The sequence below is a fragment of the Mustela erminea genome, chromosome 4, assembly GCF_009829155.1.
Source record: "Mustela erminea isolate mMusErm1 chromosome 4, mMusErm1.Pri, whole genome shotgun sequence".
NCBI classification, from domain to species: Eukaryota; Metazoa; Chordata; class Mammalia; order Carnivora; family Mustelidae; genus Mustela; species Mustela erminea.
Genome location: NC_045617.1, coordinates 17,985,333 through 18,057,421, shown reverse-complemented (window position 1 = coordinate 18,057,421; position 72,089 = coordinate 17,985,333). Strand labels below are relative to the sequence as shown.

Here is a 72,089-nt window from a genome sequence, read left to right as displayed (position 1 = left end):
CTCAACATAATGTTTTCAAAATTTACCCTCATTTCTTAATTTGCATATTCTTCATAAGAATATATAAATGTTTCACTTCTCTTCCCCTGTTCATGGACAGTTTGGTAATTTCTAGTTTGGGGACCTTGTTAAAGTTGTTATTCTGATATATTTCAATGTATCATACTTTTATTAGCATATTTGATCTATTCTCTTGGGTGAATATTTAGGAGTGGGATTACTAATTCAGGTAGCGAGTGCACCTAAAAATAATTTTATCTGCTTTATTGAAATACAGTTTATTTATTTATTTTACTTTTTTATTTTTAAAAATTTTTAAAAAGGTTTTATTTATTTATTTGACAGAGATTACAAGTAGGCAGAGAGGCAGTCAGAGAGAGGAGGAAGCAGGCTCCCCGCTGAGCAGAGAGCCCGATGTGGGGCTTGATCCCAGGACCCTGAGCACGACCTGAGCTGAAGGCAGAGGCTTTAACCCACTGAGCCACCCAGGCACCTAAGAAATACAGTTTACATACCAACAATTCACTCACTGAAATTATCTAATTCAGTGGTTGATAGGAATTCACAGATATCTGCCACACCACCACAGGCGGTTTTAGAACATTTCCATCACTTCAAAAAGAAACCTCATACACCTTATGTGTCATGCTTCTGTGCCCTCACGCTCCTCTCCTTACCCCTGAGAAATCACTGTTGTACTTTCTCTCTGTGTAGATTTCCCTATCCTGGATTTTCATGTGACTAGAATCAGGGCATGTAGTTTCATGTGATTGGCCTCTTCCAACATGTTCTCATCTGAAGTGGAATTGCTGAGCCATATGATAATTCTATTTTTAAACATTTGAGGAACCTGGTGCATTGTTTTCCAAAGTGATTGCACTATTTTCAGTTCCCATAAGTTGCATATGAGGATTCCAATTTCTCCACATCTTCCCCAATACTTGTTATCTGACTTTTTTATTCTAGCCGTCTTAACTTGTATGACCTGGTATCTCATTGTGGTTTTGATTTGTATGTGCCTGATGACTAATGAATGTTGGCCATTTTTCATGTGCTTATTGACCATTTGAATATCTATCTTCCATGGAAAATACCCATTCCATCCTTTTTCCAATTGATTGATTGGGTTATTTGTCTTCTTATTAAGTTGTGAGAATTCTTTATATATGCCACACGTAAATATGTCTTCAGATATATGATTTGTAAATGTTTTCTTCCATCCTGTGATTGTAACTGAACCCAAATTCACCTGCCTGATGTACAGCAAAGCAAATCACTAAAGCTTCAGGTATGCAGCAAGAAAAGCGTTTATTCAAGAGACAGCCAAATACGGCGAGAGGAGGATAAGCCTCAAGCCCCTCTCCCTAAAGGGGAAGAGAACAAGATTTTATAATCATAGAGGTTGAGATTACATACATATTGATGTAAAGGATGAGGAAACTTATATGCCATAAGGAGAGACGGAACATGCACATTTAGCAAACATAGAGGTAACATGAATCTCGTGTTCACTTTGGGGTTGAGACTTAACATCAGAACGAGGCAAAATTCAGCCTCTGACATGGGGAAGTTATCTTAGGACAGGGAGGAGGGGCTATGGACACGCTCTAAGAGCTGTTATAAACTGGGTAGAGTCTTGGACTCCTTATCTCAGGTAAGGAATGCAGGGCTTTGCTTGTGCATAGGCTAGAACAGGTCTGTTAACCTTGAATCCAGGCTTCTGCAAAGACAGCTAGTGGATTTGTTAGTGGGGTCTGAAAAGATAAAAATCTGATTGGGGAGATAAGGTTCTCTGAAAAACAAATTTTAAATTTTCTGCTAGTTTCAACCTCATTGATCCCATGGGACACCGTTTCATGACTGTCTTTTCACATTCTCGTTGGTGTCCTTTGAAGCACAAAGTTTTAAGTTTTGATTAAATTATTATTTTTTTCTTTTGTTGCTGTGCCTTTGGTATCATGTTTAAAATTTTCTGGCCAGTTAATTAAAAAAATTTTTTTTCTTGCCAAATAATAGATCATGCAAATTTTTCTCTGTTTTATTCCAGGACTTTGATAGCTTTAGCTCTTACATTTTTGGTCTTTGATCCATTGTGAGTTAATTTTTGTATGTGGTACAAGGTAAGTGTCTAACTTTACTCTTTTGCATTTGGAGATCCAGTTTTCCTATTTGTTGAAATGACTGTCCTTTCTCCATTGAATGGTTTGGGCACACTTACCAAAATTCAGCTGGCCACAGATACATGGGTTTATCTCTTAACTCTCAGTGCTATTCTATTGATCCATGTGACCTCATTTGTGCCAGTATACTCTTGTTTTGTTTTCAGCTTTATTGAGCAGTAATTGAAAATAATATTATAACATATTTAAAGTACAATTATTTAATAAATGTATACATTGTGAAAGAATTTCTCCTATCTAACGCATCTCTCTATATATGCTGACATTTCAATTCTAATTGCTTAGCAAATTTCAGCTATACAATACAGTGTTATCAACTATAATCACCATTTTACGCATTAGACTTTAGGCCTTGTTCATCTTGTAGTTGAACGTTTATACCCTTTACCAACCTCACTCTGTCCTCGCCTCCCCCCACATCACTCCCACCCAGTCCCTGGCAACTACTTTTAATTCAATGTTTCTGTTTGACTTTTTTTAAAAAAATCTGCATGTAAGTGATACCATTCAATGTTTGACTATTGGAAAGATCTCCTTCTTTCTCATGACTAAATAACATACGTGTGTGTGTGTGTGTGTGTGTGTGTATACAAAGATATCTGTCTGATATCCTGTTTTCATTTCTTTTGGGTATCTACCTAGAAGTGGGGTTGTTTCATAAGGTAGTTCTATTTCTTCTTAAGTTTTTATTTAAATTCCAATTAGTTAACATACAGTGCAACATTAATTTCAGTGCACAATATAGTGATTCCACTCTTCCATACAACACCTGGTGCTCATCACAGCAAATGTACTCATTAATCCCCATCATTTTTTTCACCCATCCTCCCACAACCCCCCCAAAACATCTGTTTGTTCTCTATAGTTAAGAGTCTTTTTCTTGGTTTGCCTCTCTCTCTCTCTCTCTCTCTCTGTCTCTGCTCATTTGTTTTGTTTCTTGAATTCCACATACCACACACAAGTGAACTCATATGGTACTTGTCTTCCTCTGACTGACTTATTTCACTTCACATAATACTCTCTACTTCCATTCATGTTGTTGCAAATGGAAAGATTTCATTCTTTTTCGTGGCTGAGAGTACTCCATTGTGTGTGTGTGTGGGGGGGGGTGTAGTTGTTCTATTTTTAATTTATTTGAGGAAACCCCATATTGTTTTCTGTAGTGGCTGCACCAATTTATATTTCCACTCTTGGTGGAAAATGTTTCCTTTTATCCACATCCTCACCTCTTGTCAGTGGTTAGGCAATATCTTATTTTGATTTTTATTTGCATTTTCTTGAGAATTAGTGACATTAAACACCTTTTCATATATCTGTTGGCCATCCATATGTTTTTGGTTGAGAGATATCGATTCAGTTCTCCTGTTTTTTTTTTTTAAACCAGTTTATTTCCTCTGTTTATTTTAAAATCAGATTATGATTATCATTGCCCTTGAGAGTGAGTTCTCTATATATTTGGGACAGTAACTCCTTACCAGATACATGATTTATAAAGAAGTCCTCCCATTCCATATGCCGTCTTTTCATTTTGTTGAGGTTTTCTTTTGCTGTGCAGAAACATTATAGTTTGATGTCGTCCCATTGATTGTTTTTGTTTTTGCTGCCGTCGCTTTTAGTGTCCATCCTAAAACGTTAGTTAGCTCTTGATTCTTTTTTTTTTTTTTTAAGATTTTATTTATTTATTGGTCAGGCATAGAGGGAGAGCGAGCGAGTGAGCACAGGCAGACAGAGAGGCAGGCAGAGGCAGAGGGAGAAGCAGGCTCCCTGCTGAGCAAGGAGCCCGATGTGGGACTCGATCCTAGGACGCTGGGATCATGACCTGAGCCAAAGGCAGCCGCTTAACCAACTGAGCCACCCAGGCGTCCCTAGTTCTTCATTCTATTATTGGGTTTAATTTTACTCCACAATTTCTTGCATTGTAAGGTAAAAATCGAGATAATTTATTCTAAACATGTATTTTCCTTTTCTTTTTCCCCCTCTTCTGTCTGCTCTCTTCCCTTCTCTCCTCTCTTGTCCTTCCTGCCCTTCTCCCTCTTCTCCGTGCCTCTCCTCCCCCGCCTTGCCTCACCCTGCCCCCTCCGTCCGTTTTCCTCCCCCTCTCCACCCCACTCCTCTCCTCTTCTTTCCTTCTTCTGTAATAGAAGCCTTTAAGGTTCTAGGCACTGCTTTAGATGCATACCCACAAATTCTGTTTTTTTTATGGTCGCTCATCTACAAACATTTCTTACTTTTGTGTATCATTTTTTTTAATCATGGATCTCTTGGGTTTTATTTGCTTTCCAAATACTTCAGGGTTTATAATTTTGTTATTGTTAATGATTTCTAATTCATTTCTGTTGGGATGAGAGAATATATTCTATAATATTTCAATTGTATATGGATTAAAATTATTTTATAGCCCAGCATTTAGTTCATCTTGGTGAATATAACTATGACTGTGGAGATTTTTATTATTTCTGTTGGCTTTAACTTATTCATCATGAAATTTGAAAGTTTATTATTAAGTGCATATGTATTCTAGGTTGATATGAGTTTCTTAGAGATTGTCCTTTTAAATCACTAAGAAATTACTCTTTACATTTTGTCCTGAAATATACTCTTTTTAATATTAATGTAGTCATGCAAGCTTTCTTTTGTTTTCATTTGTGTGGGTAAATATTTTTCATGTGAGAACAAACTGATGGTTACCAGAGGGGAGGCAGGAGGGGAATTGGTGAAATGAGTGATGGGGTTTAAGAGTGGACTATCATTATGAGCACTGAATAATGTACAGAATCGTTGAATCACTATATTGTATACCTTAAACTAATAGATCAATGTATGTAAATAATAGCTGAACTAAAATTAAAAACCTAATTAAAAAATCAATGTATAGGGACACCTGGGTGGCTCAGTGGGTTGGGGCCTCTGCCTTCTGCTCGGGTCATGATCCCGGGGTCCTGGGATCGAGCCCCACATCGGGCTCTCTGCTCAGCAGGAACCTGCTTCCCTCCCCCTTTCTCTGCCTGCCTCTCTGCCTACTTGTGGTCTCTGTCTGTCAAATAAATGAATAAAATCTTAAAAAAAAATCAATGTATATATGATGTTATTTATGAAGTGTTCCTCTGGTAGACAGCATAAAGTTTATTCCTAATGATTATCTTTGCCTTTTAATTTCTGCCTTTCTGCTATTTGTTTCTCTGAAAGAGTTTTCTCTGTACTCTCATTATGTGGAGTATTTTCATTGTATTAGAATTTTATAGACTTTTCTTCATTTTGAATATGCCATTCCTTTCTCATCTGGCTTCTATTATTTCTAATGAGAAATCACAATAATTTTTTTTATTATTGTTCACTATAAGCAATATTCCTCTTTTTCTCTGGTTATTTTGAATATTGTTTCAGTATTATTTCTTTATTTTTTCAGCTGTTTAACTATGATGTGATGGCCTTAGGTACTGTTTACTAAGAGTTTATCTAGTTTTCAGTTTGCTGAGCTTTGTGGATCTATAAATTCATATTTATCATTAAATTTTTAAATAATTTTAGCCTTTGTTCTTTCACATATTTTTTTGTTTTCACTCCACTTCTGGGATAACTACTAACATATGTATTAAACATGAGAAGACCTTCTCAATTGATAGAACAAAGAAATACATGTGTGTATGTCAACTTACGCATGTACTGATAGCTACAGGCGTCAATAAATGTAATAATCTGTATTTATTTAAAACTAAAGATGAGTTCTTACTGCTATCTCCAACCTTAATACATTAACATCTGGATCATTTAGCCTCTGCCTCTTGCTTACTGCCAAATTCCAATGTCATAAGTGAGAAATCTGGCTCTCACCATCTGCCATCCTTTTATTTAATCATTCATTTCTGGTATACATGTAGAGCAGCATCAACAATTTTAACCCATGCTCTTGTGGAGAACAACATTATCAACTATAGTATAGCACTTACACACAGATATTTTGCTTTGGTCTTAACAGACGTCACTCATTTTCTGTTACTTGGGCAATGTCTTTCTTTCCCACCCCTTTCAGTGAGGCTATTTCATACATTTGTAATGTAATTAGAATCTCTTGTCCAGTCTGCACTTCTTCCTGCAGTCATCTAACCTCCTTAATATTTTTTTAGTTTGCATACATTAAGGTTCATTCTTTGTCCTATAAAGTTCTGCGGGCTTTGAAAATGCACAAGTTCCTGTAACATTATTACAGCATCACAGGGAAGAGTTTCAGGGCTGTAAAAATTCCCTGTGTTTCACATATTCAATCCCGTACACCTCCCTCACCCATACTGAATCCCCGGCAACTTCTGATTTATTTACTCTCTTAATAGTTTTGCCTTTCCCAGAATGTGCGCAGGTGGATTCATATAGTATGTACACTTTTCAAATTGGCTTCTACTTCAGAGCTGAGATGTCCTTTGACAGATGAATGAATAAAAAAGATGTGGTATATGTATACAATGGACTATTAACTCAGTCATCAGAAAGGATGGATATTTCCATTTACAGGGATGTGGATGGAACTTGAGGGTATTATGCTAAGTGAGATAAGTCAATTGTAGAAAGACAATTATATGGTTTCTCTCATATGTGGAATATAAGAAACAGTGCAGAGGATCAAAGGGAAGGCAGGGAAAGCTGACTAGGAAGAAATCAGAGAGGGAGACAAACCATGAGAGACTCTTGATAGTGAGAAACAAACTGAGGGTTGCTAAAAGGGAGGTGGGTGGTGGGATGGGCATTTAGGAGGGCATGTGATGTGAAGAGCACTGAGTGTTAAAAGCAACTGATGAATTGTTGAACACTACATCTGAAACTAATGATGTACTGTTTATTGGTTAATTGAATTTAAATAAAAATACAAAATTATAATATGGAAAAAGAATATACATTTAAGATTCTCACATATCTTTTCATGCCTTGAAACTCATTTCTTTATTACTAGATAATTTTTTCATTTCATGAATGTATCACAGTTGTGTGTGTGTGTGTGTGTGTGTGTGTGTGTGTGTGTGTGTTTTCCTATGCACCTATTGAAGGGCATCGTTTTTTTGCATCCAGGTGGTTTTGGAAGTTATGAAGAAAGTTGCTGTAATCACTCATGTGTAGGTTTTTGTGTCAACATAATCTTCAAATCAACAGGGTAAGTACCTAGTAGTGTGATTATTGGGTCAAGTGGTAAGACCATGTTTAGCTTTTTAAGAAACTGCTGAAGTACCTTCCAATGATTGTACCATTTTGAAGTTCCACCAGGCAAGAATGAGCTTTCCTGTTGTTCTAGACCATTACTAGCATTTTAATATTGTCAATATGTTTTTTTGGATTTTAGTCATTTTATACTTAGGTGGTGACATCTTGCTTTTGTTTTACTATGTAATTCCTAAATCACTAATGATTTTAAGTATATTTTTATATGCCTTTTGCTACGTGTGTATCTTTTTTGGTGAGGTGTCTCTTCAAATATTTTTACCCATATTTTAATTGGGTTTTTGTTTTTATATTATTGAACTTTAAGAGTTATTTGTAAGTTTTAGATATATCAGTTATGCGTTTTGCAAATATTTCTCCCACTCTGTGGATTATCTTCATTCCATTACAAGTATTTTTCATAGAGGTAATGAACACCTTATAAATTTTTCTTTCATAGATTATGTTTTTGGTGGTATTTCTAAAATGCTAACGCCAAAAGTTCCCCTAGATTTTTCCCTCTTTTTATGGAAGGTTCGTAGTTTTTCATTTTAAATTTAAGTCTATGATACATGTTGCATTAATATTTCTGAAAGATGTAAGGTCTGTGTATAGATTCATCTTTTTAACATATACATTCAGCTGTTCTATGCATCATTTGTTGAAAATGCTTTTTTTTCCCTCAGTGTATTTCTTTTGCTACTTTGTCAAAGGTCAGTAGAATATAACTGTGTTGTTGTTTCTGGGGACTTGTATTGTGTTCCATTGGTTTATGTGTCTATTCTTTTGGTAATACCATGTTGTCTTGATTGCTAAAGCTTTAGAGTAAGTCTTGAATTCAGATAGTGTCAGTTTTTAAACGATGTTCTCCAGCATTGTGTTGGTTATATGGATATTTTGTCTTTTCATACACAATTTAGAATATATTTGTTGATGTAACAAATGACTTGCTAGATTTTGACTGATATTGCATTAACTCTATAGATCAAGTTGGGAGGTCTTTAAACAATTCTGTGTCTTCCAACTTACAAAAAATAGATTCTTTCTCCATATATTTAATCTTATTTGATTATTTGCATCAGAGTTTTGCTGTTTTCTACATACAGAGCAAGTATATATGTTGTTAGAAGTGTGGTTAAATACATTTCCACTTTTAAGTGTTATTTATTTATTTTTATTTATTGTTTTAAAGATTTTATTTATTTGACACAGAGAGAGATCACAAATAGGTGGAGAGGTAGCCTGAGAGAGCGGGGGAAGCAGGCTGCTGAGCAGAGAGCCCGATGTGGGGCTGGATCCCAGGAGCCTGAGATCATGACCTGCACCAAAGGCAGAGGCTTAATCCACTGAGCCATCCGGGCGTCCCTTTTTAGTGCTATTTAAGATGTTGTGTTTTTGTTTTTTGTTTTCTTTTTGTTTTCCAAATTTCGATAGCCTATTTCTGATATACAGGAAAGCAACTAACTTTTGTACTTCTGTATATTTTCTATATATTGTGTGACCTTGCTGCAATTGCTTCCTAGTTCCAGAAGGGTTTTTCTTTGTTTATTTAGTCAATTCTTTGAGATTTTCTACACTGGTAATCATGTCATCTGCAAATAAAGTCAGTCTTATTTTGTTCTCTATCTTAGACGGATGAAGGTATGATCTTTATTTCCTCTTTGTGTCTATATTGCTTTGGATATTGCCAACTGCTTTTTCTGCTTCTATTGGTATGAGGGTATGGTTTTTTTTCTTTAGTTTGTTGATATGATGAATTGAATTAATGGTTTTTAAATCAGACTTAATAAATTTATAGACATGGAGCTAATCCCACTTTTTATTCATTATTGGATAAATTTGCCATTTTTTTGGTAAATATTTGCACCTATATTTATGAGATCTATAGGCCTGTAGTTTTCTTTCCTTGTAATGTCTATGGAGTTTTTACATTAGTGTACATTAGTGTACATTACATTGGCCTTGTGGAATGAATTACAGTGTTCCTCTGGCTTTATTTACTTAGAATGTAGAGAATTGGTATATCCTTTTTAAATTCTAGGTAGAATTCATCATTGAAACCATCTGGGTCTGAAGTTTTACTTTGCTTTTGAAGATTATAAATTTTTGGTTTAATTTTTAAATAAACATAGACTTAACCAGATTAGGTAAATTTTGATAGTTTGTGTAAGTCAAAGAATTGGTGCATTCTATCCAGGTTATCAAATTTGTTGTCATAGATAGTTATAATATCCCTTTATTATCCTTTTAATCTCCATGAGATCATAGTAATGACTCTTCTTTCACTTCTGATATTAGTAATTTTTATATTCTTTCTTTCTCTCTTTCTCTTTTTCGACCTTGCTAGAGGCTTATGGAGAACACACTGGGAATATTTCAAAATGACTAATTTTCCCTCCCTGCCCCAAACATGAGGGTTTTTATTGGCCTTTCAGCATGGGCTCTGGTGGTATTCCTGAAATTAAGACCCATGAGAGTGCAGGGTACCTGCAAGGCTGGAGACCCCAGGCATTTATGTTATTGTTATGTTATTATTATGTTATTGTTATTATGTTATTATGTTATCATGTCTTATGTTAGTCAACACTCAGCCTCTAGCAATTCATCAAAGTTACCATTTAAAAAAAAAAAAAGATTTATTAGAGAAAGAGAGAGCGCGCACAAAAGTGGGGGGAGGAGCAGAGGGAGAGAATCTCAAGCAGACTCCCACAGTGCTCCATCTCAAGATCCAGGAGATCATGACCTGAGCCAAAACCAAGCATGGCACATTTAACCAACTGAACCACCCAGGTGTCCCTCATCAGTGTTACCATTTAAGAGTTGCTACTAGTTTATGAGTCCAGCACTTTCTCCAGGTAAGCTTATCTCAGCAGTGATTCTTTGTATTTGTCTCTTTCTCCAGGTTTCAAGTGGTTTGTCGTGTGGCTTCAAATCTCTGATATGTCCCATAAAATATACTAATTTTTGGAGTGCCTGGGTGGCTCAGTTGGTTAAGCATCTGCCTTGGCTCAGGTCATGATCCCAGCGTCCTGGGATCAAGTCCCATGTCAGGCTCCCTGCCCAGTAGGAAGCCTGCTTCTCCCTCTCCTCCCTGCTTGGGCTCTCTCGCTATGTTTGTCTCTCCCTCTCTCTCAAATAAATAAAATCTTAAAAAAAAAAAAAGTGCTGATTTTCTATTTGTTGAATTTTCATTCTTATGCGGTTTAAAGTGATGACTTCCAAGACTCCTGTATGTGAGATCTGGCCATGGGACAGTATTTTGGCTTATTTTTCAGTGTATTTATATATACTTTAAAATATTTGCTTACCTAATCAAACAGCTGGGGATCTGAGTCATCTTAGGACTGTGTCTTCTTTATGGCTTTTTAAATTTAAATTAATTAATTAACTTTTAATCATAGATAAAAATTACCTGAGTTGTTCCTTACTAGTAATGTTTGACTGTATACTTTACATTGTTGATAAGATATAGACATTTTCTATCTTTTGTTTTCCTCTGAGTGATGTTGACTTTTATTTAAGTAGGTAGCTCACTAAATGGCAAATCATTCTGATCTCCTGCAAGCTTGTTTATATGTTGTATTAGTGCATATATGTACCAGGATCAAGATGTTCTTATAGCCCTTCTTATTATCACTCAATACAGATATTTTCTGTCCCTTGTGGATATTATGAAAGCTTTCTTATGCTTTATTCACGCAGATCTACCTGCTGAGTACCTAGTTCTATGGCACATTTCTTTTTTTTTTTTAATTTTTTATTTTTTATAAACATATGTTTTTATCCCCAGGGGTACAGGTCTGTGAATCACCAGGTTTACACACTTCACAGCACTCACCAAAGCACATACCCTCCCCAGTGTCCATAATCCCACCCCCTTCTCCCAAACCCCCTCCCCCCAGCAACCCTATGGCACATTTCTTAAATTTAAAGCATGCTACTTCTGGTATTTCAGCTCAGTGCTCAGTGTGTTTGGGAAGTTTTAACAAGATCACTACATTCTGGCAGGGGCAGTTAACCAATGTTCTTTAGCACCGCCCAACCTGTACAATCTCCCTCTTTTTTTATTTTATTTTCCCAACACATAGCAACAACTCTACTCGATCTGCAAATGTACAAGAGAGCCCCTAGTAAAGGGTTTATGGGAAAATCTACCCTCTAATTTAACTCCCTCCTCTCTAGGGATCTTTTTTTATTTTTAAGATTTTATTTATTTATTTGACAGACAAAGATCACAAGTAGGCAGAGAGGCAGGCAGAGAGAGAGAGAGGAGGAAGCAGGCTCCCTGCTGAGCAGAGAGCCTGATGTGGGGCTTGATCTCAGGACCCTGAGATCATCACCTGAGCTGAAGGCAGAGGCTTAACCCACTGAGCCACTCAGGTGCCCCTCTAGTGTTCTGTCTTAACAGATTCCAAATGCTTCCACTATCCTGAATTTTGTTTTCAATCTTCTCAGATAAAGATAATTTCCATGTTCAGGTTTGATTCCTGGGCATAGAGAAAAGGATACTTATCACAGAAAACAGTGACCCGCCTGTCCCAAATGGAAATATGTATGTCTATCAAATGATCATGAGTAAAGAAATTGTGGTATACAGTTGACCCTTTAACAACATGGGCATTATGTTTACTGACCTCCCAAGAAGTAAAAAAAAATTGTGTATAATTTAACTCCCCTAAAACATAACAACTAATAGTCTACTGTTGTCTGGAAATCTTACTGACAACATAAATAGCTGAATAACACATATTTTTTATGTTACCTGTATTATATGTTGTATTCTTACAATATAGTAGGCTAAAGAACATAAAATTTTATTAGGAAAATCATAGGATGGGGGTGCCTGGGTGGCTCAGTCATTAAGCGCCTGCCTTTGGCTCAGGTCATGATGCCAGGGTCCTGGGATCAAGCCCTGCTTGCATCGGGGCTTTCTGCTCAGTGGGAAGCCTGCTTCTCCCTCTCCCACTCCCTCTGCTTGTGTTCCCTTTCTCACTGTGTCTCTCTTTGTCAAATTAATAAATAAAATCTTTTAAAAAAAGAGAACATATTAAAATAGAAAGAAAACCATAGGATGAAAAATACATTTATAGTATTGTACTATATCTATTGAAAAAAAAAATCCTATATAAGCGGCCCTGAATAGTTCAAATGCTTGTTCAAGAGTCAACTGTATATGAATTATTAAGATGAATGAATTTGGTCTTTTATGTATTTAAATGAGGAAGCATTATGATGTAATTGTAAGTGAAAATGCCAGATGGAATAAGCCAAGTTTGATACCATTAGAAATTTAAAAATATACATATACACAAACATTCCAACACAAGTAGAGAAATTTGTTGAGTGATATAATCCAAATGAATACATACTTCTGTACTAATGTATGTGAACTCTGAACCAGTAGGGCAATATTTTTTAATGAATTAGAGAACTCTTTTGTTTAGTAATGTATACAAAATTTACCTTGAATTGGTGCCATTTTAACAATGAAAGTGAGTGCTATTTATCAATAATTGAGCTTGAAAAATGGGCATAAACTAGAGTTGTCCTGGGAAAATCCCAAGACGTATGATCCCACTACATATTAGGTCTGTTTGTTATAGGAATGAAGTTTATTACAAGTATTCATCTGTATCCAGTTCTGTCCTACTATTGGTGCCATAGCGGCCTCTCACCAATTTCCAAAACAGAAATATTCTATTGGTATAATTTTAAGGCACTTTTTTGTCATTTTTTAATATTAACATATATATAGTTCTTTAGTCAATGTTGGCTTTGATTATTTTTACCATTACTTTTTTGCTCTTTGTTTTATGCTCATTGATAATGTCATCATTTTAAATCATACAGTGTGGTCACATGCTAAGATCAATAAGCATCAATTATCAATAAGGGTAAATGTAGATGGTTAAAAAAAAACTACACAGTCATTTTAGACACATGTGCTTAATATGTTCCTTTCCAAATGCATTTCTCTATACATAACAGAAATCAGCATACTTCCAGCAACATAAGAAAGGGATTCTGGTTCCATATGCTTCTTGACAAGTAAAATCACTATGTTTCCAACAACTGGAAAACAATATTCAAAATATTAGAACTTAAACTACTTGACCAATTTAATTTTTGGACACATTGTAGCTAGCAAGTGATTATCAGAAAAGGAGTACCTATGAATAAAAAATTATATATTCATATCATTTAAAAGAATATATGAAAACCAATATATGGATGTTGGTATGATAAATAAGTATTATGACCTATAATAAGTGTTGTAGGTGAGGATCAGAGTAGGTAGGTCTCAAGAAATAATTTTCATTGGTTGAATTTGGTTTTTAAAGAATGGAAGAGGGGTTGCATAGGCATTAGTGATGGGAAAGTTTGCTTTGTAGAAAAGGGAACAGTTGTCAGTGATGACATCTACCACTTGTTACTTTCTTTATATGACCCAGGGAATCTACTGAACACTTTAGAAACACATCTGATTTAATTCTTATAATAACCCTACAAATTATGAATTATTCCCATTCTAAAGAAGATTTCACTAAATGATTTGCTTGAGTTCACATAGCATTCTGGAAACATCACCAGGATTAAAACTCAGGGACACCTGGGTGGCTCAGTGGCTTAAGCCTCTGCCTTTGCCTCAGGTCATGGTCTCAGGGTCCTGGGGTTGAGGCCCGCATCAGGCTCTCTGCTCACCGGGGAGCCTGTTTCCCCCTCTCTCTCTGCCTGTCTCTCTGTCTACTTGTGATCTCTCTTTCTCTTTCTCTGTCAAATGAATAAATAAAATCCTTTAATTATTAAAAAAAAAAAGATTGAAACTCAGGTCAGTTAGACTCAATACTCCAATAGCACATGAGAAAATGAGAGTGTGCAATAGAGCAAAATAATTATAGAATTTAATTGCTTTGTTTTGTTTTCTGATACTCAGATGCTTTCTCATTCATTATATGCACTTTTCTTCAAAGTTCAATTGTGTTAAGTTTTTTTTTTTTTTTCCCCTCAAACATATTTCCTTCCTTTTCTATCATTTCAAAAAGAAATACAGGCCAATCAGATCTTTGGATCAGGATCTCACATATTTCTAGTATCCACTATGTCAGGTCACATAAATGACTCTTCATTAAATTTGTTCTGTGTGTTTCTGGAATAACAAACACATGGATTAACCCGAGAGTTACACTTCCATTGCCTAAGTAATTTCTATTTGTAGTACAACATTTAGAAATATTGGAAATATTTGAAGGGAGTATTTAAGAAGATCAATCAAACAAGCTCTACAATAATGAATGCCTGAGGAACATGGGCATTAATCATAAGTGCAGTGGTTTCTCCATAGAGGATGGAGAATAGAGATTTGAATTAAATTGCAAAAAAGAAATAACACTATTTTAAACACTTGCCTAATAACATAATCCAAGGACAAATTAGAGCAATCTAAAAGAAAACTCCATGATATTAAAGAATTATTTTCGTATTCAGTACTTTCCTTTATCCTTTCCAGGTGAGAAACCATCAACTGAGAAAATGATATAAGATAAATTATAATGTCTTCTTAGAAAATATGTGGCATTCATGGTAAGCTCACCACTGTCTTTAAAACTTGAGCCTGCCAAAGCAAAATAAATATTAGCTCCTCATTTTGATACATAAAGAAAAATAAAAATATGTGGATTTTACATTTCCAAACCAGAAGCATCTGAGAGAAAATGCGACTGTTGACACTTTGCAAATCTGGAATTTTTTTTTTTTTTAACTGCCAGTGTCATTTTCTAATCTTACTTCTCCTATTTGTAAATGATACAACTAAAGGCATCTAATTATCCTAGAAGTGGCATAGAAAAATATCTTAAAATTTTTAAACTATCTGTGCATATAAATGTAGTAATGTAATAACAATGACAGCCATATGATTAATAGAAACTTACATGGCAAGAGACAAGATATATAATGATGCATAGTTATGAAATGCTATGAAATGTTTTTTTTCTGAGTTCCATGGCTTGCTCAAAGGCATTGTGCGAGCATGGACAGAGTTTGTTAGAGAGAGAGAGAAACATAATGACAACAGTAAGACAATAAATCAGAAGTTTAACTTTTGAAAAGAAAAAGGAAGAATTAAATTCAATTGATTTTTAAAATTTTGATGTTGTTTTCATGAATTTTCAGAATATGTAATTTTTCCAAGATGTTAAGTAGATGAATTTGAAAGGAACTAGAATTAACTGGTTCTTATATTTCCTTTGTAAAAAAAGAATGATAAATGCTACATGAAAATAATGGGAGAAGTAAAAATAAAGTGCATATTAAAATAAATTCAGTGTTCATAAGCACATATGTATGTATATATGTATATAGGTGTGCATACATTTGTGATTGTGTGTGTATATAATTATGTATGTGTAAATTTCACTATTGTTAATTTTTGCTCTTATTCCTTTTAAAAATCACAATTTTGTAAAAAGCATTGTTGTTTTATTTCTGCCTTCTATTTTATAATTCCTCAACACAATGATATTCCGCCGGGTTCCACTTATACCTTTTTCATGTGTCCAATCCCATCCAACGTAATCCTTATGTTCTTCTTACAGCAATGAATCCTCTACATTGAAGGAGAGGCCCTACAATCTATGTCTATGTTCTCATGTTCATGGGTCTAAAGAAAAAAATGAATGGCTTAGTCATTTCCATGTAATTCTTACAATATATTAGCTATTTCCATAACCTATTCTTTTAAATGACACATAGGTTCTTTTCTCCTCTCTTAGCTTTTCACACATTTTTAATATTTTTACATTTCCAAGGCTGGAATAAGAATTGGAATTGCAAATATTTTCCCCAGGTATACTTATGCATTTGTTTTTATTCCTTCCTTGTTCTCCCATCGTTCCCCAAATATATTTCCTTGACTTTTCTGACTTGTGCTGACTTTTCTTCTTAGGAAGTAGAGACCATCTAGTACTCATTATAGATCCTAACATAATAGAATCCAGCTGAAAAGGAGCATAACGGAATTCAAGCATTCATAAGGGACAGAGAAGTATAATGAAAAGAGTACAAATTTTGTAGTTCAAGACAGAAAGCTAACCTTTGTCATTCACTGACTTTCAGCAAATAATTCAAACTTTGTGACTTTTGCTTTCTCAATTTGAGAAAGCAGAATAATACATACTTCAAAAGATCCTTCAGTGAATTTCATGAAAAACATAGCTGCTCAATAAATGAGAGTTAATATTATGATGTAAAAAATATGGACTTTATATTTATATTATTTATTAATGTTAATGAAATCTCATTTATGACATGTTAAAATTTTTTATGACACATACAAACACACATACAAAGTATGACACATTAAAATTTTTAAATTAATATGGTGAGGTGAAATTCACTTAGTCTCTTTGGCCTGTTATAACAAAATAACAGAGCCTAGGTAGCTTAAAAACAACAGAAATTTATTTTTCCCAATTCTAGAAGCTGAGTCCAAGATCAAGGTGCTGGCATGTTTGCCTTCTAATTCATAGATGGCAATCTTCTCACTGAATCCTCACATGGTGGAAGGAGTGAGCTAGTTCTCTGGTGTCTCTTTTATATATGAGGGTACTAATCCAAATCATGAGGGTTTTATGGATTTATATCTATGAGTTTATCTATTCTGCATATTTCATATAAATGTAGTCATGCAATACTTTGCCTGACTTTTACATAGCATAATGTTTCTAATTTTCACCTACATTATAGCACATATCAGTACTTTATTGCTTCTCTATGGGTGAAAAATAATTCATTATATACATTATATAACCTTATATATATATATATAATTTATGTAATTATATATATACTACAATATTTCATTTTATATAAATGTGTATAGATATATATAAATATATAATAAGCATAGGTATTTATCTATTTATACTCTACAGGTTATTTATTTGTTCATCTGGGGATGGGCATTTGGGCTTTTGCTACATTTTAAAATATGGAAATAACAGTGTTGATCCACTAACAGTTCAAGTCTAACTGAGGAGACTGATTCCTGGGTGTCTGTTTCTGTCTCTTTCTTTCCTGAATTCACTAGTAGAAACATGTGCCAGTAAATGAGCCAGACTTCTACCCCAGAGCCAAGCATAGTAAACTAATGATTTTCAATGGTGGTTTCAGGGCTCTTCCCTTTTGAGAACTTACTCTGATAAGTACTTAAGCATTTAAAAAAATTCCTATCTTGTCTTTACTGACCATCTATACCTTTCTATTCTTACACCAAATTCTATTTCCTTTCACTAGCCTATATTCCTTTTCAAGAACTACTGCCCTAGATAGCAATGATTACTGATTAAATTGTGAGTCTCAATTGTGCCAGACATTACAAAGAAGCTTGAGAATCACCATCAAAACTGTAACTCTATAATACATCTTTTAAAATGTAGGAATCTTTTACTTTTACAGAAATGAATGTATCGATTTATCTACTCAGAATTTGGTGGTGTTTCAAAAGCATTTCAGTTTGAATAAGATGAGAATGTGGTGTCATTTTGTGTGTGTGTTTGCCTTCTAATTCATAGATGGCAGTCTTCTCACTGAATCCTCACATGGTGGAAGGGGTGAGCTAGTTCTCTGGTGTCTCTTTTATATATGAGGGTATTAATCCAAATCATGAGGGTTTTATGGATTTATATCTATGAGTTTATCTATTCTGCATATTTCATATAATACATCTATAATACATCTCTAGTATATCCTCTTGAAGCCAGTATGAAACCACTGTTATCATCATTTGATATTTACTTGTTCTATAGAAGTTGAATGATAATAAAATTAAAGAGAGAGAGAGAAATATTGTGAACATGGTAACTCATATTTTTGGGAAAAAAGTGGGAATTTCTATTAAATTCTGAGTGTAAAAGTTAGACACACTATCTGATCCTCCTGTTAATTATACCTGGTGTACTTCACCTTTGTATGATAACACTAACATGAACAATGTCAATTAAACCTAACAGATTTTGAGTTTTATTTTTACATCCAATTTTCTTGAAGATTTGAATCAGTTGCAATAGAAAAGTATACTTTTGTCAAAGGTTTTTAAAAAACTTTTCTTCTTTTAGAATGTGAAAATCACTTCAAAATATTTTGAAGATATGTCATCCAAGTAAATGATTTAGAACACTGATGTAGTATATATAGTTTTACCACTTACAAACTACAGTATCTTTTTAAAAAACATGTTTTATAAAAAAAAAAGACAAAAAACATGTTTTTAGCAATTAACTCAAGAAGGTCTTGGAAAAGTATTTTATTGTACCAAACATATCAAAGATAGTTGAAATAATATGTTAGTCAAATGAAAAAAAAAATGTTTGACAAAAGACAAAGTTTTCATTTCAAATTTCAGATTTTATTAGGAACTTAAAAGAGTCCTTGACAACTTATTATTTTTTTCTATAGACTTTAGTATCATCTATATATAAATGAATATTGAAGAGAAATACTCATATATTTATTAATTTTTCTATTAATATAGTAACTCTAACAAAGTTAGAATTTAAAAAGGGAGATGTCTCCTAGGAAGAGATATATGAACAATTGCTTTCCCTTAATGTGCACTCTTTGTTTTTGCAAGAACTTTTTCAAATCTTCCACTCCCCTTAAATTTCTGACAGAGAAGCCCCTATTTTACAGATAAGCTGAAAGCCATCAAAACACCAAATGCTTAATATTACCTCTATTAAACATGCAGGTCTGCTTTATTAATTTTACCCACTATTTTCCTCTCTGCTGATAAGAGAGACATCTTTTTTCACTGGAGTTTTGCAGCCCAAGACCTCATACCTCTCTCCACTACTGTTTATCCCTTCTCTATTGCTCCTGTTTTTAACTTGTTTCTTTTTTTTTTTTTTAAGATTTTATTTATTTATTTGACAGGCAGAGATCATAAGTAGGCAGAGAGGCAGGCAGAAAGAGAGAGGGAAGCAGGGTCTCTGCTGACCAGAGAGCCCCATGCGGGGCTCGATCCCAGGACCCTGAGATTATGACCTGAGCTGAAGGCAGAGGCTTAACCCACTGAGCCACCCAGGCGCCCCTTACCTTGTTTCTTTTAATAATTTTTTAATATAATCAAGTATTCTCATTCAAGCATTGTAAAGATATCAAAGGATTAGTAAAAATAATTAATATGATAGTCCTTCCACTTGCTGCTTCATCTCACTCTACGTCTTCAAAGTCGACTCTTTGTAAGAGATCTATATTTACTATCTCCATTTTGTCACCTATTGCTGAACCCTCAACCCTTCTGGTTTGATTTACGTTTCTCATTTCAGCTTATAGTAACCTGTAACTACAATATTATTTGGTCTAATGAACATTTTTCATTATCAAAGTGTATGCTTACTTTCCAACCATTCGATATTGTTGGCCTTGGCCTTTATCTGTAAACACTCTATTACTTTAGTTTACATGATATCAACATTATCTTAACATTTCTTCTATTTCTTAAGTTTACCCTTGCATACCTTCTTCCTCTCTTCTATAGTCTCATCTTTTACCAAGTTGTTAAAGCGGAAGTTCTTCAAGTCTTTTTTTCCCCCTATTTCCTCTCTTTTTACCAATGGCTTAAATTTTCACCTTCATGAAGAAAGACTTAACAATTTTTTTTTATACAAACTCTTTTCTGAGTATCAGACCCATGCATGCAATTGTCTATATGACAGTTCTGCTACATATTTCCAGAATAATCTAAATCAAAACTTTTCAAATTGAATTTTATGACATTTCCCCTTTGGTTCTGGGAACCATCCCCCATCCAGGGTCTTTCTCATTACCTCTCTCTCCTTTTTCATCTATGTATATTTTACAAAATCCTATTTTTTTAACCTTCTAAGTAGTTCTTGAGTGAACCTACCTCTCTGTTTCTCCCTTTCCATAACTGTGGTCCAAACTACAATAATTTCTCTTATAAAGGACAACAATATCCCCTAATATCACTCACTGGATTGTCTCATGTCACCCTCACTGGCATCTCTAGAGTTGTGTTTCCAAAACACAAGGCTAGTCCTATCACTCATATGCCTAAAAGAAATCTAAGAAATAATAAGGAATCAAATCCTTGATACAGTTTAACTTCGTAAGCCACTTCCTCTATCTTTAGTCTTACTTTGCAACTTGCTTTTCATGAGACGGACTTATATCTAATTTTCAGGATGTGCCTATACTCCACTATGATGTAAACTGTGACATCTGGTACTTCTTTTAACCCCTGGTTTTTACCTGGTTATTTCCAATACTTCCCTGGATCAAAGTTCAGCCAGATCATCTTTGAGGAAGGCTTCCCTATCTTTATTGATTAGGTCAATTTTTCTTCATTGCAAGTTTTGTAAAATACTTAGTAACTTGTTTGTTACATCTAAAGTTTCAAAAATAACTATTTGATTTTTACATTCATGTCTGTCTATTCTACTAGACAATATACTCCATGAGAGCAGGTTCTGTGTCTCTTTGTACTCATCATAAAAGCCCCAGTATTTGGTATAGTACCTAGCACTTAGTAGGCACTCAAGAAATTTTCTTGGATGATGAAATAAATGAATGAATGTTGGATATTAAATGTCAGAGAATAGAAATTCTGATACTGAGAAAGAATCTATTATAACTCTTAACCTGACAGAAATTCAAGTTAAAATTAAGAACAATAACCAATTCTGGAAGTGTAATAAGTGTATCACAATTGGATTTTGTCCAATTGTGAATCTAAAACAATAGTATCATTTAGGTATAACATGTTAGAAAAGTTGTACGTGATGACAAAGTGGGGGGACTTCTAAGAAAGACAATGAAAAGGACTAATGAGTTAGAGGGATTGATTCATGTAGGTAGAGTCATAACAATCAGCTCAGCACTGAATTTGAAATCACATTCTACACAGACTACATATGACAGAGCTTGTTTTCTGTGTTGTAAGTCTTCACTCTTTCTATTTTAATCATGATACATTTCATCAAATCAGATGGTTCTTTTCCAAGTACAGTAATTATATTTTTAAAAGCAAGACTCAAAGATGGTTTAAAAGAAACATGATAACCATCTATCATTACTGGAAGCACATGAACACCAATTGAAAATAGAAGCTGTTAGATAGAACAATTAGTTCTAGAATTAATATAATGAAATTAGGCTTGAGGAATTTTCAATCAAGCATAAAATTCCTTCCTAAATATTGTTTTTTTCTATTATGAGTGAATGTTTATAATATCTATTTTGCAACAATTTAAAGAAATAGCAGACTGAGATGGTATTGAGGATGGGTGGGGCTAAAACTCAAACAATAAAAGTAAAGCAACTACGGGATGCAGAGTGGTGTTCACAATCTTTTACTTTCAAGTATGAGTGTCCCTATAATCTTTAAACTTTGGGTAATTATAAATATTTACTGTATTTTTAGATAAATTTGATTTCATCTTTTAAACATTTTTATATTTGAAAATAGAAGTTGTTAGAACAATTAGTTCAATTAGAAGTATCTAATGACAAAAACAAAATTTACCTCTTAGAGCAAAAAAGAAAAAAAAGAAACCACAGCAAATACAAAACCCTGTGTTCATTAGAAGAGACTTGTGATCTTAGATGTTGACAAAAAAATCTCAATATTGTTTTAATATTTTATATGGGAATTTTATATTTCAATATTTGATTATTCTTGATTTTTTTGTTCACATGTTCTTTGTATCTCTGTCAGGCTCAATTCAAAGACCTATCCTTTTCCTTTTATGATGACAAAAATAGAATAACTCTGAAAAACAGATGAACAAATATTCCACGGGGAAAAATTCATTTCCTTGCATTCTTCATGGATGCTAGACAGTATTTCCTGGAGTTCTAGCTAAGTGTGGTCATATAAATAAGCTCCCACCAAGAGAATGTGAGAGAGGAGGATATGTGCAACTTTTCATCTTACATATTAAGAGGCAATCAGACCTCTTTCCTTTTTATCACAAGTGAGAATGATTAATCACTCAAATGGCCTTGGAAGTCCTCTGTGACCATGGCAGAGCTGCTTTCCTGAGCCCTAAATGACCCTGTGGATCAGAGCTGGCCTGTGACATTAAACACTTCCTAACATTCTCTGATTGTGGAACGACCTGGTTTTTTTGTAGAATAGTTCAACCTTCTATTCGAATCAATACATAGATAAGCAAGAAAACCTTTTTAAAAAATTTATGTATTGTGTATAAATTGTTGTAATCGAAACAAAACAAAAATACTCCAAAAGCATAGTTGCATTGTGGGTTTGCATCAAGTACCAGCAGGTTATGCGAAGATCATGAGATTTCTGGGTAGTCTGTGGTTTTGCTGACATTTCCGAACTTCACACTAGTATGGTGTCCTCCTCTGTTGCCTTTTGGAATTAAGCAGCTGAAAATGAAATAAAGATGTCACTTGAAATGCAAAGTCTCCAAATGGAGCTGGGCTCTTGGGGCAAGTACTTGCAGATTGCCTATGAATGACATCAGATGGATTTTGTGGTAAGAACTCCCTAATCTTGTGTCCATATAAATTAATTCTTCTACAACTGCGCTGGTTTGAGGATCAGTAATAGAACCCTTTTTGTGAGAGAACATATTGAAACAGTGAGTTATTAGCCCATGTCCCACTCAGGGTTGTTAAATTTGATGACCTTAGTAACTTCATCAGAGGTTTACTGTTTCCATTTAACTCTCCTTTTACCTTGAAGGAGAGAGACGTTAAATGCTCTTTTGTCTGTGTTGAATGCTTCCTTGGTGCCATTTTGTGGTATTTGCAGGCCTCCCTGACATTATCAAATGGATTGACATTTTAAATATTTGCAGTGCTCAGTGGGTACTAATTCAGCAAAGGTGAACCACAAGCTTCTTTCACCGTGGCACAGCAAGTGATGTGTGTCTGTTTAATCACAGCAGCTGAAATGAGATCAAAAGCCACTGTGTTGTTAAAGTCCTAAATCTGCTGTCACAGCAGACACACCTGGAGGGGTCCTTGAAGGAAAAAGCTAAGTAGCGAAGAACCTACTTAGGCCACCGGCTTATCTGACTGAACCCATTAACCCAGCTCAGGAGGAAACTCTCCTAGCATATAACATTTCCATATTTTTAGTAAATTCTTGGTAGGTGCAGCTTGATCATTTGTGGGCCTCAGCAATTCTTGATTTTCTTCATATTCTAAATTAAATTTTTATTTCCTATGTTTTGTCAGAGTTGAGAGTCCAAATACTCCAGAAGATGAAAAATGTAAATTATTCTACATGGTCACTATCACAAATTTTGGTGACTTTATTCAAAAGGGAATATAGAAAGCAAAAAATTGTACTACAGTACTAACTTTTTGGCTATTGAGATCTCATACCACATGTATTATTTATAGATTTTTACAATGACCAATGTTAAAGCATCAATGAAAGGAATGACTCTTTAAAATTTTATCCTAAATCTTTTTTTTTTCTACAACATATAAACTTTATATATAATCCCTAGTATTTTTAAATAGTCCATTACATAACTATTTGTATTTAGGTTAACTTAAATATCTTTAGCCTTCAACTTTCTGCAAGCAAGCATTTGTGTGAAGATTTGCAGACAAAATCTCATGACTTACCTCAGTCACATGTATGCCTCTAGAAACTCAGCATTGCTATCTTCCAACCTAGTCTTCCTGAAGGTTTTTTATATCAAATCTTGAGGCAAGTGTGTTAAATGCATTAATACAGAAAATATAAAGGACTAGGTCCCTGTACTTTAAACTGCTGTGTGTCTATAATATTTAAGATGAGAGTAGACTATAAAGATAAAAAATTTGTTAAATGTTAGTTGAAAAAATCAATATACAGTATAGTTTGGGTGTATAAGACTTAGTATGACAGTAGAGAGTCACTGAAAAATTTGGCAGATAGTTCAATGATTTGTCCTACAATTTGTTCTACTTCTCATCCTGATACGTAAAATTCTTGGTTGTCAGGAAATTCCTTCTAATACCTTTTTTTTGTAGTTAAGGAAAAGAATTAACATAATAGCAGAAAATAAAGTAAAACAAAAACCATGGAGATTATGGGAAAGGAAAAATAAGTAATTGGTGTGGGGATGTTTGCCAACATCCATCCTCTTCCAGTGCCCTGAAATGAAACTGTTTTCACATCAGATCCTCATCATCATGTCCCACTTGGCTACTATCAGACAACACTAAGACTTTCATAAACAGATTTAAAGAGCGCATGTTAGAGGATAGGGTCTGTTGAGTGTGAGGAGAAGGAAAAATATTAAGGTAAGAGATTATCTCTATATTTAAGAAGTTGAAAGAAAATACTTAGCTGGACAAGCTATAATAAACTATGTATTTATTGAACATGACTAGAAGCATGGCACCATTCTGGGTGTATGGGTGAAGGATATAAGGATGCATATCTTCATGGAGCTTTCAGTCTAGCAGGAGAAACAAGAGGGAGGCTGATAATTAGACATAACATAAGCCAACTATGTAGTTTGCTAGAAACTGAAAGATTTCACAACAAAAGAGTAAAATGGATGGAGACTGTGTTCATGGTTGGTAAGAATTGGTCCTATTTAGGCTGGTGAGATTCGTATAGAGACCTGATTACAAATGTTAACTGGAGAATTTTTTTTAAGAGATAGGAGATAAAAAGTGTATTAGGGAACAGATAGAAAAACATCTATGGAAATACCACTTATTAACTATCCACTTTCAGGCTGGGGCACTTCCCCATCTCACTTTCCCAGTATCCTCAACTTCTCTAAAGTTTAGCGTCATCTTCTAGCTTTCCCATCCACCCCAGAATCCCGGAGGATACTGCTTCCCTGGCATCTCTGCCAAGTCAGGGCTTCTTTCCCATATCCTTGAAATCTTTTGTTCTGGTTATCCTGAGGTATGTTCCTGAATTTACATTTCCTCTTCCAGAACTTTCTGTGTCTTTCCTCACATTCCTAGTTTCAAGTGTCCTGTCTTCAGACTGTACAACTATAGAAATCTTATGTGTATTAAACCTAGATCAACTTTTGAATATTTTATTCTTAGGTTTATTTCTAGTCTCTTTGATACTCTATTTGTATCTTATGATTTTAATATCTATATAACTGGCCAAGATTGTTCAAATCCTTGACCTTTTCTACTCCTGAGACTTTAGGTATCACTGTAACTTAGCCATTCACTTATTAAATCTTGAGATTATCAATAACTCAATCTTTTATAATCTTAATTTTAAGAATTTCTGTCTCTGACTTTTATTTACTCTCTAGTTTTCCCCTTTACTATCCTGACACGAACAATCCTTTTCCCCTGGATAAACTTACAATTTATTTTTCCTGCTACTTTTTACAATCTCTTCCTCTTCACATGATATGTCTTGATTTTCCTTCATATTCAGCTTAAATTCCATGTGTTATCATTATAATCACTCTGCAAATCTCAACTTCTTTTAATTTCTCACTTTGTTTTATTTAGTTGGCAGAAAGAAAGAAAGAAAGAAAGAAAGAAAGAAATGAATTCCAGATAATTTGAACTTGTACCTATTGTAAACTTATATCGATGGAGTTGAGTATAGCAGGATAAATTGTATAATCTTGCTGACTAGTCTCACTTTAAATTAATTGCCAGTACTCTCACCTTGGATAGTTAGAGCTATTTAACAGCATCACATATTTCCTTAATATATTCAATTTTGTGTTAGATAGCTTCCAGTACCTCCTCCCCATTTTCTATTTTAGCTTATAAACATGCCTTTTATTTAACTGAGGAAAGAGAAACAATGAGAAAATTGCAATACAATAAGAACATCCCCAACCTGCCACCTAATTTATCTGCTTCCCATTTCAACAAAATTTTCTGAAAGTGTTGTCTATTCTCATAGTTTCCAAATCATCTCCTCACGCTATTTCTTAAATCTACTTCATATAGGTTTTTACTAATATTAATTCACTGAACCTCTTGGCAGAGTCAACAATGATCTCGGTTTTGCTAAATCAGGTGGTTAATTCTTAGTTCTCTTATCTGGGCAAACATGTTTGTACCCCTAAAAAATACTTCACATGTCTCCCATCATACTATACTCTCTTATTCTTACCACAAGTTCTTACTTATGAATTCTATCAAATTTTCACAGGATAGGTAGTCTAAACCTACATACATTGTTTTAAAGGTAAGAGGGAAGAGATAAATCTTCCTAATGTAGTTTAGGAAACGAACATTGCTTTGGTATTAGAACTGGATGAAAGCTATATCAGTAAAATTATAGGCCAATTTCATTTAAAACAAATAGATCTAAACATGCTAAAGAAAATAATAGCTCACTGAAGCCAAATGCATATATATAGTAACCAAGTAAAATCTATCACAGATATTTGAGAATGTTTTTCTTTAAAGATTTATTTATTTTAGAGAGAGACAGAGTGAGAGAGTGGGGGGTAGGTAGGGGTAGTGGGAGAGAGACAGACTCCTTACCAGATGCAGAGCCCCACACAGACTCAAACCGAAGACCCCCCAGAGGCCATGACCCAAGCTGAAATCAGGAGTCTGATACTCAATTGACTGAGCCACCCAGGCTCCCCTAAGCTTATTTTTTTTTAATATTTTATTTATTTGACAGAGAGATCACAAGTAGGCAGAGAGGCAGGCAGAGAGAGAGGAGGAAGCAGGCTCCCTGCTGAGCAGAGAGCCCAATGCCGGGCTTGACCCCAAGACCTTGAGATCATGACCTGAGCTGAAGGCAGAGGCTTTAACCCACTGAGCCACCCAGGCGCCCCGAGAATATTTTTATATAAGAAAATGTGTTCACAAAATACACTAATATATTTATGGAGAAAAAATATATCTTGATAAAAATATGTCTTGATAAAATTCAGTACTCACTATTTTTAATTCAACAAAGTACTTAACACAAAGAGATATTTATCAGAAAATTAGAGCAAAAATTTGACTTAGTGATAAAATGTCAAAACATTCTCTAATAATCAGAAAAAAAAGCAAGAATAACTACTATCACTATTTATTTTAGTTTTCTATTTTACTTGAGGCTCTACCAGATGCATTGAGAAAAGAAACAAAAAAAAGTGATGAAAAACAAAATAAAAAAAAATAACATAGCTATAAATCACAGACAATATGATTATCTACCAAAATCAAGGGGTCAATACAAACCAAAATTATAATTTGCTGGAAATCAGATCATGGTCAAAATCAGGATTTTCTTACATAAAAGTTTCACAATAAATTTATGAATATGTAATTAAGAAAAAGATTACCTTATGTATAATAGCTACCAAATATAAAGAGTATATACATAAGTTGACCAATAAATAGAAAGAATTTTGAATGGAAAATAATCAAAACATTTCAAATTGTATGAGATATATTAAAACTTTTACAGGAAAAAATAGTAAAAATTAAATAAATAAGTAAATAAGTAAATAAAAATACAAAAATAAATCTATATAACTGTAGAGATAAAACACACACAGGGTCAGTATGTTAAAGGTAACACTCTGTTCTCAACTAGTCATATAAATTCAATGCCATTCCATTCAAAATTTATATAGTTTTTTAATAGAAATTTATAGTACAATTATATATACACATATATAATTATTAAATGGTCAAGAATAACCAAGTGAATTAATAAAAGGAGGATTATAGGCTTAATCTGTCAGTTCTCAAGACTTTCTATAAAGCTTATACTAATTAAAATAATGTAACTGGCACAGAGACAGTCAATAAACCAATATAACAGAATATTAAGACTAGAAGGAAATTTTCATAAAACAAAAGTATTATATAACAGATGAACCACTATATTACAAAAGAAAGGAGGGTGCCCTGGTGACTCAGTCAGTTAAACAACTAACTCTTGATTTCAGCTCAGGTTAAGATCTTAGGGTTGTAGAACTGAGCCCCTGGTAAACCACTGTGCTTGGCAGGGAGTCTGTTAGGATTCTCTCTCCCTCTCCTACTGCTTCTCTCCCTGCTTGTGCTCTCTTTCCCTCTAAAATAAATAATTTTTTTAAAAAAAGAAAGTATGACATATCTGATAATTTAGGAAGCAAAAATGGTTAAATAAACAAATGGTTCCAGACAATTAGATAGACAAGAAAAAAAATGAAATTGTTTCTGTATTACACTATATACATTTATAAATTTTAAATGAATTAAAGGCTTAAACAAACAGATTTTAAAAAAATAAAATGTAGAAGAATATCTCTATGTAGTGAGGGTAGGAAATATTTTATAAACAAGAGAGAAAGTGCACAACCCAAGGAAGAAAAATTGATAAATTCAATTTCATTTAATTGTATAATCAACAAAGACACCACAATATATTTTGTTAAAATAAAAAATATACACTCAGAGAAGATATTTGAAAATTATATCATCAGTTGAAGACTAATTTCCAGAATATATGATTAATTCTACAAATCATTAATTAAAGGAAAAAAATGAAACAAGAAATGAGCAAAGAGAATGAACAGGTGGTGTATAGAAATCTGTATACACAATCAGCATAAGAAAAGTTCAACTTTAAAAGTACTAAGGGGATATGAATTAAAAGAAAAATTAAACATCATGTCACATTCATTAGTTTGAAATATTATGTCCAATGTCACTAATACTGTAAACAAAGAAGAAATAGAGAAACATTATTGATAACAATGTGAAGTCATTAGAGAATCATTTAAAAGTAGTAGAGCTCAAGAATCTATGTTGTGACCCATTTTCTAGGTTTCAGCACCAGAAAAATCTCTCGTAAATACTAGGACACTTCTAGAGGTCCTATTATTCTGTCCAGAGTTTGGTAACAATGAAAACGTGCACATAAACCAAGTTTTCTTGGAGCTTGGTGGTAAATAAATAAATCATACTATATTTATGTAAATTTGTACTAAAATCCCCCTTTTATCTGTCTGGAATAAATCAGAATAGAAGTTCTCAAAATGATAAATCTCAAAACCCAATGTTCTATTTCTTAGGATAGTTGATGAATACATGATTGTCCATTTCATTGTTTTTATAGTTTTATACATAATGTTAACTATCTTTTATGTAGTTGATATTGAGCTAGAACAATATAGAAAAACACTGTTGAGTAGAGAAGGAAAACTTGAAAAAAAACAGTATGTGGTAATAAAAGACAGTAAATAGTAGCCAGTGCTCGGGTTGGTGATGTTGTTACCCAGAAGAAATACATGAGAGCTTTCTGAGATGCTGAAAATGTTTTTAATCTTTATCTGAATACTGGCACACAGGTGTGTGTTTGTGTGTGTGTGTGTGTGTGTGTGTGAGAGAGAGAGAGAGAGAGAGCAAGAGAGAGAGAGAGAATACTAAACTGCTTTGAGTTTCTGGGTGAGAAGAAGGAGCATGGACTGTATTCAAAGAAGATGTAAGGAAAGAGAAGTTTAGCCCAGTCATTAGACATCATTTACTGTTGCTCATTTCTTCATTGTCTTTGTGTAGTCCTAGACCTCCAAAAGGCCTACATTTGTATGGCTTTCTCAGAAAAATCTCTCCATGTTGTCTACTTTAGTGATCCTATTTTTTTTTTCTTTCCTTGTATGACCTCCTAAATCCATGTCTTTGCCATGTTGCAGATTTTTGTTTCCAGTCACTATCCAGTCATTAGGCATGGTTCTCTGGCTCCTCTATGGGTTCTTCATAGCACTGAGAATCTAATTAACACAATATATTTGGAATGGATAGGTGGATTTTCTAACCTGCAAACCTGTACTTTGTAGAATTGTAAGAAGGATATAAAGGTTGACCAATGCCAAAAGGCATCAAATGCCTCTTCCATATTCCTGTCTAGTGGTTAGCCATGTTCCGTTAAGCTCCTCAGAGAGGGATAATTTGGCATCTCCTGAACCAAAACGACTATAGATCTAAGGGTTAGAATATTCTTCATGTTAATACAAAAAGCTGTAATTGCAGGTTCCACACCATACTATTTATATTTTTATAGTATCTGGCATATACTGAGTTCAACACATTCAGTTGAATAAGTATTTGCCAAATGACTGCTCTGTTAACAAGAAAAATTTCATTGAGTGTTAGATATGTGTTTTGTCTCTAGATAATAAAATTTATCTAAATAAAATTAATGGATAAAAAATAATCCAAAATAGTTTGAAAAAATCCAAATGCTAACAAAGTACAAAGGCAACATTGAGTTAAATAATAATTACACACGTTGAAATGAGTCATTCTCTGCTTGAGCAAAGGCAAGGCCATTTGCAGCATAATGCAAAGCAAGTCTGCTATCCCTCAGGGAGGACACAGCACTTGATCTACTTTTTCCATGATATATTACCTTTCAGAGCTTTTCTTTCACATAAGTAATCACTTGCAGGGCAGAAAGAATGTCTTATTGGAAGAAGAAAAAGAGGAAAGTAGGTAAAAAGTACATTCCAGAGAAAAATAGAAACCCCAAAATTCAACCACTTAAGTTTATCAGACTTGAGGAATTCATTAGCAATAAAAAAGAATCAACAAAATTAAAGACTTATACGAGGAACTGAAAAGAGATTATAAGAAACAAAATGTTTCCTTGCTTGTTCTGAAATATTTTCAGAACATTGCAGAGTATATTGATCATATTGCATTTTCCCTCTTGTTATACTATTTTTAAATTATAAGATAAAACAAATCTTTGGGGGAAAAAATAAAAGAGATTTATAAACAAACATTTCCATCATCATAAACATGCTCCAAATACTGAAAGTCCAGTCATTTATACTTTCAGAAATAAACAGTAGAAATGATGTTATGACTACATTCTATGTCAAATATAAAATAATAAACAATATTATTTTCCTTAGATTTCCATTTCCTCTGATTTATGTCAGGTTCAGAAAATGATGCAGTATCAAGTCTAAGACATCACCATAAATAGAAGTTCCCTGCAGACCATGGAAAAATTGAACTATACCTTTTCAACCCTTGTATTTCTTTAGAACTCAAAGATAACTTGAATCTGAATATTATGTCTGACATTTGATGATTGCTCCTATTTTGTAAAATGGTGAAGGAAGAATAAAATAGTGAGATTTGGCCACTTGTGTTCCATTTTCCTGTACCATTTTATCTAACCAAAGTCTTCACTGGTATTGTATATTCTCTCACATTTTCTAACTATTATACAGATGGTATGTCAGGATAGTGATAGAAAATTACAGGAATATTTTATGTTGGAAATAATTCACCTATATTAGAATTGTACTGTTGGGACCCTTAATAACCTAGGTACTTTTCTGAGCTGAGATTCATCAACTCAAGTTCATTCTGTTCTCTGTACCCTAGTCAGCAGTTACTGTCCTTACCAAAATACACATTAAACTAAATATGTCATCTTGGGGAATAGAGCATATCCCTTCCATTTCTACTGTAACTATACTCTATGGACCAGGACATGGACACAAGAAAGTTTGTTTGGTTTTTAATTTCCTAAGATGAGATTTGACTTTCCTTTGAGCTGCAACTGGTGAAAAGCTGCAATTTTATAATTAATTTTTGTTTTGGTTAGTAATACTGATTTTGGTTAGTAATACTTACCTTTTTCATCACGTCCTCAAAGTTTTTAAAATTAATGATGAATGATGTAATTTGGTTAAAGTTTGGTTATCTTTGGTTAAAGAAGTCATTTCCGTTTTTCTTGCTAATACAGACGTGTATTCCCCTGAGAAACTTCTCAGTAGCAGATTGATGGGGATGAAGAAATTTTCACAGGTCACTGTTTTTCTTTAATGTAGCAACTGAACATCATTTCCCAATATCTGAAACCACCTCTTTTCAGAAGACCCTACAGAACTTTTCTTTAATGGGTCTGGAAAAGAAAAGGCCATAGTCAATGGATTTTATTTTCATCTTCTACTCAACTGCATGTAATAGTTTTGGAGGAATCTGTTAATTAATGACTACCAAAATATTTGCATTGCAACAGATCATTCATACTCATTACATTAAGTTTGAAAGACTCCATAAAGTCCAACTTTTGTGAAGCTAGAATATATTCTTGACTTGTCAAGGGAACCAAGTAAGTCACTCTGTCTCCCTGGAGAGGTAGAAGATGTGGAACAAAAACCATGAAGGAAGTAGGAACACAATCCTTTTGGTAAAACCAGAGGGTGGGGGGAATACATTTTCAGGTTCAGCCTCCTGCCCTCAGGTTTCTAGGTAAGAAATAGAGGGTACTACTGATAAGTTAACAATTAACCTGATTTGAAAGAGTCTGTGAATGCTGCACTAAAAATAGTACAGCTTGCTTGAGTCTTGGTGGATAAACGGAAACTTTCCAAACGAGAAAGGAGGAGAAGGACATGGCAAAGACGAAAGCAATTTCCAATGCTCAGAAAAGGCTTGAAAGACCATTCAATGTCTTATTGTTCGATGAATAAGAAAATAAATAAATAAAAAGAAAGTCATAAGATAAAATAAATATTATGCCATGTTTCATATCTTATATAATTATACATGGTATACATTACTTAAAAACTCGTTGAAGAAAAGATACAGGTGAGATAAAAGATTTGAGCATTATCAAAATTTAACATCAATGGTATTAGCTAAGAGGAAATAAATGAAAATCAAGGGTTTCAGTTAATAATATATTACCATAAAACAAAAAAAAATATATTATCATAAAACAGATTAGTAAATTTCCATGAAATCTACCTATTCTCTAATGACTGAATCAATATAGCCATACAGGAAAGCTTTAAAATTTAGGTTCATTGTCTTCATCTTATGGAATTAGTTATTTATCTGAGAAATGTTAATCATTATTTAAATTATTTTAGTAAAGGAAAATATATATGTACATAGGAATCTTACACACTACTGTGACATAAAAATGTGTTTTGAACAGAATATATCTAAAATATTATGCTTTTTAGCATGGTTCCAGAATCTTTACTTAAGCCTATCAAAATGTCTAATTTCAGCAATGTTTCATAGAAATATTTTCAGTGAAAAGAAAGAACTTTCATTAAAAAGATGCAAGATACTTAACATAAACTAAATATTAGTACTATGAGAGACTGTATAAAATTCAGAATCATTCGAAATTCCTGCCCAGAATTTATATTATAAAAGCAATGAGCTAGAATTGCACAAGACAAAAAGATAGGCATCAAAAAATGAAAAATATCTCATTGAAGCTTAAACTATTCAAATTTCTCATGGAGATTTGAACAAGTTTTTAATTCTAGGTAAAATACAACTTATTTTTCACTGACTCTTGCATCCACTTTTATTGTGGCACATATAGCCCTCTATAATGTACTGGTAACGTTTGGATGTCCTAGGAATTTTATGTCCTATATTCACACCCAAAACCTGCCATGGTCTTCATCAAATTTATATATTTTCTTTCTCTTTCTTTCTCTTTTCTTACTTAAGTACACCTACTTAGTTTTACAATTTTCTTTATAAGTGCCAAATTAATGTTATGGTTTATTTTTTATAGCACAATTTTTATTAAAAGATGTTTCTTTTTGTTTATTCTTCTTCTATCCCAGACCTCATGTCCTTGCAAAGGATGGGAACCAAAATGAAAATTCAAAAATATTAGCTTGATTACTATAGGGTCCAATATAAATTTTGTGCTAGTTCCCTTGGCTTTTTCTTTTTTTTTTAAGATTTTACTTGTTTATTTGACAGACAGAGATCACAAGTAGGCAGAGAGGGAGGAAGAGAGAGAGAGGGGAAATCAGGCTCCACGCTGAGCACAGAGCCCAATGTGGGGCTCAATCCCAGAACCCTCGACCATCACCTGAGCCAAAGGCAAAGGCTTTATCCCACTGAGCCAACCAGTTGCCCCTGGTTTTTCAGTTAATTTCATCCTTCACCATGTAACAGCACTCCTTACCCTTCGATAAGCTAAGTCTTAGAATAGTCTTGTTCCAAGTCTCATGAAAATCAATTGTGGAAGAGTGACTAGAGCCCAGATTTGTTTCCACAGCCCTTGTTTCTTCAGTTATGACAAATTGCTTCCTGATGCTCCAATCTTGGAATTGTAGGTTCCTATTAAAAAGATTTATATTCAAATTAATTTATATATATATATATGTGGGCTTCTTTAAGGAAAAATGAAATACAATTACAATGCTTTTTGTTTGTTTGTATTGTTTTATTTTTAACAGAACTACGTAACTGGCTCTCTGAGGTAAAACTTAATTTAAAGATGCATTCAGTACTCTTCCGGGACCAGTGGTGGTATGTCAAGTACTATCTTCTTTCTGTTAAGATAAAATAAGTGTTAAATTGATTTAACTGACTGAAATAAATAGATAAGGACATGAATAGTCAAAAATTGAGAATTCTTTTTTTTTTTTTATCATGTACCACATTTAATTTGGGATTCTCTACAATTTGTTGCACCAAGTGAATAAAATGTGGGTGTATGTGTGGGAAAACAAATATAAATAGCTTTATTTTCTCTAAGATTGTCCTTAATCATGCTCTGGAAAATCTCCCTTTCCCAGCTCTTGCACACATCTCAGGAAGATCCTTAACTCCCTGATCCCTTTCATATTACAACATGAAATCATTCAGTTCTATCCATTTGTATGATCTCATCTCCTATATGTCTCTGAGACCTCGCCTTCTCTCCACACTATGCTTCACTCTGGCTCTGGGGCCCACACTAGAAAGGTATGTATGACTGATTATACCCATCCTTATATTGAGATGCAGAGAAGGAAGTGGGAGTGACCGCCATAGTTCTGTTCTTACTTGCTATCCGTTGGTGGTGGAAAGACGTTGCTGATCTCACTCCAGCCAGATCTGCGTTTGCTTTCTCCTAGTAGCTTGTTTCTGTTAGTGTGGTGATCACCACATAGATGGAGTTTCTTAGTGTTTACCATGGCATCCAACATCATAGAGGGCTCCCTAAGGCAGGTTCAGCTTAGTCATTCTCAGTCCCTGGTGGTAAGTAGACCATGCTCTCAGCCCTGACTATAAGTTTTCTCATTTTTTTTTTTCCCTTGGCAGCCACCTAGGCAACATTTTATGTTCCTTTACTTTTATGTTTCCTCAGATAGAGCCACAGAAACCATTACTATGCTCTCCAGATTTCCAAGAACCATTAAAAACTTGAGGAGCTATGGTGTTCTTGTTCAAGGCTTGGAACCCTGTAATCCCTACTTCTCATCATAATGTGGGCTTCTTTAACAAACATCCTACTGTCAGAATTATGCAGAAAGTAGCAAGCACTAGTGACCATGTCTATGTACAAGAATGAAATTACAGGGAATTAGTCTTACTTTGTTGAAGGTGACCACCCCACACTTTACTCTGATGTCAACTCCAGAGAAAGGTCACTTGATTCCTCAGCATCAAGCATACAGGCAGGGCAAGCAGCTTCTCTCTCCCTTCCTGAGGGTTCCTTTCTTCAAGGGAAAGCCCCTTCTGTAGCCCCTTCTTGCTACATAGTAGGGGCAGAGGTTCAAAGTACATGGAGTATCCCCAGTGTTTATGCAGAAAGAGAAAATGAATGTCTAGCAACTCTAAGGATAATTGAAATGGTCATTTCTTTCTTGAATTGTCTGCCTATAGACATAAAAAGTGTGCTTCTGGGTAAGGGGGTCTGGAGGTCAATAACTGCTGGGTTAACAAAGCCAATTATGTGGGCATTTTCAACAGACTTGGAAGGTTATCTAGCTCTAATCGTTTTCTCTTTCTTTAAAATGTCAAATCATTAAACTTTGTCTTCACTGTTGGATCTAGATATAAATATCTGTGCAGCAGAAAATGTGTATTCACACCTTTACCACATTTTATCACCTTATTTTAGCATTACTTGGAGATCTAAAAACCTATCTTGTGAAAAAAATGACATTATGTCTTTAAGACATATTGAATAAATATGCCTGATGAACAAATATAAGCCTTTGGTCTTCTTGACAAGTAGATTTCTTCAGGAAGATGAATTTACCAAGCTCTCAGACCTCCAGGACAGAAATCCCTGTAGTCATTTAACTCACTCCCTTTGCTCTATCTGCAAACTCTATGAGCAAGCATTTAAACTTTCTTTTTTCAAATATGACTTTCTGTAGCTCTTCTTGACCATCAGTATTAAATATTCAGTTTTATGGTGTTCTCTGTGTAATTTTCCCAATCTTTTCCATGTTTCTAATCATGATTCGGGTTGCCTTCTCTTTGCCAATTTATTCTGTTTGTGAAAGGAATGTCCTCTCCATAAGTAACTATTATGTGGTAGTGTTATTGTCCAATTATACAAAGACTTTGGCTTCTCAAAGATAGTATGCAGAAAAATCAATCCATAGATGTTACCACTGGCACAGAGAAAAAGCAGAATCAATGGCTCTTTCAAAGAAGTCTCGCTCATATTCTTAGCATTCTCTATGCATCAAGTGAAAGTTAAACACGTTTCTTTATATAATAAAATACTTATAAATAGGCCATCTTCCATTTTCTTTCTAATAGAATAATTTTATGTTAAAAAATGTAAAATTTTCAAAGAAACCTATGAATATAAGGGAAAGTTAAAGTGTTCTCCCTCTCCCCCTCCAACTGCCTTTTTGCAGGCCATTACCCTACCTATCAAATTCAAGAATAATTTCCACTAGCATTTTGTTTTTTCATAGCATAAAATTAACTTTTGTAATAATCTCTAACAACAGGAACAATGAAGTTCCAAATATATCTGTTAGAGACATACACTTTGTAAATTGTGGTAACATACAAAGGAAAAGTAGTTCTTTATCCAGTTTAAATGCAAGTGAACGTATGTATTTGGTCAGTTTCTTTATCTACAGAGAAAGACAATTTCATTACTGTGATCTTAGAGGTTCACCTTCTGTTCAAAATCTCAAAATATTTAGCAAGCTAGAGCAGGTCAACAAATATAACCCAGTAAATGTGATAGCACCCACTAGCTAGTTAGACAAGCAATAAGGAGACCTCAGTTATAAACTACTTAATCTAGACTTCAGTAAGGAAATAAGAGACTTGAAATCTGGTTAATTCCCCGCTCCCTTTATTGAACTCTCCTCCTCTGCTTTTCTCTACTTGTCCCTCAGATCCTAATGTAGTTATTAGAATTACAATACTAGACAACATTGACTCCATTCATCTAGCACTTAATCTCTAATATGCAGAGGTTAGAAGTCAAAAAACGATCATTCATATCAATGATTTTAGCAGAAGATAGCTGCCAAACCATGTAGGGCTGCTTAAGGGAGAAGAATGAGTTTCGAGCTATTTCACAAGTCATATCCTGTAATGGAATCACATTATAATCCTTCACTGCTAAAGGAAACACTGGATCACACAGGACTGATGTTTGCAAAGTATTGTATCTTAAGAAAACATAAGTTATCTCATCAATTATTTTCACTTAAATAGTAGATTTAACAATTGTCTGTGATCTGTGTTGTCTATTGATCAATAGGAAGTAATAAGGATTCTTATATTTGTCATCATTTAACAATATTTATAAAATTTGTCTCTATGCCTAGAAAAAGTTATTTTTGAATTTCTAAATTTGTAAATACATGAATCTTTTTAAATTTTTGGAAACCAAAATGTAGTTAAAATCTTAGATAAGAGAAACCTATTTTTAAAATATCCCTTGAAATTCTTCTGTGATGTGAGAAAATCTGTTTCATTATGTGAATAATCTTTCATTTATCTTCTTACACCTTTCAGCTTCCCTCTCTCTCTCTCCTTTTTAAAAGATTTTATGTATCTGAGAAAGAGAGAGCATGAGAGAGTGGAGAAGGAAAGGGAGAAATAGACTCCCAGGTAAGCAGGGAACCTGATGCAGGTCTTGATCCCAGGACCATGGGATTGTGACCCAAGCCAAAGGCAACTGTTTAACCCACTAAGCCAGACAGGTGCCTCCCCCACTCCCCTTTCAGCTTCTCTTAAAGTAACATGTTTATAATTTAGCAAATGATTTTTTAAAAGCACATTAACTCATACATTTCTTCAGTCAATCTTTAACTTTTTTCCATTAAAAAAAAAAAGGTCAGTACAAGAATAAAATAATGTCAACTGCTTCCCATCCCCCTTAGTGTATCACTGCTTTTCTTTCCTAAAGACTTGAGTGCTCTTTACAAGACTGGGGGCGTTCTATTTTGGTAGCCTTGTGAGCCTCTGATAATCATCCGCAGGGTATATGGCTTTAGCACAGCCATATTGTGATGGAACATTTCAATCCAACAAACAAAGGATAAGAAGTTTGAAGAAAATGGGAGAAAATCTCCCTGACAACAAAGACATTTATCCATGTGCAAAAATGATAGACAGAGTCACTTTGGCACCTTGACAATTCAGACACTGCAATCCACAGTTTTGTCTTCCTGGCTGCTTTTTCCCAAGTCCATATATAAGACAAGAATGAAAATCATTCAAGTGGTAAATTACTCTTTCTGGAAGGAAAACTTCAGTTTGACCAGTATACAAATGAGATTTGAGAACAGAGATGTAGAATATTTTTTGTAAGGATTCTTTTTTTTATGTTTAATCGACAGAGACTGATGCCTGTGGTTGTAGGCATACTTATTTTCAACATCTTACAGCTCAGGAATTCCCTCTATTCCTTCAATATTAACTTACTAGAAATTTTCAAGGAAAGTTTGAATTTTCTGTAGAAAAGTTTCCATATTGGCTTTAGAAAACTGAAAAAAAACTTAACTATCATTTTAATTTTTCTGCAGAGACCACTGAGCTCTCTCCATAGGTTTTTACAGGAAAGAGATCCATCAAGCATAACTAATGAATACACCCTAAGCCAGGTGCCAACGACAGACATACTCTTGGCTAGTTAAAGACTTAATTATTAACATTTAATAATTTTAAACATTGGCACCTCAGTTTATATTTTTTTTATTTTACCCTTTAAAAAATTTATTTATTTATTTAGAGAGAGCACCCAAGTGAGGGGAGGAGGTCAGCAGACTCTTCAAGGAGACTCCCCACTGAGCACAGAGCTCCAGGCAGGGCTTGATCTCACTACCCAGGAGATCATGATCTGAGTCAAAATGAAGAGTCAGATGCTCCAGGGACTGAGCCACCCAGGAGACCCAGTTGGCCCCTAGGTAGAAAAATTTTGAAAAAAAAATCGGGAAAACAAAGACAAATTTTTAATGATACAATAATCTCTCTTTCTAATGGTGGCTACTATATATTTTTCTGTATTTCTGTATGCATATAATACATATATTATTGACACTCTTTTCTCATAAAACTGGATCCATATAAAAATCAATAAAATTATGTTTTTTATTAATGGCTTTTCAGTCCTTAGATCTATAAAAACATTTTAATATATGCATAAAGTGCTTAATTTTATTTTTTTCCTATTTAGTTTTAGTGTCATATTTAACTATACTTTAGAAAAAAATCCCTGCCCTCATCTATAAAATATTTCAAAAGAAATCATACAAAATATTTCAAAGAAAACTGCACCAAATAAGTTATACAGGCAAGATACACTTTATTCAACACAACTGCTTCACTAGAAGGGTGAAGACTGTGATGGTAGAGGAGAGATCTTCAACAGAACTTCAGTGAAACAAAAGTCAAGGGAATTTTTTTTTCAATTTATTATTGAAATAATACTAGTTGGCATACACTGTTATAATAGTTTCAGGTGCACAGCACAGAGATTTGCCTATTCTATATATTACTCAATGTTCATCACAGTATGTGTAGTTATCATCTGTCACCATGCCACATGATTATATTACTGACTATATCCCTTATGCTGTACTTTTTAACTCTGTATCTTATTTATTTTGTCCCTGGAATTTTGTACCTCTTAATCTCCTTCACCTGTTTTACTGCCTCCCCTCTGGCAACCACATATTTGTTCTCTGTATTTAAGAGTCTGTATTGTTTTGTTGTTTGTTTTTTTGTTCATTTGTTTGTTTTATAGATTCCACATGTAAGTGAAGTCATAGGACATTTGTCTTTCTTGGGCTGACTTATTTCACTTAACATAATGCCCTCTGTGTCCAACCAAATTGTTGCAAATGACAAGATTTTATTCCTTTTATGGTTCAGTTTTATATATATGTATATATATATGTATATATACACACACATATCTATTATATAATACATTTATATATTATATATAATATCTTCTTTATTCATGTTTTAATGGGCACTCGTGTTGCTTCCATATCTTGACTATTATAAATAATTTTTAAATCTGGGTGAGCGAGTGGGAAAGTACTGAAGGATGTTAGAAGGGGCTTAACTAACATGATTAGTCCCTCTGTGTTTACTAACTGATACTTATCAAAATTATATACCTACCTTCACATAGAAGACTAGAATATAGGGGCCTTGTTTTTCTTGATTGCAATTTAAAATGTTAGCTTTCAGGTCTTTGAGAATGACAATCTTAAGCTGTAAAGATTTTTATCATAAAGAGGCTGACAAATAGTTATAATTCTGTTTTCTAGAATGAATTCTCTGAGGGAAGACACTTCTCTAAAGTTCAGTCAAACTGAGGAGAACATTAAGGCCATCTTTGTCAGTAACAATATATTTTGTAAATTTTAATTAATTCATGAATTTTTGTTATAATTCATCTATTAAATTGGGAGCACATGAGTGTTTGGGGTGAATGTGGAGCTGCATAACATCAGAAAAACAAAAGATAATGCAGCCAAAGCTAGTACAGCTCAAATCCAATCACTTATCAGAAAGTACTTAATTTCTATATAGAGTAAAGATGTACTACATGATATATAAAACAAATTAGACATGTTTTCAAACTCATAATTTCATAAAATAGCATACAAATAAAACTAGAAGGTGGGTGTTGGACTACTGAGCCTTTTCAAATACTATTTAAAGAGAAAGAATTCACAAACACATATCATTATAGAAAACAGTTCTTCCACTAAGTAACCAAAACTTAGTAGGAAAAAAGAAAAAAGATGTGTGTGAATGAGGTCATGAATCAGCCCTTACAAGTGTTTTTATAATTAATTTAAAAGATAACATTTCAAATAAACAGAATATCAATATTTCAATATTGTAAGTTAGTAAAAATGTGCAATTATTTTCAGTTCATTTTCTCTTCCTGTGAGAGACTTGGTAGTATAACATCCATCACCTATACATCCACTCCTTGTTAGTTCCAGAATGATTTAATCAAAACAAATCAAATTATAGATAAAATGAATCCCAAATAACATTTCCTCTGTGTCTACTCCTTTATCCAGATGCTCCTGATGTTGTAATTCAGGATCATTGATTCTTATTTCTCTAGACTATCTCCACAGATCCTAAATTGAAGAAAACTTGGATATCTTAAGTTTAGGAAGCTTTTACTTAATCGTTTTTTATAGATAGGTATTATAAAGATGTATATAGACATAAATGTATACATGGAAACTGATAAAGATACAGATACAAGTTGGTTATATATATACATACATATTTATACATATATATTTAAATATAATTTTTCATATATCTTTATCAGTCTCTCGATATATGTTTGCATTCCTTAAATACATTTGCTTTTTACAGCTTAATTTTTCCCATGATCATTTTCTTCCAAAGCGTAAGCTGCCAGTTATTTCCTTCATAGTTATTTTTCACTCTCTGTTTTCAGGGCTTAAAAACTTTTTTACTCCCACCAAAGCCATTTCATAAAAATAATCTATTTCTTTACTGCATGTTTTGTTCTCAAACTTTAGTGTTCACTTTCCTGCTTATGACAACAAGAATCACTTCCACATGCTAGAATTTCAAAAAAGGATTGTAACCTTCAGGTGAGATTTCTGTATTCATGAACAAGTGGAAAAGCAATAAAGGACAAAAAAACTCTAGGGATATAATTTTATGTTTTGTATTATTTTGGTCTTGTCTTGATTGCTGTTGTTCCTTTAAACTGTCTTAATGGTTTAAATCTGAGATTTGTGATGCAAGAAACATAATGATAGAGTCATAATCATCTCAAAATCATTTTCACATTCCCCTCAATAGGGGGCTGCAATTTCATGTAGTCATGGAAATTAGTGTTGGCCACAGGCCTAGAAGGGAAAAGAATGGCACAACTAGAAAAAGTTACACTGAGAACTATTAAATGAGATATTAAAAAAAAATCCAATCCAATCCCCTACAACACTTTTTTTTCCTGGAATTCTGTACTTGCTTACATTAGTATCTACATAAAACATTAAGTATGAGAAGTATGAGAAAGATATAAAGAAATTTATCCATTTTGTTCTCTGAAAGAGTTAAATAAATTGAAATGTATTTAGGGCCTATTGTAATTCATACATATGTTGCAACGACTAATTCTGGTAACTACACCCATCTACACATTGTTGGAGTTCATATAAGACACACTCTCAGGATACTGAGGGCAAAAATTAGAGCTACATCTCTGAGTGGACCATGGAAATAGTCTTGCAATCCAATCTCTGATTTTCCCTCATAAACTGTCAGTGAGTATTTGCTTAAAAAGCCAAAGTCCATCATTCAACTTCCATAATTAAAACTCTCCACAAGCCTCTATTTCTGTGGGATAAGTTCCCATGCTCCTCAACCAACTCTGTGACCATTTGCGTGACAGACCCTGATTTAGTCTTCAGCCTATTTCACACCACTGACCACTAACTCCCTCATATAGAAGGAGATTCTCCATTCCAGATTTGTGGAACTCCTTTCAGCAGCTCAAAGATGTCCTGTTATCTCTTCTCTTTTGGACTTTGCATCTAAATCAGAGTACTGGAAAACGGACATGATCCATACAGGCAGAAGGTGTGATGGTTAAGAAGATAGATGCCAGAGCCAAAAGGTTAGCATCTGAGTCCTGGATATGCCTTTAAGTGTTACCTAAGCAAGTCACTTTTCCCCATTCAGCTCTTCGTTTTATGAGCAAACGTGGAGATAATAATGGTATTCTACCTCATAGGTCTACTGTGTTTAAGAGTGCAAGCAAAGTGTAGAGAACAGTGGATGGCACATATTAATCATTCAATAAATGCCAGCTGTTATTACTGTAAAGAACATGTTATGTAAGGGGGAAGGATTTGGCATGTTCTTGTCTTTCTTTGGATGAGGCAGAAAGAGATGTGTTACTGCCTAATGCAGCTCTGATGAGAATAAGCACAAATTTAAAATATTATGTAAAAAGGGTCCTGTAACTGAAATGTTGGAGTTTCTCTTGTGGTTAATTTACTCGTACAAATTTAAAGAAGAAACTAAAGGGATTCTAACTCTCCAAACCTCATCAACATGATTATCTAGAATAAATTGTAATATTAGTGTTCTACAGTTGACAGGGGAAGAACATTCTCAGATGAGCCTCCGGGTAATCAGATCTTTTTGAAATAGAGAAAATTAAAAGGTCAATTGTACTTTGAAGCTCCCCAGTGCTCTTTTTTTTTTTTTTTTGTCAAACATGCAAATCCACAATGTTGCCTATAGAATCATCTTCACAAGTACTATCAGTTTAATAAAATACCTACCTTTATCTTTCTTATACACACATTATTCCAAGCTCACATCTAAGTCATTCTTCATGGTAAGAACTAATCTCATTTCCTCAAACCTGTCACTGAATCATGTTAAATATCTCACCAAGAATAATTACCTCGCAGCTAAACTTCCCTGGCCTTCCTGGGTACAAAAAAAAAAAAAAAAAGGAAATGGATTTATCCATTTAGAAACAGAGTCTTCCAGGATAGCCATTTTTATGTTCTGCAGAAGAGTGAATATATTATTTGGACATAACTCAACTATCTCATCAGTTCCAATATAACACTTAAGATATTTTGGTTACTTGTGTCCAAGTTACGATTCTGTGGACTTTGGATATATGGTATCATCTCAGGAACTATTTCAAAATTCATATTAATCTCTACTTTTCATATAAAGAAACACTTGAAATATTATTATTTTTGTATTTTAGTTTCCTGTCTCTTCCTGTCTCTCTCTCTTCTTATCTCTCTCAAAGAAAGGCAACAGAAAAAAGCTAACTTCAATATCCTGAGTTGCATGTGAGCAGCTTGATTAATGTGCTTGTGAATTCTTAATAAGAGATGTGTGCATATTCATAGAGGTGTTTATTAATTCATAAAGCAGCTGCTCAAAGGCAGCTAGTGGAGGGAGACTTCGTCTCCTCTCACAGAAGCCTCTTGGCAGTGATCAGGACTTTTCCCTGCCTGGTTGTAGATGGCAGCCCCAACATCCTAAACCAATGGCCCTTTATCTGCCCTGGGAAAGGAATCCCTTTTGCCAGCAGGAGGCCTAAGGGATCGGAGGTTCAGATCTAAATCCCCAATGTGCGGTGGAAGAAATATAAAGCTTAATGAGACTAGTAGAGTCCACAGCTCATTTCAATTATTCTTAATTGTTTTCAGATGCTGCCCGGCATGCTTCATTTATTTCTGCAATAAACAGAGCATGCAGTATGGTGGTGGATCTCATTTGAGACCCTGAGGAAACATCCCACAGGAAATGATGAAAAATAATAAGAGAGTTACATGTATTGGAGCATGTACCAGGCAGATGAGATGGGAAGCACAGGGGTGGGAAGAAGTAGTGACTGTGCCTCATCTACCTGGAGATTTATAGAAAATCTCATGTTTACATTCTTATAACCACTCCTGAAATTAAAAACAAATAAAAAACCATTGAGTCTGCAGTGAACTCCGGTTGACTGAAAGTTACCCATTTCTAGGCTCCTCTTTCCTGAATTATTTTCTTCTTACCTACTTGAGGTAAAGGCTGACCACACTTTAGAAGATTTTAAGAACTTGAGATACACAAAGTTATCAAATATAGTGAGTAATCTGAGATAGCTCGTTATATCAAAAGTATCTCCTAACTCCTTGATCTGAAGTATGAACGCATATTTGTAAGTTGCTTAATTCCAAAATTTTTCATTGGGCATCATTAAGGAACCAGCCATTTGATGAAATAAACATATTTTATTTTAATGACTTTGTAATATTCTACCATTGACTAGAAGATTATGTAGTGAATTTTAATATGTCAGTTTGGCTTGGAAGGGATATACAGACTTTGGTCAAAAACCAGTTTAGTTGTTGCTATCAATGTTTTGTTTTGTTTTTTTTTTTAAGATATAATTAACTCCTAAATCAGTCAGTTTGGGATAAATCAGATTACCCTTTATCACCTTGCTGACCTCATCCAATCTTTAGAAGGCCTTAAGAGAAAAAACAGGTCCCTGAGGAAGAATCAATTCTTTCTCAGATGCCCTCAGACTGAGGACAACAACGTCAACTTTTCTCTGGGTCTTCAACATAGGCTGCCCTGCAGATTTCGGATTTGCCAGTCCTCACAATAGGGTGATCCAATTCCTTAAAATAAATCTGTTTTTCCTTCTATATACAAATTTATTGGCTCTGTTTCTTTGGAGAATCTTGACTAATACAAGGACCAAGACAGAATCTTTAGAGCTCAATTGAAACACATATTTCTAATAAAAATCCAAATATACTACAGGGCTTATTAAACAAGATATGTGTCCAAGAAAAGTATGTGTCCAAGAAAATCCTTCTTTGAGTCTATGCTCAATGATTCCTAGCTTTAAGCATGAATAAACAGCAATAAAGACTTCTAACATGAAGATGTCCAATTCCCACTCAGCCTGATTAGAATAGTGTTGAATGAATTAGGGTATATATATATTTTTTAATATCCGTGGTAATTCTGATGTTTAGTGTCTGTAACAACCTCTGACTCATGGATTCAGTAATTTAAAATATGTACACATGATCCCAGCCCCCAACACACATCTACACATAGCAAAGCACTATTTATGCTTTATATACACAAACATGCACACACTCATACACACAGCGCATATATAAAGTATATGATAGAGTTAGAAATATTATGTTAAAGATGGAAAATATAACAAAATGATTATGAGCTCTGCTCTACAGAGCACTGTTGCTCTGAGGTCCATAGAAACATGATGGCACCCACAAACAATGGTCTGTGTAGGTGTTCTGGGGACAGCTGAGGCCCATCCTGGTACAAGTCTCCTGAAGTCTGTGTCTTTAGAAGGTGTTTCTCCTTTCTATCTGATATTATCTTTATTTCCTGATATTTATATTTTACGTTATTTTTTTCTGATAACAGAAGGATAACATGGTAATTAGTGGTAATTACGGAAAGTATAAAGATGGAAGCCTAAATTACTTACAATCTCACATTTCAAGAATGATTATCTCTATATTGAAAAAATCTCTTCCATTTTGCATTCCAGATACATATGTATATATGGTTTTGGGTGAAAACTCCCATTTTTTCCACTAAATATTACATAATTAACATTTTACTGTGTGATGGAATACTATTCTGACATAATTTTGATGATACTTTGTTCTCATTTATAGCTATGTTCTATAATTTATTTACTAAGGATCTATTGAGATTGTTCCTAATATTTACTTTTATAAATAATACTCTAAAAAATGTTGTTTACATTTAGGTCACATATATACATCTGTGCCCAATTTTTTTCATTAGGAAAAATTGCAGGAAAAAGCAGCCAGGTCAATTGAGGACATTATTAAAGCTCTTAAAATATGTTTCCCAACCATTCAAAGTTCTTACAGCAAACACTCCCACTATGAGGACCTAAGGGTGACTATTTCATCTTCTCTTTCAGCCATATTGACAATTATAAGTTTGTAACATTTTAACCAATTCATATTGAAGCAATGCCACTGCTGCTGTAATTTTAAACTCGTTCATTACTAATGAAGATGAACACTCTGGAAATTATCAGTTCTTAGCCTTTATATTGGTTTATTAGTGCTTTCCCATCTATTTTAGGATTCCTTTATAGATGGCACTAAACCAGTGTTTATCATATTTGTGGCCCATATGTTCCTAGTTTTTAAATTGCCTTATAACTTAGTTACGATAGTCTTCTACATTGAAATGATGCTATTTTTATAGTGCCAAGTTTAGTGATGTACTTATGTATAATTTCTATCATTCTTTGTAAACTTAGAAAAACTTTTTTGCATTGTAAGATAAGATCAATGAAAAAAAAACTTTTTTTTTCTAGTTTGTATGGGTCTTTTTTTGTTTTGTTTTGTGGTTTTATTTTTATTTTTATTTTTTTTTTGCTTTTAAAATGTTTAAATGATTCAGAATTATTTTGGGTGCTGTATGAGTTGCAAGCCAGCTAACTTGCCCGCACCCCCAAACTCAGTTTATTAAATAATCAGTTGCTCAATTTTTAGATTTATTTAATTTTATATACTTACATAGGTATGTTTATTTTTTAATTTTTTCAATTTATTTATTTTCAGAAAAACAGTATTCATTATTTTTTCACCACACCCAGTGCTCTATGCAATCCGTGCCCTCCACAATACCCATCACCTGGTACCCCAACCTCCCACCCTCCCACCACTTCAAACCCCTCAGATTGTTTTTCAGAGTCCAGAGTCTCTCGTGATTCACCTTCCATTCTTGTCAAGCAACGAATAAGACTTCTGTTGTTCCACATTCTTACCAGCATTTGATGTTGTCAATGTTCTGAATTTTTAATAGGATTTTTCTTTTTTTCTTTTTAATTTTTTATTTTTTATAAACATATATTTTTATCCCCAGGGGTACAGGTCTGTGAATCACCAGGTTTACACACTTCACAGCACTCACCAAAGCACATACCCTCCCCAATGTCCATAATCCCAACCCCCCTCCCCCCAGCAACCCTCAGTTTGTTTTGTGAGATTAAGAGTCACTTATGGTTTGTCTCCCTCCCAATTCCATCTTGTTTGATTGATTCTTCTTCTACCCACTTAAGCCCCCATGTTGTATCACCACTTCCTCATATCAGGGAGATCATATGATAGTTGTCTTTCTCTGCTTGACTTATTTCGCTAAGCATGATATGCTCTAGTTCCATCCATGTTGTCGCAAATGGCAAGATTTCATTTCTTTTGATGGCTGCATAGTATTCCATTGTGTATATATACCACATCTTCTTGATCCATTCATCTGTTGATGGACATCTAGGTTCTTTCCATAGTTTGGCTATTGTGGACATTGCTGCTATAAACATTCGGGTGCACATGCCCCTTTGGATCACTACGTTTGTATCTTTAGGGTAAATACCCAGTAGTGCAATTTCTGGGTCATAGGGCAGTTCTATTTTCAACACTTTGAGGAATCTCCATGCTCTTTTCCAGAGTGGCTGCACCAGCTTGCATTCCCACCAACAGTGTAGGAGGGTTCCCCTTTCTCCGCATCCTCGCCAGCATCTGTCATTTCCTGACTTGTTTATTTTAGCCATTCTGACTGGTGTGAGGTGATATCTCATTGTGGTTTTGATTTGTATTTCCCTGTTGCCGAGTGATGTGGAGCACTTTTTCATGTGTCTGTTGGCCATCTGGATGTCTTCTTTGCAGAAATGTCTGTTCATGTCCTCTGCCCATTTCTTGATTGGATTATTTGTTCTTTGGGTGTTGAGTTTGCTAAGTTCTTTATAGATTTTGGACACTAGTCCTTTATCTGATATGTCGTTTGCAAATATCTTCTCCCATTCTGTCAGTTGTCTTTTGATTTTGTTAACTGTTTCCTTTGCTGTGCAAAAGCTTTTGATCTTGATGAAATCCCAGTAGTTCATTTTTGCCCTTGCTTCCCTTGCCTTTGGCGTTATTCCTAGGAAGATGTTGCTGCGGCTGAGGTCGAAGAGGTTGCTGCCTGTGTTCTCCTCAAGGATTTTGATGGAATCCTTTCGCACATTGAGGTCCTTCATCCATTTTGAGTCTATTTTTGTGTGTGGTGTAAGGAAATGGTCCAATTTCATTTTTCTGCATGTGGCTGTCCAATTTTCCCAGCACCATTTATTGAAGAGGCTGTCTTTTTTCCATTGGACATTCTTTCCTGCTTTGTTGAAGATTAGTTGACTGTAGAGTTGAGGGTCTATTTCTGGGCTCTCTATTCTGTTCCATTGATCTATGTGTCTGTTTTTGTGCCAGTACCATGTTGTCTTGGTGATGACAGCTTTGTAATAGAGCTTGAAGTCCGGAATTGTGATGCCACCAACGTTGGCTTTCTTTTTCAATATCCCTTTGGCTGTTTGAGGTCTTTTCTGGTTCCATATAAATTTTAGAATTATTTGTTCCATTTCTTTGAAAAAGATGGATGGTACTTTGATAGGAATTGCATTAAATGTGTGGATTGCTTTAGGTAGCATAGACATTTTCACAATATTGATTCTTCCAATCCAGGAGCATGGAACATTTTTCCATTTCTTTGTGTCTTCCTCAATTTCTTTCATGAGTACTTTATAGTTTTCTGAGTATAGATTCTGTGCCTCTTTGGTTAGGTTTATTCCTAGGTATCTTATGGTTTTGGGTGCAATTGTAAATGGGATTGACTCTTTAATTTCTCTTTCTTCTGTCTTGCTGTTGGTGTAGAGAAATGCAACTGATTTCTGTGCATTGATTTTATATCCTGACACTTTACTGAATTCCTGTATAAGTTCTAGCAGTTTTGGAGTGGAGTCTTTTGGGTTTTCCACATATAGTATCATATCATCTGCGAAGAGTGATAATTTGACTTCTTCTTTGCCGATTTGGATGCCTTTAATTTCCTTTTGTTGTCTGATTGCTGAGGCTAGGACCTCTAGTACTATGTTGAATAGCAGTGGTGATAATGGACATCCCTGCCGTGTTCCGGACCTTAGCGGAAAAGCTTTCAGTTTTTCTCCTTTGAGAATGATATTTGTGGTGGGTTTTTCATAGATGGCTTTGATGATATTGAGGTATGTGCCCTCTATCCCTACACTTTGAAGAGTTTTGATCAGGAAGGGATGCTGTACTTTGTCAAATGCTTTTTCAGCATCTATTTAGAGTATCATTTGGTTCTTGTTCTTTCTTTTATTGATATGTTGTATCACATTGACTGATTTGCGGATGTTGAACCAACCTTGCAGCCCTGGAATAAATCCCACTTGGTCGTGGTGAATAATCCTTTTAATGTACTGTTGAATCCTATTGGCTAGTATTTTGTTGAGTATTTTCGCATCTGTGTTCATCAAGGATATTGGTCTATAGCTCTCTTTTTGATGGGATCCTTGTCTGGTTTTGGGATCAAGGTGATGCTGGCCTCATAAAATGAGTTTGGAAGTTTTCCTTCCATTTCTATTTTTTGGAACAGTTTCAGGAGAATAGGAATTAGTTCTTCTTTAAATGTTTGGTAGAAATCCCCCGGAAAGCCGTCTGGCCCTGGGCTTTTGTTTGTTTGGAGATTTTTAATGACTGTTTGAATCTCCTTACTGGTTATGGGTCTGTTCAGGCTTTCTATTTCTTTCTGGTTCAGTTGTGGTAGTTTATATGTTTCTAGGAATGCATCCATTTCTTCCAGATTGTCAAATTTATTGGCGTAGAGTTGCTCATAGCATGTTCTTATAATAGTTTGTATTTCTTTGGTGTTAGTTGTGATCTCTCCTCTTTCATTCATGATTTTATTTATTTGGGTCCTTTCTCTTTTCTTTTTGATAAGTCGGGCCAGGGGTTTATCAATTTTATTAATTCTTTCAAAGAACCAGCTCCTAGTTTTGTTGATTTGTTCTATTGTTTTTTTGGTTTCTATTTCATTGATTTCTGCTCTGAACTTTATGATTTCTCTTCTCCTGCTAGGCTTAGGGTTTCTTTCTTGTTCTTTCTCCAGCTCCTTTAGGTGTAGGGTTAGGTTGTGTACCTGAGACCTTTCTTGTTTCTTGAGAAAGGCTTGTACTGCTATATATTTTCCTCTCAGGACTGCCTTTGTTGTGTCCCAGAGATTTTGAACCGTTGTATTTTCATTATCATTTGTTTCCATGATTTTTTTCAATTCTTCTTTAATTTCCTGGTTGACCCATTTATTCTTTAGAAGGATGCTGTTTAGTCTCCATGTATTTGGGTTCTTTCCAAACTTCCTTTTGTGGTTGAGTTCTAGCTTTAGAGCATTGTGGTCTGAAAATATGCAGGGAATGATCCCAATCTTTTGATACCAGTTGAGTCCTGATTTAGGACCGAGGATGTGATGTATTCTGGAGAATGTTCCATGTGCACTAGAGAAGAATGTGTATTCTGTTGCTTTGGGATAAAATGTTCTGAATATATCTGTGATGTCCATCTGGTCCAGTGTGTCGTTTAAGGCCTTTATTTCCTTGCTGATCTTTTGCTTGGATGATCTGTCCATTTCAGTGAGGGGAGTGTTAAAGTCCCCTACTATTATTGTATTATTGTTGATGTGTTTCTTTGATTTTGTTATTAATTGGTTTATATAGTTGGCTGCTCCCACGTTGGGGGCATAGATATTTAAAATTGTTAAATCTTCTTGTTGGACAGACCCTTTGAGTATGATATAGTGTCCTTCCTCATCTCTTATTATAGTCTTTGGCTTAAAATCTAATTGATCTGATATAAGGATTGCCACTCCTGCTTTCTTCTGATGTCCATTAGCATGGTAAATTCTTTTCCACCCCCTCATTTTAAATCTGGAGGTGTCTTCGGGCTTAAAATGAGTTTCTTGGAGGCAACATATAGATGGGTTTTGTTTTTTTATCCATTCTGATAGCCTGTGTCTTTTGACAGGGGCATTTAGCCCATTAACATTCAGGGTAAGTATTGAGAGATATGAATTTAGTGCCATTGTATTGCCTGTAAGGTGACTGTTACTGAATGTGGTCTCTGTTCCTTTCTGATCTACCACTTGTAGGCTCTCTCTTTGCTTTGAGGACCCCTTTCAATATTTCCTGTAGAGCTGGTTTGGTGTTTGCAAATTCTTTCAGTTTTTGTTTGTCCTGGAAGCTTTTAATCTCTCCTTCTATTTTCAATGATAGCCTAGCTGGATATAGTATTCTTGGCTGCATGTTTTTCTTGTTTAGTGCTCTGAAAATATCATGCCAGCTCTTTCTGGCCTGCCAGGTCTCTGTGGATAAGTCAGCTGTCAATCTAATATTTTTACCATTGTAGGTTACAGACTTCTTTTCCCAGGCTGCTTTCAGGATTTTCTCTTTGTCACTGAGACTTGTAAATTTTACTATTAGGTGACGGGGTGTGGGCCTATTCTTATTGATTTTGAGGGGCGTTCTCTGAACCTCCTGAATTTTGATGCTCGTTCCCTTTGCCATATTGGGGAAATTCTCCCCAATAATTCTCTCCAGTATACCTTCTGCTCCCCTCTCTCTTTCTTCTTCTTCTGGAATCCCAATTATTCTAATGTTGTTTCGTCTTATGGTGTCACTTATCTCTCGAATTCTCCCCTCGTGGTCCAGTAGCTGTTTGTCCCTCTTTTGCTCAGCTTCTTTATTCTCTGTCATTTGGTCTTCTATATCACTAATTCTTTCTTCTGCCTCATCTATCCTAGCAGTGAGAGCCTCCATTTTTGATTGCACCTCATTAATAGCTTTTTTGATTTCAACTTGGTTAGATTTTAGTTCTTTTATTTCTCCAGAAAGGGCTTTTATATCTCTCGAGAGGGTTTCTCTAATATCTTCCATGCCTTTTTCGAGCCCGGCTTGAACCTTGAGAATTGTCATTCTGAACTCTAGATCTGACATATTACCAATGTCTGTATTGATTAGGTCCCTAGCCTTCGGTATTGCCTCTTGTTCTTTTTTTTGTGTTGAATTTTTCCTTCTTGTCATTTTGTCCAGGTAAGAGTATATGAAGGAGCAAGTAAAATACTAAAAGGGTGGCAACAGCCCCAGGAAAATATGCTTTAACCAAATTAGAAGAAATCCCAAATCGTGAGGGGGGCGAAAGGGGATAAAAAGAGGTTCAAAAGGAAGAAAGAAAAAAAAAGAAAAAAGAAAAAAAAAGAAAAAAAGAATTTTAAAAAAAGAAAACAAATAAGAAAAATATAAAAAAGAAAAAATATATATATCAGATAAACTAGTTAAAAAACGTTAAAAAAGAAAAAGGTAAAAGTTAAAAAAAAATTTTACCAGAAGGCGAGAAAAAAAAACAAAAAATGAAAAAGAAAAAAATTAAATTAACTGCAAGACTAAAAAAATTCACAGGGAAAAAGCCATGAGTTCCGTGCTTTGCTTTCTCCTCCTCTGGAATTCTGCTGCTCTCCTTGGTATTGAAACCTCACTCCTTGGTAGGTGAACTTGGTCTCGGCTGGATTTCTTGTTGGTCTTCTGGGGGAGGGGCCTGTTGTTGTGATTCTCAAGTGTCTTTGCCCCAGGCAGAATTGCACCGCCCTTATCAGGGGCCGGGGTGAGTAATCCGATCGGGTTTGCTTTCAGGAGCTTTTGTTTCCTGAGCGCTTTCCGTAGAGTTCCGGAGGACGGGAATACAAATGGCGGCCTCCTGGTCTCTGGCCCGGAGGAGCCGAGAGCCCAGGGCCCCACTCCTCAGTGCACCCTCAGAGAACAGCGCCCAGTTACTCCCGTCTGCCTGACCTCCGGCCGCGCTCCGAGCTCACCGAGCCTGCGACCAGTTCAGGGTAACACCGAGCTGTGAGCTTACTGTCGGCTCTGTCTCTGTAGCCGGCTTTCCCGTTCCAATACCCGCAAGCTCTGCAACACTCAGATACCCCCGATCCTTCTGTGACCCTGCGTGACCTGAGGCCACACTGACCCCGCGTGGGCTTCGCCCCGGGTAGCCTCTGGAGCAATGTCCCTCAGTGGAACAGACTTTTAAAAGTCCTGATTTTGTGCGCCGTTGCTCCGCCACTTGCCGGGAGCCGACCCCTCCCCCCGGGGTCTATCTTCCCGTCGCTTTGGATTCACTTCTCCGCCGGTCCTACCTTTCAGAAAGTGGTTGTTTTTCTGTTTCCAGAATTGCTGTTCTTCTTCTCTTCGATCTGCCGATGGATTTTCAGGTGTTTGCAATCTTTAGATAAGCTGTCTAGCTGATCTCCGGCTAGCTGAAGTAGTCTCAGCCTCCTACTTCTCCGCCATCTTGACTCCTCCCTTACATAGGTATGTTTATATAGAGAGACTATTTGATCTTTTTTTTTTACTTTTATTTCAGTATCAAGTTAAAAAGAAAATGATCTAAGCTTGAACATTTAAAAATAGCTTAGATGAAAATTATCCTCTTGTTTTTTCCCCCTTTAAATAAAATTTTCTCAGTTCTTCAGAATTCAAGTATAGTTTTAATTTTTCTGTAACATGTGATGATGTGATGTTAATTTGGTCTCTTTTCGCCATTGTGTACTTGGATCATTTTATTTTTAAAAACCATTCTAAACAATTCAGCCATTTAATATGAGATTAATTTATTTAAATTCACTGTCACCTTTGAAATGTTTGAATTTCTGTCATATTTTAGGCAAATTTTCTAGTTCTCCTTTGTTTAACTTCCTTGCTCTTTTTGTTTTGTTTCCTAATTTGTTTGACTATATTTTGTGTTTCTTATTATAGTCAAGATATTATGACACATATGATTTTCCATCATAAAGTATAAGAAGTTAATCTTAATATTTTTCAGGCTTTGTTTATTTAATCCACTGTTATATACCCAATCTATTATACATAATTATTACTTCAATGATATGGTTCTCTTTTTCTGAAAAATAACTTTTGACTTCTTTATCAGCAAGCAAAACACCAATGCATATCCTGAAGAAGTAGATAATTCACAAAAGAAAATAAATTGCTACTAATTGTACAAAAATATCAGCTTCACAACTAAAAATTTAAATAACAGCATATCAATGTTGCCTATTAATCACAAATTTGTACTTAAATTAGAATAATCATTTTCAAATGGAAAAAGGTAAAATTTATCCTTCACATGTTTTCATATACTCTGTGGGTAAGAGTACTAAAAGTATTAAAAGCCTTTGAAACAAACACCTCACACCTGTCAGAATGGCTAAAATTAACAACTCAGGGTACAACAGATGTTTGTGAGGAAGTAGAGAAAAGAAAACATTTTTACAGTCTTGGTGGGAATGCAAACTGGTACAGCCACTCTGGAGAATAGTATGGAGGTTCCTTAAAAATTTAAAAATAGAATTACTTTATAACCCAGTAATTGCACTACTAGGTATTTTCCGAAAGATACAAAAGTAGTTATTCTAAGGGGCACATGCACCCAATGTTTATAGCAACACTATCCACAATAGCCAAAATATAGAAAGAGCCCAAATATCCATTGATCGATGAATGGATAAAGAAGAGATGGTACACACACACACACGCACACACTCACACACACTCACACACACTCATACACAGGAATATTGTGCAGCCATCAGAAAGAATGAACTCTTCCTATTTACAGCAACATGGATAAAGCTAGAGTGTATTATGCCTGGCAAAATAAGTCAGTCTGAGACAGATAAATACCATATGATTTTACTCATATGTGGAATATAAGAAACAAAACAGATGAACAACGTAAAGGAAGGAAAAATAAAATAAGATGAGAACAGAGAGACTCTTAATAAGAGACTCTTGACTATAGAGAACAAACAGGATTGCTAGAGGAAAGGGGGTTGCAGGGGGAAAGGGTAACTGGGTGATGACTCTTAAGAAGGGCACTTACTGTAATAAACTCTGGGTGTTGTATGCAAGTGATGGATCACTAAATTCTACCCCTGAAACTAATACTCTACTATATGTTAACTAACTTGAATGTAAATAAAACCTTGAAAGAAAAAAAGAAAAAAAGACTTTTCTAGCTTTGTGGGTAGCATTTTCATGCAAATAATAAGGGTTTTATATTTTGCAGTTATTGGTCCTATTTTAATGTTCTTTGTATGTGTATAGTGTGTAAAATTCCTTAAAACACTCCTTAAAAAAGGTTGGATAAAGTTTTTTTTAATAAAACCATGACAGAGTTAAAAACAAATAAATAAATGAACACAAAAACAAAACAAACAAAAAGCCTTGAAATGTTCACATATTCTGACCTAGAAATTCTACTTGTAGGAATTTTTCTAGGGAAAACAATGGCATCCATATAAAGAGACATACCAAATGAATCAAACATTATTTATAATAACGAAAAAAATAAAATATTTAAAGAGCTAACAGTAATAGCGTCTATCATTTATCAAGGACTTACTATGTGCCAGACATATAATTTTATATGCATAAGTTTCACAGCAACTCATGGAGGCAAGTACTATTATATTTTTGTTTGTCAGATTTGGAAACTATTATATTTCTGTTTGTCATATTTGTCAGAGTTTAAAGCTAGTAATATTCATACCCAATTTGAACCCAGGAATCCTAGTGTCAGAATCCAGGCCTGAACCATGGTACAACAGATGTTTCTCAGAAAGGATGAATTTAATTTAATTTTTTTGACCCCAGCAACATGAGTTTAATTACCTATTCCATGCCTATACAATGGAATAATGTGCTTTCACTTGTGAGTTCCTGACTTTGATTAGTTTAAAATTATGTTTGGTCTTTGAGTAGACATTTAACAAATATGCATAGGAGTTTTATATATTCTGAGTCATGTCTTCTGTCCTTTTATACACATCTGGCAATTTGATTCATTGCAAAATTCTTGGGTCACAATATTTTTCTCTCAATAGATGTAGCTCCATTGTCTGCTAGCACTTAATGTTGTATGAGATACTTACAGTTAAAAAACTGTGGACTATGTTTGGACAAAAACATTTCTTTAAAGTACATTTATTTGGCTTGTATTCTTAAAGTGATTTTCAAGAATGTGTTCTTTTTTTCATCAAACTTCCTTTTTTTTCCCTTTCTTCTACCCTTTCTTCCTCCCTCCCTTTTCCTTCCTTCCTTCTTTTCTTTTCATCCTTTCTTTCTTTCTTCTCTTTATTTAATAGCTTTCAAGGCTCCTGTGTTGTTATGTGTCTGATTTTATTTTTAGCCTTAAAGTGAAAAGAGATTTTCCAGATCTCATCAGATTGTTACAGATTAGAAAGAATGCTTTTATTCCTTCTCAATACCTTTTACTCAAAATTTTCACCTGTTGCCTTATAAAATAGTTCAGGTTAATGAGTACACTCCACTTGCAATATTTCAGCATCAATAATATACTCTGTGGCTGCTGGATAAAGGAAAAATCTTTCCTGTCTTATATGGTCAGATATGCTAAGTGGAGGGTACAGACATTGGAGTCAACTTCAGTGCATGAAAGTCTACACCCTCAACTGCATTGTTCCCATAACTTTTCATGCTTTTCTTGTTTTCAATTTCCCCCTAAAAGAAATATGTTGTCAGTGTGCCTTTTTCTCATTTTTCTTTTTCATCCGTGTTATATCTGGTAGGTCAAGTCCTAGAAGAAGAGGTAGTAGATTTTTTTTTTCTGGTTCTTAAAATGCTTCAGCATAACAAGTTAATTATATAATATTCTATTCAATGTGTTAATTGTCCTGAGGTAGGGACAAAGGGTGGGAAAATGTTAATGTCTTTTTCCATTTCCATTAAAAATACCTGTCTTATTCTACTTCAAAGTGTGGAGCCTAAGGCCATAGTCTAGGGAAGTGTTTCACAATTTACACCATCCGCAATGGAAGCAAAATAATTGTCCCAAATACTGGCCAATGCCTTTGTCTTTAGTTCTCAGTGCAAATGTCAGTTTTTCAGCAATTTCATGGGAAAAATGGAAAGAGGCATATGAAAATCATTTAGTCTATAAGCACATTAACTCAAAAAGACTTCCTACACTGTTTTTACGGTTGCAAAAAACACCGAACAAAACAATCAATGACAGATACTTTATTTCTTTTCACGTGCAATTTAGATATTTACTCTTTCCTTGCCACCTTTTTTTAAAATTCCTCCTTGCATTACTGGCAGTTGCTGATGACATTTTAAGGGACATGTGAGAGGCAGATTACAATTCACATCAAATAGCAAAAAATTAATTTTTTTTTTATTCAATTTCCCTTCCCTGTGCAATTCCCAAACCAGGATTCCCCTTTCTGCCCTTAGACAATACAGCCTCCAGATTTATTGCTTTTGGTTGTCTTACTTTCTGATTCTACTTTCCTCTACAGCAGGGAAGATCTATCCAGCTTCTATCTCCAAATGTCATAATATTACCTCAGCCCATCTTTAATCTTCAAAACCAAGACTTTCAGATAAGGGCTGGAGCAATGGAAGAAGAAGGGGAGAGTTGTTACCTGTTCAGTGAGGATAAAGTTTCAATCACACAAGATGGGGATATTCTGGAGATTGGTTACACAACGTGCAGGTGCCTGACAGTATTGTACTGTGCACCTGGGAGGATGAATTTTATATGTGGGTTTACTTTTTTTGCCAGTATTAAAATAAAAGACTGTCTATTAAACATCTTACATAAGTCCCTTAATGAATCATACCTTGTTACTCAAAATATGCCTTTAAACTCTAACCCTCATCCTACAATACTAATCAAAATAATTCTTCAAAAAATAATAATTCTTCCAAACACATGCGACATCGTCTTCAAGAGAAAATCAGATGAATAAAACTGACTCCATCTTTCTTTACAGGCTGTTTGTTATAATTATGAAACATGGCTGTATTTACTGTTTTCAGTACTGGCCTCTCCTTCCAAATTCAGGTCAGTTCCTATTTTCAAACTATTTCCAGTCTTCCCAAACCCAGAATTGCCTTTTCTTCTCATGCACTTAGAATATTTATTGTTTAGAGCAATTATTTGTTAGTTAGATGTCAAGGTTTTCTAATATCTCTTATGTTAGATACATTGAATGAGATTAGCAATTAAAACTTTAATAATTTGTTCATCATAAAGCTTTGCATTAATTTTATTAAAATCCTGCATTAAGCTGTTGTTTAATTAGTATTTTGACTTTCTCTTAACTTTTTTCACCCAGACAAGTGCCTTGTTGGCCTCATCCTAGAGCTCATGACTTTAAGTCAAATGTCTGCTAATAGTGCTTTTTGGCTCTATTCCCAGTTGAAACTGAAATCCAAACTTGAGTCCTTCTCTTGATAATATATTCCAAGATCCCAAGAATGTTATCTCACTTTCTCTAGAATGAAGTATGTGCCTCGAGTTGAGATTCCCTGATGTTTTATTCTGATGCTAAGTGGGGGTCTCATCTCTGACTTTGAACCATCTGCCTGTTTCTTGAGTATCATTTGTTATAGGGAGGGTACACACTGGGATAGTCCTCTGTTGATGGGCCACCTTGATAATGTCCACCTGACAACTCTCACCCACTGCTTAACTTTGTCTTTACTGTACACAAGTCTTTCTGATTTCCTGATCCATTCACAAAGCCTGCACTTGCCTTGCTGGCTATCTCAGTTTGGCCCATCAATTTTAACTTTCAATTTGACCCATCAATTCTTAAGTAAATTCATTCTGGCAAATCCTGCTTTGACCAATAGAATGTGAGTAATTTCATGAAAGTCAATAGAAAAAATATTCCAAGGAGAAGGTTATGGCTCAACAGTGTCAAAAGCTATACTAAAGTTGAAATGACAGAAAATTCAGCTAGGACCATTGATTTGATTTTTTTTGAGGGTTTTCTTGGATGTCATAGATAAATAATTTTGTTTCATTCGATTCAGCACATATTTATTAAAATGCTAGTATGCTATACTCTGTTCATTTTTATTACAAGATTACGTAGGTTAAAAGCAGATGTACAAAAAATAAATACCATCGTGGCTTTTAACTTTCACCTATGATCTTTAGCACAATTCCTGTAGAATTATTAAGTGAGACCTTAGTAACCTGCAGGAGATTTTCAGTATGATGGCTGAAGAAGAAACTGAAGTACAGAGTAAAGAGTGAATGGTGATAAAGTGGGGCTGACAGGTAGATTATTTTTCAAGAAATGTGTTTATAAGAGGAAAATGGCCATTGTTTTAGAAGGAAAAGTACTATTTGTTTATTTATGGCTTTGGGGTTACTGTTGTTTGTGCATGTTTAGTATACCTATAGCCTGAGCATGTTTTCTGATAATAAGGCAGCATATAACTGATAAGAAAAGCCTGAAGGATGTGACAGGGAAAAAATGATAAATCAAATCCTAGAGATGGGAAGTAGTATATATCAGTTGTATGTAAAAATATTCACCTGAACAAAAACTTGGCCTATTCTTCCACCAGGAGAGAAGGAGATAAACATGAAGAAAATGGGTATTTTGTTTGTTTCAGCTTTACAGAGTAAATTGGAGTATTTGTTGAATGGCCTTGATTTTTTTCTTATCATGCACTATACATGATCTGATCTCCAAATGGTGAAGCATTTGGGGATAAGACTCAAAGCTATTAAAAATCAGAAACTACTGGGAATAATTTTCAGGCAACATGATAGGAAAGAGATGCAATCTCTAAAATATTTGGCAAGGGTAATTGAGAGTTTATTAGTTCCAGGTAGTGTGAATTTTGGTAGACTCCATCAATGATTGCCCATCAACCCACAGCAGTGACAGATCAGAAATGGAGTGATTAGTTGAATACGTCATTACTATCTCATTATGACATGCTTAATGACTTTTACCTCAAACAAAATTTAAGTTTCTTGAATGCTGAAGCCATGTCATATTGTTCATTATTTTCAAATTTCCATAACACTTAGTATTTTGTAGATGCATATCATATATACATAAATATTTCATTGATAATGACGTCTTTTCATAAATTTCAAACTTGATGTTCTTTACCTTAAATCTTATGCTAGTCCTGATACAGAAGTATATGTTTAAGTCTCGGTATCAGCTCATAATTTCCAAAGGCTCAGGACAATCATTCTCAAAAATTCTATAGTAGTGCTTGATATGATACATCCAACTTAGCAAAAAGACTTATGTATTTTTAAAATAGCTGCCAGATATGTAGGAGAGAGGACGTAGCATTGCATAAAATTCTCTCAAATTATTTATATAGTATTTACAGGAAAAAAAATTACAACACATCATAAACCACTCAAGTTACTTTAAGGATTATACATCATATCATGAAATGTTTGTTAAATAATTACAGAGCATTTGTATCTGTGTACAGTTACACAGATTAGGAGATGGTTACAACTACTCTTAAATCACCCTAAACACATTTATATTATTTTAGATTGTATATTTTTTATTGCAATATGTTCAGTGAAAATACACTATTTGTAATATAATATAAAATGCCTATAATCAATAAACACCTTTAAACTGATAGTGTTCAAAGGGGGTTCTAAAGTACTTAAGGGTAAATAGGCTTACCTGAGAGTAGTGGGTTTAAAAAATGCAAATATCTGATGCTCTCAGGTAAGCCTATTTACCCTTAAGTACTTCAGAATCTATTTCTAATTTTAAAAATAAGTGTATAGAATTACAAATGTACAAGTTGTAAGGAGTTGAAGTACAAGATTTTTGAAATACCTCAGCCCTAGCTCCATCCTCAGGATTTCCTGTATTCCATTGTTTAAAGCTTAAGGAGATATCCCTTATATAATCAGGTAAGAGAAGAGCCTCTCTGCCTGGAAATATTAGCTCAGGCTGAAGTTCACTCAGCTTCACCCCAGCACTTCTCCAACCAGAGCAGCCCTTGAGCTGCTATAGTAAAATCCCTCAGGCTCCAAGGAAATAATCTTGAACCCACCGTTTTGGATGAGGTACAGTTTGTGAATTCTTATACCAACTATTCATGGCCTTGTTGGAAAGAGCCCTGTCAAGAAAAACATTATTTTTGAGATATGAAGATGTTGTTTTCAAGTATTGACCAATATTTAAGGATTGTTGGTGGTTCCTGGGTAATGGACAAGAGTATTAAGATAACAGAACTTCTGCTGCCATACCTCCAAGATCTCATCTATCTTCATGATGAATTGCAAACTGAATTCTTCTTTCAAGTTCTATGTAATTAACCTTGGGAGGACTCTTCACAAAGAAGAAACGTTTCTGGTCTGCAAGTCTGAATTTCTTCATCTTTAGCAGCCCAGCAGCATTTGACACTTTACAGGCTGTGTACCACACTGCAGTCCTTAACAGGTCTCATTATGGTTTATTGATGAACAGTTGCTAAGAGCACTGCATTCTTTTGTCACCAGGGAGTTCTTATTCCACTAGCCTTGTGATGCCTGTGGCTTGCAGGCTGATATGCCTAAACTGTTAAAAATAGAAGTTAAAATTGAACCTTGTCATACTAGGTTTAGGTTTTATCCTGAAGGCAATACAAAGTTATTGAGAGATTATAAGCCGGGAAGTCATATATCAGTTTTTATTTTAGGAATAAAATAAAATTGCCCCTCAACCTACAACAGTGTGATCTTCCTAGAACAGACAGGAAAGCAAAGACAGAGGAAATGGGGAGTAGTTGAGCTGTTCTTGCAGTAGACAAGATATGTAACAAATATAAATGGCAATTAGAGTGTATTCGAGAAGTAGATTGGAACCGTGTCAGATGATACAATTTGCAGATTTTGTGTTTCAGCCAGATAGGGAAGGTAAGAGAGCTGGAGTGAACTAAGATTATTTCCGTTATTTCTTGCTTGGTAAATAGTGATACAGATGATTTAAAGAGTGCTTACCTTCTGCCATTCTCAGTGGATTACATGAATTAATTAATTCATATAATCATCCCAGGAAATTTATAAAAAAGGTATTTTCATTATCATCATTCTATGGAAGAGAATATGGAGCCACAAAGAAGTTAAGCAACTTTCCCATAGGTAATCAGTGGCAGAAATGGGTTTTGGATCTATTCAACCTCAAAGTCCACATTTTTAAGTTGTTTTGCAAATCATGACAGAATGAATGGGCCTTATGTATCATGACAGGGAATATAAGAGGAGTAAGTGAGGTAAAGAGATGAATTCCTACTGAGATTTAGCTGGTGGTGATTGTTCCAATAGAAATTTGGGTGTACACATGGCCCTTCTTTTCACTACATCTGTATCTTTGGGGTAAATACCCAGGAGTGCAATTGCAGGGTCATAGGGAAGTTCTATTTTTCATTTCTTGAGGAATCTCCACACTGTTCTCCAAAGAGGCTGCACCAACTTGCATTCCCACCAACAGTGGAAGAGGGTTCCCCTTTCTCCACATCCCCTCCAACACATGTTGTTTCCTGTCTTGCTAATTTTGGCCATTCTAACTGGTGTAAGGTGATATCTCAATGTGGTTTTAATTTGAATCTCCCTGAGGGCTAGTGATGATGAACATTTTTTCACGTGTCTGATAACCATTTGTATGTCTTTATTGGAGAAGTGTCTGTCCATATCTTCTGCCCTTTTTTGATATGATTGTCTGTTTTGTGTGTGTTGAGTTTGAGGAGTTCATTATAGATCCTGGATATCAACCTTTTGTCTATACTGTCATTTGCAAATATCTTTTCCCATTCCATGGCTTGCCTCTTTGTTTTCTTGACTGTTTCCTTTGCTGTGCGGAAGCTTTTGATTTTGATGAAGTCCCAAAAGTTCATTTTTGCTTTTGTTTCCTTTGCCTTTGGAGACATATCTTGAAAGAAGTTGCTGTGGCTGATATTGAAGAGATTATTGCCTATGTTCTCCTCTAGGATTCTGATGGATTCCTGTCTCACACTGAGGTCTTTTATCCATTTTGAGTTTATCTTTGTGTACGCATTTATAGCAGCAATGGCCACGGTCGCCAAACTGTGGAAAGAACCAAGATGCCCTTCAACAGACTAATGGATAAGGAAGATGTGGTCCATATACACTATGGAGTACTATGCCTCCATCAGAAAGGACGAATACCCAACTTTTGTAGCAACATGGATGGGACTGGAAGAGATTATGCTGAGTGAAATCAGTCAAGCAGAGAGAATCAATTATCATATGGTTTCACTTATTTGTGGAGCATAACAAATAACATGGAGGACGTGGGGAGATAGAGAGGAGAAGGGAGTTGGGGGAAATTGGAAGGAGAGGTGAACCATGAGAGACTATGGACTCTGAAAAACAATCTGAGGGTTTTGAAGGGGCGGGGGATGGGAGGTCGGGGTACCAGGTGGTGGGTATTATAGAGGGCATGGAGCACTGGGTGTGGTGCAAAAATAATGAATACTGTCATGCTGAAAATAAAAAATAAATTATAAAAAAAGAAATTTGGGTATATAGGTCTGAAACTCACAGGTAAGCTAGAAAGAGAAGACATAGATATTTAAGTTGAAAATTTATTTCATTTCATAGTTTTTATAATGACTTTTCTTATGAATCTATTCTTAAATTTATTCATTCATTCAATCATTGAATATGAGTGAACATTAAATGTGTGCCATTTGCCAGACCTAGACCTTGGTTCTGGGGATGCAGTGATGAAAACACAAGAGAAGATCTCTATCCTTGATAAGCTTAAATTCTAGTGAAGGGAAACAGAGGAAGTAAGTAAATGTCAAAATAATTTCATATAGTTTTCAGTTCCATGAAGGAAATGAAATAAACACATATAACAGTGAATGAATAGGGCACAGTAAGGACTTGTTAAAACTTGGTAAAGGACTGTGCCTCACAGGGAATGCAATTATCTGAGACACTACATAAATGACAAGAAATAGCCAGCCATGGGAAGATTCTAGACAAAGGAAATCTTTGGAAGAAGGACAGCCTGATTGTAAAGAATGAATAAAAGTAAGAATGGATTTGTAGCATCTCGTAGGTAAAACTGATATTCCCTATTAGGGACTGCTTCAGCATTACACATTGTGGCCAGTATATTTGGTGAAATTTCCCACCATTTGTTAAATATTTACTTCATATACTCTGCACACAGACACAATAATAACCAAGAATTTCTCTCTAAGTTCAAAACAAAGAAGCATAGACATGAGAAGAGCACTGACATGACCTAAGAAGCTTAGACATGATTTGAAAGGCATTAACAGATTTCTCCAAGGCTAATATTAGATGGATTAGATTAACTAGGTGCTTGAATTACAGAAATCAGGTTATGATTGTGGTGGTAGAAGAAGATTTTAAAGGGCTTAGCAAGAGTGGTAGCAATACAGGTGAAGTTACACAGACAGAGTTAACAAATTCTAGAACTCTCAAAGTTAACTCTACTTGCTGATGGCTTGGATGTGGGTTAAAGGGAAGAGAAAAATGAAAGCTGGTTATTTTTCTTGAGTGAGGGGATATTCTCAATTACTAAAAAGAAGAAGAGTGAAAGTAGAATAGCGATATGAAAAAGTCAAGAGATCTGTTTGAACATACTAAGCTTGAGATATTTATTATACAAAACAAGTAGAGATATAAAATAAGCATTAGGATAGATGCATTTGGAATTCTGTGAATAATTTAAAACTAGGGCTAGACAAATGCATTTGTAATTGTCTTAGTTTTGGTTCCCCAGAAGCAGACTTTGGAATAAAAAATTATATGCTAGTAATTCTTTAAACAATTTCTTCTGGGAGAAGCCAGTAAGGAGGTAGGAAAGGAAATCAGGACAAGAATTCCACTGGGAGCTCCAGAGGAAAACTTTCACTGTTACTCTGAAAAGTTTCCTTTCGTTCATTCTTAAGTAATGCCTTTACCTATGTTTAGAATCCCCTTTCCTACCACCATTTCAACAATTTTATTTCTTTCTCTGTTTTTAACTTTTTTTTTTTTTAATTTACTGGCTCCTTACTGTTAATATTATCTTTTAAGTACTAAGGCCATTTTTATTTTTTAAAGGTTTTGTTTATTTATTTGACAGAGAGAGAGAGAGAGCAAAAGCAGGGGGAACAGGAGGCAGAGGGAGAAGCAGGCTCCCCACTGAGGAAGGAGCCTGATGCAGGCTCAGTCCTAGGACCCTGGGATCATGACCTCAGCTGAAGGCAGATGCTTAACCAACTGAGCCACTCAGGCATCCCAACTGAGGCCACTTCTAACGTAAGAACAAAAAACATCTACTAAAATAAAACTTAAGAAGAAATCTCTCAGGGTGCCCAGATGGCTCAGTTATTTGAACCCATGCCTTCGGCTAAGGTTATGATCTCGGGGTCCTGAAATAGAGTCCTGTCTCAAGCTCCCTGCTCAGTGGGGAGTCTGTTTCTCCCTCTCCCTCTGTTCTCTCTGGCTCTGAGTATTGGTCTCCCTCAAGTAAATAAAATAAAATAAAATAAAATAGAGAAATCTCTCAGTCCATCAAAAATTCTTACTCTAGGTACTGGCCTACCTCCTTCCTTTCACAGCCAAATTCATTTTAGCATTGTCCAAACTTGAAATATCTACTTCATCTACCACTTACCAGTCAAATCACTACCAATTGGCCTTAAAGGCTCTATGTTCTTGCCAAGATCACCAATGATATCTTTGTCCTGAAATCAAATGAATGCTTTTCAGACGTTACCTTTCTTGATCTTTGAGTAGAATTTTAAAATTTCACGTTTTTCTTTTCTTTTCAAAACTTCATTTTTCTTAGCTTCTGTGACATTCAACATTATATGTCTGAGACTTCATACTCTGTAATTTCCTTGTAACAGACATGTCTCTCTCAACCCCCTCAGTCTGTGTTGCATGCTTCCCTTTCTTCAAATGTCACTTACATGTTGCTAATGCCAAGATTCTCTTCTCTTATTTCTTCACTCTGCACTCACTATTTGTGTACTCTCAGCCACTTCTATGGATTAAATTATCACCTACTTATATATGGATCTCAAATTGAACCCAATGAGAGTCTTTGAGATCCAGATTCATATGGCTAACCAGAGGTAACCACTGGGATCTCTCACAGGTTCTTCAAAATCATTTTGTTCACTTCCAGTACCCATCGAGATGGGGTAAGCCCATTACAACCTATCTCCTCCATTAATTACAACTGCAGTCTCTGGACAGATGTGAAAAGGAACTAACTGAAGACATGAAAAATAAGCAGCAATAATAGGAAGGCTAGGGAGAGAAGCCAAAACTTGAAAAAACAACAAAATCAGTGGTGAGTTTCTTGGTTACTTTTTCCCCTTTAATTTTTAACTTTGACATAAGTTTGGCTATTGAACACTACCTGCACTACTACTGCACTACCCTAAGGAAAACAATAGTGTGGGTACAAAAATCTAGAAAGAAAATAAATTCCTCTGGCCAGGAGAATCAAGAAAAGGGTTCCCTGAGGACCAAATAGTATGTTTCAGGACACTCATTTTTCACACTTTTTTCTTGTGCTGTTGCTTCAAGGGCAGCCCCAGTTGCACACACCTATACAAGAGGACAGGGGCTAAAACCTTGAAATAAGCCAAATTCTCTACCTGGATGACCTAGTAAAATGGGTCCAGAGAGACCAAGCATATACAGGAAATCAAAACCAGGAGAGAACTAAAGAAGTCCATAGGTGCACCAAATCTTGAGCGCACATGCATACAACTGACCCAAAGAAACACAGCATCGGCTTGGAGACCTGAACTGTTTTATAAACCACTGACCAACCACATTAACCTCAGAGTGATACATGTATAGTGCAAAAATAAAGAGCATAGCAATGGATTTGAAAACTGAAGTTGACATTGGAGCCACTGCACACAGAAGGTGGGACTAGACTTATATTCTAAATCTGAGTTTATTGACAGCAAACACACACACACACGCACACACACATACACAAATCAACATTCTCCAGCTGCTTCTTATTTAGGATATAATCCAAAAGAAGGAAATGTCATCAATTTGAAGAGAAAAGAATATAAGCAGGTGTCACAAGCAGAAAATATCAGGCTATAAAAGCAATTATTAGAACCCATACTTTATGATGTAAAAATGAAGTTTCTAGAAGCGTGTGGAAATACATGTTTTCAACAAGAGAGACAGAGAGAAGCTATAAATGGAAATCAAATGAAATTAAATATCTAAAAAGTATAACATTTAAATATAAATTCACTTATTGGGTTCAATAGTGGAGCAGAGGTAGCAGAGAAAATAATCAACAAATACGAAGACGGACTGATAGAAACTAGCTACTCTGCAGAGCAGAGACACATAATAAAAAATTGAAAAAAATGAACAGAGACTCAGATAACTGTGGAACATCATTAAAAGTTTTAATATTTGAGGAAGGTAGAAAGGGGTAGGTGCAGAAAAAGAATTTGGAGAAATAATGGCTGAAAATTTGGTAAAAGACATACATGAACAGATTTAAAATCTCAGCTGGTCCTCAAAAGGATAAAGATAGGGAAAATCACACTCAGAATCATCAAAATAAAACTGCTCCAAAATGTAAAGAATAGGGGTGTCTGGGTGGCTCAATTGATTAAGCTACTGCCTTTGGCTCAGGTCTTGATTCCAGGGTCCAGGGATTGAGCCCTGCATCTGGCTCCCTGTTCAGAAGGAGCCTGCTTCTCACTCTCCTGCTCCCCCTGCTTGTGCTCTCTCTCCCTCTCTGTCAAATAAATAAATAAGATCTTTTTAAAAAATGTAAAGAATAAATATTGAAATGAGGCAGAAAAAATGATCCATTTATGTGTAAGGGAAGTGTAATTTTTCCTAGAACAAATGGAGAGCAGAAGGCAGAAGGACACTATCCTCAAAGGACTAAAACAAAAGAAATGTCAATACAGAGGTCTGTATTCATGGAAAATAGCTTCTAGGAAAAAGTAAAATAGATATTTTCAGCTGAAGGAAAACTAAGAATGTGTTACCAGCAAACTGATCTAAAAGAAATACTCAAGAAGGTTTTTCAAACTAAAGGGAAACTTAACAGAGGGAAACTTGGAATGGAATGAAGGCAGAGCCACAGAAGTGGCATATATCTTAGTTAGAATAAACAATTTTCCCTTTTTAAATTTTTAAAAATATAACTAACATTTCAAAACAAACTATATATAAAATAAACAAACTATATATATATATATATATATATATTTTATGATGTTTCCATGTATGTAGATCTAATATATATGCTGTAAAGGGACTGTCTAGTCGTAAGATTTCTACATTTTAGCTGAAGTGGTAAAATATTAACTCTGAAGAAGTTATAAAATCCTGATATATATATATATATTGTGTTTCTCAGAGAAAATATTAAAAACAATAGAAAGAAGAAAAAATAAAACATAAATAGATAAATTAAAATTAAAGGCTAAAAATCGTCCAACAAAAGATGGGAAGTTGGGAAAAGAAGAACAAAAACAAGAAAGAAGACAACAAAAAAACAAAAAGTAAAATAATGAGCCAAAATCCAACCATTTCAATAACTACAGTAAAAGCAAATAGTCTAAACACACTAAAAGACAAAGATTGTCAGTCCATGCAAAATTACAATATTCAGTGATGTACAGCCTTTAAAAACTAAATTATAGTACTATAAGTAAATTAAAGGTAACAGCATGAGGAAAGTAGGTAAACATTAATCAAAGGAAGATTAATAGCTATGTTAGTTGCAGAAAAAGTAAATTTCAAGAAAACTCATTAGCTAGGATAACTAGATTTTATAATGATCAAAGTGGTAAATGCACCAAGACATAATAATTCTAAGTACTTACACAGAAGGTCAAAAGACATGAAATACAAACTGAGGAAGCTAAAAAAGAAAGTAAATATATCCACAATTACACATGGAGACATCCACATTTCTCTCTTCATGATCAATAGTTTGATACAAAAGAGACACAAGATTTTAGAAGGCCAAGTAACATCATCAACATAATTTATCCGACTGACCTGTAGCAGTTATGCCTAACAACAGCAGAATACACATTCATTTTGAATGTACATGGAATATTCACCAAGGTGGATATCATACGCTATAAGACAAGCCCTAACAAATTTAAACAGAATAAAATTACACAAACTATATTTCAGACCATAATTAATTGAACTCGAAATTAATAAGAAAATTGTACATGGAAAATACCCACATACTGGATATTAAGCTACATTCATCTAAAGCTTTCATTGATCTAAAACTCATTCCAGGACCTTCACACTTATTCTGAGTAAAAACAAACAAACAAAAAAATCCATGCCTGTTGCCTTATTTTGCATGGCTAATTCTAATTTACATAAGAAGTATCATTTAAGCTTTATTTTCTCAATACATCTTCTCTGGTCACCATGGAATGAAAGTTGTGTCTTCCTTACTTCCATAGTGTTCTATGTAATCAAATGTTAGGGCATTTTGTTGGACCCTCATATTTCAACCTAGAGGCCAATCTCTTCATAGAATAACATCACAAACAATAATAGAAAAATAAAATGTAAGCACCAAAATCTGATACCAGTTACCACTTTCCCAATCACTTGCCCCAGCAAACAAAAAACTTCTCTTTCTTTAGAAACAGGTAGATGAGATCTTCATTACTTATAATTTATTATTTTATTTTCATGTTAGTTCAGTTGCTTGTTTTCCCTAGAACACTCTAAACTTCATGAGGAAGAAGACATCTATCTTACTCACCCTTTCACCTAGCCAAGTGCCCACCAGCAGTTTGTTTTTACCATCTGCTGCTTCTTCATTAGTGGTCGGAGCCACTAGTGCTCTGGGGCAACTTAGAAGAATCAAGGAAAGTCCAGCACATAGAATCTTTGGAGAGATGATGATGATGATGATGATGATGATGATGATGATGATTTTTGGTGTCCTTGGACGTCAAAGAAATTGTTCAAAATGATGATCCACATAGCTCTAAAATACCCATATCATAGCCCTGTCTGCAAAGCCAGTTTCTCCATGCAAATCCCTATTGTCTTGAGACATCCCATATCACATTTTTTTGTTTGTATCTTATCTCCTTGTCCAGTATTAACAAAGTATTTCCAGAAGGCAGAGCATTTCTTATTTGTTCTTCCTATATCTATAGCCATACTCAGCAGGAATATAACTGCCCCTAGCAAAGAAGTGTCTGCAGAGAAGAAAATGCACTCAGGAAATGCATTATGTGAGCAGAGACATTTCACTTCAGGGAAATTCAGACTTCACACTTATACAAGGTATATGGAAGGGAATGGCTTCAAATTACTCCACCTCAACAAGCAGGATACCAAGATGGTTCAGTTAATACAAGTTTCACAGCCAATGAAGCTTCCACCAACGTATTCTGGAAAAACAATAACTTTTATAAATAAAAATATGTGAATAAAAGCACATTTTTTCTTGTAAATATTTTAAAGGCATCCGATAATTGAGTTGTAGGAAGCATCTACTGAGAGTCAATAGCAGAACCAGAATCAATAAGGGAAAAAAAATGGTATATCTAGTATGACAAAACCATATTGCATCATTTTCATGAAAGTAATATGAAATCACTTTCACCCTCAGCATTAATATACTTGCTCAATTGATACCTTATGAAATTTTATATAAACCTTAAAACATGACTTAGGAAGTATGTAAGTATTGTCTCCTACCCTTGTCCCCCTCCTCCATATAATTACCATAATTTGGTGGTGAGGGAAATCTTCTAAAATATCCCTGAAGAAAACAAAGGCATGCAATATAATTTGTGAACATATTGCATTAATATCATTTAAAACAAGGATCTGATTAATGTGGCTTAAGAATCTCAGACAATTTATTGAGCAGCTTGCTGATTACAATCGATGATGCTTTCCCTGTCCTGTGTAGATATTGATTTGATAGATAAAGTGGGAGCAATTTTTCTTTTGGAATGCTGACATTAATGGCCACTGAACTCTCATTGACAACAGTAGTGAGCCACATTTATTGGAACTCCAGAAGTTCTTTCAGTTATTTTTCCCTTCTCTTTTGTTCCCCTCCTCCTTTTTCTCTTCCTTCTTATGATTTCCACCTTTTAAGGATGATGGGAAACCTAGAGGAGCAATATGGATTTTAGACCTTTCTTTGAAAGACAAGATTAATTAAAAAAAAAAAAAAGGAGGGGGAAGGGGGTTAAGATACTGCTTCAGGGTTTATCATATGAAAATCTTGGTTAAATCGGAGTTC

At 34.7% G+C, this 72,089-nt stretch overlaps 2 long non-coding RNA genes across 2 annotated transcripts; both read right to left on the bottom strand.

The window, feature by feature from the left end:
• Positions 1-22,619: 22,619 nt before the first annotated feature.
• On the bottom strand, positions 22,620-25,813 carry LOC116587714. The gene is made up of 3 exons (XR_004284600.1): positions 25,700-25,813; positions 23,091-23,302; positions 22,620-22,778 (listed from the first exon to the last, which is right to left on the bottom strand). It is a non-coding gene; the product is annotated as an uncharacterized LOC116587714 (long non-coding RNA).
• Positions 25,814-32,087: 6,274 nt separating this feature from the next.
• On the bottom strand, positions 32,088-62,249 carry LOC116587712. The gene is made up of 3 exons (XR_004284599.1): positions 62,060-62,249; positions 34,255-34,409; positions 32,088-32,211 (listed from the first exon to the last, which is right to left on the bottom strand). It is a non-coding gene; the product is annotated as an uncharacterized LOC116587712 (long non-coding RNA).
• Positions 62,250-72,089: the final 9,840 nt, after the last annotated feature.